Source organism: Phoenix dactylifera, unplaced genomic scaffold, assembly GCF_009389715.1.
Source record: "Phoenix dactylifera cultivar Barhee BC4 unplaced genomic scaffold, palm_55x_up_171113_PBpolish2nd_filt_p 000167F, whole genome shotgun sequence".
NCBI lineage: Eukaryota > Viridiplantae > Streptophyta > Magnoliopsida > Arecales > Arecaceae > Phoenix > Phoenix dactylifera.
The window spans coordinates 668,537-740,071 of record NW_024067708.1 but is presented as its reverse complement, the minus strand read 5'-3'; the positions used below and the strand labels follow the sequence as shown (position 1 = coordinate 740,071).

The following is a 71,535-nucleotide window of genomic DNA, read 5'->3' as shown; positions in this document are numbered from 1 at the left end:
ACTAAAAACTGTAAAGGCATTTTTGCATGCCTCGCAACTCGTATTATATAACTATCATAAATTCGCCCACCCACATACACACGCACACACACACACACACACACACACACACACACACACACACAGAGAGAGAGAGAGAGAGAGAGAGGTAATCAACACATTTTCAGATTTTTTTTTTACAGATAACAGTACTACTTATTTGCTAAAGAACGACTCACAATAGCGCACAACAAATTCAACCTACGAAGGCTTCAGACAACATGAAATGAGTTCTTCTCTACTCAGTACCTGAAATGCAATAGTAGCTACAAATCAAGTAGCTCTTGACCTTTGCACCTTATAGTATTAGCAGCATAACCATTGAAACAAGAGAGTCGCCACTACGATCTATCAAACAATGCAAGAAAATGATCTCCCTGGCTTTGAGCACCTGCATCATAATTCACTGGAACAATTGAAGAAGCTGATTCATTTAACTGCGATGAAAGCAACTTGTCCAACACCTTCCAATCGATTAGTTGCTCCTCACAGTCACTTCTGGTGGCAGCATGCTCTTCGTCACTCGGAACACTCCGAACATTAGGTTCAAAGCATTCCTTAGCAGACAAACTTGTCGATAACCTTGGACTCTCTAGTTGTGGAAGCACAAGAACATGGCTGAGGAGTGTGTTCTTTGACTCAAGATCTCCCCCACACCCAGTAGGTTGCTCTTGGAGGTTGCCTCCTGGATAGGATTCCATGAAACGGTTTGGACTAGTAATGTTTACAAGCGATCCTAGTCCACGTTGGGCATCATTGTTGTTGTAGCAAGTAGGATTATAGTTGTTGAAGCATTGCCTTTGATTGGGACTGGGTTTTCTAAATGCTCGGCATACAACCCATCCTTCTTCCTGCAATTCGTGTTTTTAAATTTAGGAGATCCGAGAACATAAGATCTTATTTTTCGCAGATGATGATGCCATATTTCTTAGAGGAATATAGAGAAGATCCAAAGAGAAAAAATTGAACAGTTCCTGGGCCAGCAACTTGAAGAAGTTAAATTGTGTTTAACTTGTCTGTGTTTAGTATTTAGGCATTATTGAATATTAATTCACTCAGACACATCCCAGCGTACATGTTACTTAAAATTTACATTTTTCAGAAGTCAATTCACAACAATAGACTGATATGGATTTGAAACACATTTCAATTATGATGATGGTTATATTTCCATAATATATACGAGAAAAAAAAAAGGTCACTTGCCTGAATCAGTCCATATTCCTTTGATTGAAGACGATACTCATGAATGATCCAATCAGTTTTCCTCCCATTTGGAGCACGTCCTTTATAGAACACAAGGGTCTTCCTCATCCCTATAACTCTAGAATTTGAAAGTACTGGCTTGTCTCGGCCGGTTGCCTTCCAAAATCCAGCTGCGGTGGCTCTATTGGTGCGTGTTCCACTTGGGTACTTTCTATCTTTGTAGCTGAAGAAGTACCATTCAGCTTGTTCTTCATTACCATACTTGCACCTATCTATTAGAAACACACACAAAAACACACACACAGAGAAGAATAGCAATCATGAATGAGTATTATGAGAATCATGCTATATTTTTAAATGAGTATTATGAGAATCATGCGATACTTTTCCTCCAAGAATACCACCAACCTTGGAGATCCCATGGCTCTATTCGGTATAGATCGACATCTTGAATAACCTCTATGTCGATCTTCTGTGAAGCAACCTTCCTTGCTAGGTAATACCCCACAAGTTCTTCCTCTGTGGGATGGAATCTGAAGCCGGGTGGGACACAAGATTCCAACTCCATTGCTAGTTCACCTGAAGAAATCCTGACATCCGCAAGTTAGATAGGGGGAGAAAGGTCGTAAAGTTGGCCCTACAAGACTTTAGAACCACAACAGAAGATCTTAGAAATCTCTAAAGCATTAAGAAGCACTCATGAGAAAAGGACCCAATTGCACGATGTCTTCAAGTTTCCTTTGGCAAGCCCATATCAAGATAGCTGATGATATGTTATCCTAACAATTATATAATTTTTTCTCTCTTATTATAAGTTTCTACTTCTCTTGTCATCTTCGATAGTATCTCTCTAAATCCTTTAGGACAACATATAAAATACTTTGATAGAAAGTAGACAGAAAAATTGACTCTTAAGGCTGAAGCATGTCAATGTTTCTTTGAGTGCACTCCATGGTCTGTGGGGCTTTCACATCCACCACCCCCTACACACCTAAATGCTAAGGGGAATAAGCAATGGTGGATATATACAAAGTCGATATGCCGCATGCACTAGCCTAAAACTGATTTTAGTTCCAAAAAAGATTTCTCATAATCAGTGAAGAAAGAAGAAATTAAGAAGAAACATAATATTTACCCTAGCCTATATTTGGAACGTAAGAAACATCAGCCGGCATACTAGGATTTGTCTGCATAGAGGAGAACGAAGGCAGCATATCCTGGTGCACCTTAGCAAGGTTTGGTTCATCTTTTAACATGAAGAAGAAAGAAAAGCCTTTGCAAATAGATCATCAAACTTAAGTCCCATAACAAACATATGCACACTAAACAGCACTGAAAACTACTACAGTCTGCATTCCTGGTGCGGTAGTTATAACTTATAAGGCAATGGACTATTCAACACAAGTACTTAGCATCACATCGCAGGTTGGGGATTATACTCACCAGAAAAAGTAAAGGGGGAGAGAGAGAGGAATAAGATGAGATTGTTGGATGTGGGACTTGTCTAGTACTTGGAGAGGATATTAGAATATGTGGTAGGGGAGAGAAGCTTATACATATATAGACAAATGTAAATTAAGGAGATGAAGGGAGAGACAAATAAGTTGATGGGGTTGGAAGGGGGGGTGGGGGAGGGGGATTGTGTATCGAAAGGGAGAGGGGATTAGTAGCCATCAAGTGCGCGTGGGGTGGCCGAGGAATCCTCAAGCCACCACCTCCCTCATTCCTTTAACGCCGTTATATTATTTTGCAAGACTTTCCTACTTAGAATGGACGTTTGATCTTGGGAGGAGCCCGCCATTGGACCACAAAATGCCACTTGTTGCCTTCTACCTACTACCACGTGCAGGATCGAGGACTCCCTTTTCTTTTATTTATTTATTTTAAATTAGATAAATTAAACCAAACGAGTATAAGTACATCCGTGGAAATCAGCAAATAAAATATGTAACAATATGGAATAAGAAAATGCGACTCTCCTCCCCTTTGGTATTTTGTATCGTACAAGTAATCATTTTTGCACTAGCATTTGTTAGTTAAGCTGAGCTATATAAATTATGAATCATGACGCATCATGCACAGTCAAATATGCTAACTTGTTTGGTTGGCAAGGTTAGTGGATATTGATATTATCGATCTGGGTTAGAGTCTCATTGTTCTAATTAACTTGATTTCATGCAAGCATTCCTAATAACAAATCTCAAGAAACAATGGAAGTAATCATTACAAATATTTGGCTTAACATCCTTCTAAATTTGGTTAATTGATGTATAAATTTATGACTTAACACAATCAATTACCTTCAGAAAACTATATATATTTCAATCCAGGTTGGCCTCAGGAGAGAAGTTGGACGATGCAACTTAACATTTCATGTTGCATATACATGTATATGATAGATATCTGTCTTATTTTGAATTTACGCAAACCTGATGGCTAACAGAAAATTTGCCTAAGTTGATGATCCGAAGTCTTAAACCTCATATTACCAATCCCCAATTGGAGAGGGCTCTGATACGTTGCCTGCTTATATTGACAAGTACTCTAGTTTGGAAGGAAAATTGGTTGATGAATTAGAAGACATTTTTAATATATATATATATATATATATATATATATATATATATATATATATATATATATATATATATATATTAGAAAAAGGTTTTTTTGTATACATACCCTTCTAAATATTAGATTTTACGCGAATACCCTTTTAAAATTGATATTTACATGTATATCTTCATCAAGCACTTGTTTTGTATGTATACCTTTTTTTTTTTTTGCATATCTACCCATGCCATCTATCTCCGTTAAAAAGTTAGCGGTTTAAAATTAAAATGACAAAAAATGTCCTTAGGGGTAAATATAAAAAAATAATTATAAGGGTATATATGCAAATAGAAAATTTGAAGAGTATTCATGCAATTTCATATATTTAGAAGGGTATACACGCAAAAAAATTTCTTGAATTCTTGCATAGATATCCTTCTAAATATTAGAATTTGCATGAATGCCCTCCAAATTGATATTTACGTGTATGCCCTCACAAAATACTATTTTTGCATAAATACCGTTGACATAGCGATTCAGCTAACGTGATTAGCCAAAATTATATTTATTTAAATTAAAAATTAATTAAAATTATGAAAGTATCTTTTTATTTTTAAAGCGGATAACAGATTAACAAGTCTCGCTAGAAACTAATATTTCTACATTTTTTGAGAAATTTTTCGATCTCTCTCGCCCCTCTCTTTCACTTCTCCATTCAGAATCAAAACTATTCTCTTGACTCCCTTCTCCACCATAGACAACCATGTATTATATCCTTTTTTACATGAAATGATTAGGTCCTGCTTTTAGCTTTATAAATTTTTTAAAGAAAAGTATTATGAGAGATTTACAATATTTATCTTTTAGTGTATGAGATTTGCAATGTTTATCTTTTAGAATTGAAAAATTTCTTATGTGTGGGCTGATGGCTGATTTAAAATTACCGTGATAAGATGGGCCCCATACACAAAATCTTTTCTTCTTCTAGAAAATTGAAGCTCCAAAAAAAAGTGGCTTAAGGGACATAACTAAGGCGTGGCTTTCTACCACGACTGCGGAAGTTATTAATAAGTTTGAAGGATTTGAAATTCTTCAATAATTTTGCTTGAGGATGATTGATGTTGTTCTTCCACCCATGAGCATAGTAGTAGCAAGAAGCTTGATCGTTGCTATCTATTGTATGTCTTTAAGAGATTCTAATCATTTTCTATATTCTAATTTATACCCTCATATATGTATCTATAACAATAAATATTATAAGTTATGTTTCGATAAAATAAGATATAGTAGTTGTTATAAATAAAAAAGAATAAAGTAGAATAATTTCATGATTAGTGAAAAAACTTTTATAGCTTTTTTTTATTATTTAATTGTCAAATCAATCTTTTCTTAAACAATATTTTTATGGAAAATATTGAGGAGCAGGCACTAGACAAATCCAAGTGTTAAAACAAGTTGAAATAAAAAAATAAAATTAGAATTTTTTGTATGTAAACCCTCCTAAATATATAAAATTGCATGATTACCCTCGCAAAGTAATATTTGCATATATACCTTTATAAATATTTCTTTTTGCATATCTACCCATTAAGAATATTTCAATTATTTTTAATTTAAAACCGTTAATTTCTTATCAGCGTTAGATGATGTGGGCACATATACAAGAAAAAAGAAAAATAAAGATTATACACGCAAAACAAGTATTTTATAAGAATATATATGCCAATATCAATTTTATGAGGGTATTCATGTAAATTTTAATATTTAGAAGGATATGTATAAAAGAAACTCTATAGAAAAAGACAATGTCTCCCTCCCTTCATATTTCCCTCTAAGCTTAGTAGAATATACATGTTGATAGTTCTTTGTTGCCCTTAAATTCTGTTTTTGGCATATAAAATCCTACCAAAAATTGAATCCATGCAAAGAGTCCCTGTCTTTTTGATATCTATGTACATTTAATATCTATGTACATTAGTGGTATGTACATTAATGGTTTCTACATAAAAAACTGTTCAAGAATTGGTTAGCTCCCCAAAATAAGTCGACAAATTTGAAAGGGCTTTTGATCACCCAAATTATTCGGTCAGTTAATGGCTTATATCTAAATAACCTAAAAAATGAGAGATAAAGAGCAAGTCATATGTACTCTTTCTGCAGTGAATCAGTCTTCTGGTTGAACAAAATAACATAAATGCTTCTCAAAGTAAATCCTGTCTTCTTTTTTAGCTTTGGCAAAAGGAAACAAAGACATGCACCATGATTTGTACACAAGGGAAAAACAGAAGCTCACCATCTTTTCACATAATGGAAGGTTCTTTGAGCAAATCTTTTTAAGGAAAGTTAGTTCCCCTAGAAAGCAGCTTATCATAAACTTACTAAAACATACGGTTTAGGTAGCAAAAAAAGTACTGAATAATGACCTAATATGGCCCATTAGCGAAACTAAAAGTAACATATACAAATAATTTATTATTGAGATTAAATATAAAAATTATTTTTAAATTAATAATATTTTACAATAATATTTTTTGATAGTACAATAATATAATATAGTATAGTATAGTATAATATAATATGGTACAATATAATATAATATAATATAGTAATATTATTGTATGATTATTATATTTTATAATCTTATTATAATACTCTTGAATATTATAAAATATTATTTTATTTTCATAAAATTATTACTTATCGAAAATAAAGTAAATAATTTATAATTTAAAATATTTTTATAATAATAATTTTCATAGCACAAAGAGTTAGACAATTAAAACCCCTATTATTATTTTCTAATATTAAAAGCACTTTCTTAGTTTAATTATCAAACATATGTTAAAGTTCTATAATAGTTTAAAATGTAGTTATCAAACAGAAAACAATTTAACCACCGAGGTGGTAGCACGGTGGGAACGGAGCTTTGATTTCACCGGAATGGCCTAGGTTCGAAATGCATAGACGTCAATTAAATGTGAGGACCGGATGCTCCCTACATGGTTTGCCTGGTGAAGTCGCTATCTGATCTGCCACTTACTTAAGTGGTGCTAGTGTGACGTACTCACACGGAGATAGGACTACCACGCTGGTGGGGCTCTGCTAAGGGTGGGGAGGGTATGAGTAAAAAATGTTCCACCTGCATCGAACACTCTCCAGCAGAGAGAGGGGCCAGTGGGGGTTGCTACGCGGGTGAGGTTCTTCTCACCCCCCCTCTTCCCTTTTTCAAAGCAAAAAAAAAAAAAATAGCAAACAATTTTTGAAAACCCTACTTTCCAAAAGTCTATACTCCTCTTCTTGGTTTGTATCAAAGTAATCAATTCCTTAGCCGCCAATCTAACTTTGAACTTACTATCAGTTCCATATCCGCTTTCATTCTCTTCTTGAAAATCCATGTACAAGCCTTTGGAACCTAGTGAGAGGTATACTAATTTCCATATATTATTCCTATAACAGAGTCCATTTCGTCATTAATAGCTTTTTTCCAAAAAAACAGTACCTTGAGATTTTATTGTCTCTCCATAAGTTGTAGGGATTGTTTTTGTGTTAAAACAATATGGTATAAGCTTATCAATAAATTCTCTAATGCCTTCTACTAGGAACATAAAGAAATCTGGTCCGAAGATTCTATAAACAACATTTTGTGAACTATTTCATAGTTCATGAGGTAGTTTTTTCAGATGCATTAAGTAATTTAAGAAATAATTCATAAGCATAGCAAAATAATTTTTGAAATATTCGATTTCCACTAAAACCTGACAGGTCCATGACCATTTCTTGAATATTGGGTATAAATTCAGAGTTTTGATTGGCTTTAGATTTGGATTTTAAGTCTGATGAATATATTTTAGTTTGGTTATGAATTAGCTAATTCGGCTAAAACTCGACATCTCTAGTCCCACTCAGCATCTAGATTTGGTAACCACCAAAGCTTCAAAGATCAATGCAGCTATGATCTCTATCTATGTAGCATCCACTAAACCACAAATTAAAATAAGTAACTATCTTTAAACAAAAAGACTCTCATGCCATCACCAAGGCCCCAAAGGAAGAGAAAAAAAATAACCGGCGAACAACCATTATACAATGATGCCCCTCTACTTCCTTTTCATGGTCTCATACATGAATCTCCTCAAATATTAGAAACAGAATTTGTAAAAAAATAAAAAAAGAGAGAACAAAGAAAAATCTAGAGAACTATGCGTTATCAAATTTAACACGCGCACACACACATAAACCAAAAAAAAAAGTAACTGCTCAATTCGTCTCATCTTTTTTTCTTTTCATTTAATATATTTGTTTCAGGCTATGACCATATTCCTCTCGGCCACACTTCCGAATCCATTTGGATGAAGTCAACCTCCATTTAAAAAAGGTTAGTGATAAATTAATATACACCCGTCACTTCTAGTCCGTTAACTCAACACTAAAGTAAAATCTAGGGTCCGATATATTGTAACAATACTACTACCGATCAGCCATCAGATAACTGCTTAGTTACCAAGTTAATTTGGCAGCTAGGGATTTGTGCGATATATGATAGGATTGGTGGTATCAGTAGGGTTCTACCTAGAACTCTACTGCTCAGCTAATTACTAGTTTCTACATCGGACCAGTGACTTGAATAGAGATCTAACTATTCAGTAGGATATCAATGGGATTCACCCGGATGAAGGTGGCGATTGACGCCACCACGCCCCTCCTTCCCAGAGTTCGTTTCTAGGGGAAGACTAGGGCAATGGGGCAGGCATTCGTATACGAGACAATGCCGGACCTCTGCTCCTGGTGCGCGAGGATCGGCCACTTGGGCGAGGTGTGTAGGTTTCCAGAGCCGAAGCAGGAAGCGGTGCAGGGCAGCCCGGGCCTAGGGACTGGTGGCTTAGGCTCCGAGTTGTGCCCTGGGGGGGTAGTCTGAGGGCCGACCGAAGCTGAGGAAGAACAACCCATTGCGCCTGTGAATAATGAGTGGTTCAACCTGCTCACTCAACAAGTGTGGCACTAACCGCATCAGTCTAGGGCTTGCAGCAGATAATGACATGATCGAAACCGGTCCGACCGAAATCCGGCCAGCGTTTGGTCAGCCATCACTCTCAATTGCCAATGCACGGCATGCGTTTGGTCAGCCGCCACTCCTGAGGCCGAGACTTGTAGCGGTCCCCCCATAGTCGGTGCACCCAGTGGAGCAGTCTTGGTCGGGATGGAAAACGGCGTGCTCCAAGCCCCCATTCTGGAAAAAACTCTGTTCTGACCCTATCTCCTCCTTACCAAGTGGATCCCCCATCCTAGCAGGATGTCGACCTTAATTGCAGAATCGAGGCAATGAGCCAACAGTTTCAAGTCCTCCAAGGACAGGCTTTGAGGGTGAACAACAACCTTAACTTTTTTTTGGAGCCCCCTTCACCAAGCAGATCATGAAAGAACCGATTCCACTTCGGTTCAAGATCCCTCAAGTAGAACCGTACGACAATACCTCAGATCCTCTGGACCATCTCGGGAGCTTCAAGGCTCTCGTGATGCTGCATGGAGCTACCGATGTTGTGCTTTGTAAGCCGTTCTCTGTGACCCTTCGCAAGATAGCTAGGTTTTGGTTCTTAGGCTTCGACCCAATTCCATCCACTTTGAGTAGCTTGCATGCCTCTTCGTGACATATTTATCTTTAGTCGAAGATGACATTGCAGCTTGGATGCACTGCCCGACATCAAATAGAAGGAGAAAGAGCCCCCCACAAAATACATCAGTCACTTCAATACAGCAACTCTAGAGGTCTGCAACCTAGACCAGGAGGTCGCGGTATCGGCGATGAAGAGTGGCCTGTAGCCATGGAGCTTTCTCTTCTCACTAGAAAAGTGCTTTTCCGTCGACTTCGTCGAAATGCTGGCATGGGCCGATAGGTATGCTAATGCGGAGGAAGCCATAGCCTCCCGTCGTGAGTCTACCGATGGAAGAACCCCCCTCCCCCCGGAGGAGGTAAGAGGAGATGTGAGGAGCGAAGAGAGCTGAGGAGTGTCTCGCCTCAATGCGAGAATGACTGGCAGCAGCCCAAGAGCCCACCTTGAAAGTTTGATAGGTACATCCCCCTCGCTATCCCAAGGATCTAAATCCTCATGGAGATCGAAGGCCGAGGCATCGTCAACACCATCGCTGGCAGACCTGCCGAGGCCCCAAGTGCGTCAGGTGGCCGAGCTCCTCAAAAAGAAGACCACGCATGAATGGGTCATTGGGCTGTGGGGCAGCAGGACCGGTCTCATACTCACCGGCCTTGATAGGGTAGTCACAGACTACGCTCTCATGTTCGAATTCTCTGCATCAAATAACAAAACTAGGTATGAGGCGCTCACCACCGGACTCGAGCCTTCAAAGGAGCTCAAAACCCAACAACTAAAGGTCTTTGGCATATGGGTTGGGGCACCTCGACGGCACCCTAACCCCACGAGCTTGAGACTCCAATAACTTTCGCGCCTATTATCAGTAAGGCTCATTGTATTCCAAGCTTATCTCTAATAAAATATCTTCTTGTTATGTTTCTGTCCTTAGATCGGACAATTATGACAAGCGTACTCTACTTGGAACACCTTAGGGACTCTTAGGCTCCAACAAAGGAGACACCCCGAGGATGCCTTGTGTCTCCTGAAGATCGAGCCTACTCAGATTTTCTTCGGGAGCCAACTCCAGAGATGCCTTTGGGAGCATACTTCAGAGATGAGAAGGTCGGCCCCTGCGCTAACGGCTTAGCATGCCACTCGACCTCTTCAGGTCGAAAATAGCCCAAGTAGAAGGCCAACCCCCGCACCAAAGACTTGTCATGCCACGCGAACTCCTCAAGTTGAAAATGGCCCAAGTTGGAGATTGCCCCTCATGCCAAAGGCTTGGCATTCCACTTGATCTCTTAAATCGAAAATGGCCTAAGTAAAAAGCTAGCCCCTATGCCGAAGGCTTGCATGCTAGTCGACCTCTTCAAGTCGAAAATGGCCCAAGTAAAAAATCGGCCTCTGCTTTGAAAGCTTGGTATGCCATTCGACCTATTTAAGTCGAAAATGGCCCAAGCAGGAGACCGGACCCTGCACCAAAGGTTTGGCATGCCATTTGACCTCTTTAGGTCGAACAGAAGGCCAACCCCTATGCCAAAAGCTTTGCATGCCACTCGACCTCTTCATGTCAATGGCCCAAGCAGAAGGCCGGCCCCCATGCTAAAGACTTGATGTGCCACTCAACCTCTTAAGTCGAAAATGGCTCAAGTAGAAGATGTCGAAGGCTTAGCATGCCATCCAACCTCTTCAGGTCGAAAATGGCCCAAGCAGAAGGTCGGCCCCCACACTAAAGGCATGGTGTGCCAACCGACCTCCCTCGGTCAGAGACGGCCCGAGTAGAAGACGGAGCCTGCTCAGAATTTCTCTGTGACCTTAGTTCAGAGATGCCTCGAGAACTATAGTCTGGAGATGAACAAGACCGAGCTCACTCGGAATTTCTTAAGAGCCAAACTCCGAAAAGATTAACCAAGGAGCCAGACTCCACTATGACGACCTAAACTCAAACAAAAAAAATAAAACAATAACAAGTAAAGGCCAAAATTAGGTACTTTTAAAAATCTTTACTTTCATTATCTTTTAGTACAAATATTGACCTCGGTAGAAGCCGAGCAAAAAGATCTACAAGAAAAGGTCGAAGCTTGGGGTGATGACCTGAACTTAGACAAAAGACAAATGAGGATGACAAAAAATAAAGCCAGATACTTTGAAAATTCTTCTTTTTATTAAAGTTGTTAATCTTTACACCGACCTCAGTAGAGGCCAAACAAAAATAAAATACATCAAGCTCGGCTTACTCAATCAAAAAGAAAAAGCAAGCAAAAAATGAGCGAAGCGAAAGACTTCATCCTTCGCCCTCGCCCTCATCAGCGCCTTCACCACGGCCAACGTCGCCACCTTTGCCGTCTACAAGGTCGCTACCCACGCCGCCCTGCCTTCACTGTTGTCTTCATTGTCATCGTCATCATCAAGGCCAGAGAAGTCCATCCCTAGAAATAGCCTTTGAGCTTGAGCTTGGCATGCCTCAAAGCCCTTCCCGAAGGTGCCTGTTGCATTCTCCAAGGCCTCCTCTCAAAACTCCTTCGAAGCACGGTACTCCTCGTCCACCTCTGTGACCATCGCCTCGGCATGAAGGACCTACTTCCTGGCCTCGACAACCCGCTGATCGGCCTCATTGGCTCGTTGCTCGGCCTCGCTGGCCCACCGCTCGGCCTCGTTGGCCCTCTATTAAGACTGGGCTAGCCTCACAGAAAGCTCCGCTGCCCTCTGATCGGCAGTCTAGGGCCTCCCTGGCCGCGGACAAGTAGGCCTCCTTCATTTTTGCCTGGGCCTACACATCTGTGGTCTTCTGCCAACCTGATCTCATCCTCAACAGACTTGGCCCTCACTTTAGCCACCTCAGCCTGCACTTCGGCAGCTGTCCATTGTCCCTCGAGCGCCGAGCATTGCCTCATGAGCCTCGTGGCCATTCGTTGCGTCTCACTGATCACATAGACATACTGAAAGGAGAACAAGAGTTAGTGACCGAAGTAAAAGACTTCATAAAAATTTGCAAGTTAGAGACCTACCCAGATAACCATGGTGAAAGCCTCATAAAAGAACTCGATGCTGTCACTGGAGCGTACAATCTCTATGTCAGTTGGGAGCCACATAGCCTTGACCAACTCCATGGCCACCACAGGGAGAGTCGAGTTCGACTCTCAGACAAACCAGCTCAGAGAGTAAACCCTGGGGATGCGGCCCAGGGTTGAAAGGCACTCCTTGTAGATGGATGAACTCGAGCCGAACAGAGCTAATCCATGGACCTTAGGGGTCCGAGCCTCGGTGGAAACCATGATGACAGCCTCGGAGGCAGCGACCAAAGAGGGTTCCCCTTAGGCCTTATCTTTTGGGGGACCCCGACCTCGGCGACAGTGGCCAAAGAGGATTCCTCCCTCAGCCTTTTCTTCTGGTGGACCCTGAACTTGGCGACAACCTCAGCGACAACGACTGGAGGACCCTGACCTCAGGAACATCCTCGGTGGCAGCGGCCGAAGAGGATTCTCCACTCGGCCGTTCCTTCTAGGGAACCTTGACCTCGGGAACAACGGCTGACCTCTTCTTCATTTTTCTCCTCTGATAAATCAACATGAGGTCGGTCTTCATAGCCACGAGAACTGCAAAACTAGGGACGAGGTCAAAAATAAATGCAACAAGGTGGGAAGATAGAGGAAGAGTTAGGATGAGCTTACCTAGGGGATCGGCTGGGCTCAAACCGACGTTAATCAGTCTCCTCGGACAACAGCTCCTATAGGGCGAAAATCTTAGGTTGAGATTCCAGAAGCCTATCCAAGGCCCTTTGATCGTCACAGACAACCTCAGGGGCTGACTCGGGTCGGTCCAAGGTGAAAGAGTAGATGCCCTATAAGCCAATCATTTGATGGGTTTCTCTTTGTAATCCTCCAAATCATGTATTTTGACACTCGATATATATCAATAAAGGCATTGTGTTTCATCATTTGCTGCTTATCTATTTTATTATTGGATGATGAACCCCATAAATTAGGACATTGATTTTAGGGTTATGATGAGATTATACCAGTGAGACCTAAAATCCTAAAATCCTAATTTAGAATATTCCCAGTCAAATTGGTATATTGAGTCGGGGATCAATATTACCGGAAAGACTGGCACATCTTATGTATGCTCAATGTAGAGGGTGATTGATCTCACAATCACTTGTGTGAGACACTAATACAAAGATGTGGGTGCTCATTAGAGGAATGAGTTCACTGAAATGACCAGCCATGAGAACATCTTATGGATTCTTACTTAATTATCAAAAGATGGTTCTCATAGTGGGAGTTGTGCAAGTGATCCTTAGACCTGAGATCACCATGGTACCTTGTGCACTTGAAGCTATATTTTGGTTTACCCTCATTCACGACATTGCGTTGTGTACGGGGTATTCTGGATATGGTGGATTTTGTACGAAGGTTGTGAGTAGGTCAACAAGGAATCAGTCACTTCTAGTAAGAGAAGGTAACATCCTACTTACTCTAATCTTATGATGATTCACGAAGCCTTTGATCAAAGCAAAATGAATATTAGAAAGAGTTTCTAATGTTTCATTGTTTGAATTATCATATAAAAGATTGAGAGAGACATGAATAAGTGATTGAGTTTGATATTGATCCATACTCGAGCACTTATTCAGGATGTAGTATGACTGAGGGATTGAATTGCACAGTAACTTTCCACTGAAGGGTATGTTTGGATTTGTCCAATACATTCCTCATCTTCCGGGTAGACATGATACGTTGCTAGACGTCAATCATGTCTTGTGGGTTGATCGGATCAAAGAGTTTGATTAGATCAAAGCATCAGAAAGGTTCTGATTGCTAAGTCAGGTTTAGCACTAAATTGAACCTAAATTGGATTAGAGGTATTCTAATCAGGTTAGGTCAACTTGCACCTGCACCTACTGCTGGCTAAGATAAGGAACCCAATGGGTCACACACAAGGGAATTGATCAAGGGTCTAATTGGATTAGATCATGTTTGCAAGATGAACATGCTAGCACGTGTTGCAAACCCTAGCTCCTGATTCAAATTAAATTCGAATATGATTCTTAGATTTGGTTGATCTAATATGATTAGATCATGACCTAATATGGGTTAGCCAAGAGTTGAAACCCATTTGGCTTTAATTAGACCTGATTTGATTAGGTTTAATGTTTTCTTTAAGTTGGTTAAACCCAATTGGATTGGGTTTGATAGGGCCTTCACTTCTGGACCATTGGATCGCTTCCTGGATGAAGGATCTGGTCCACTGGTTGGCGCCTTCATCTGGACCATTGGATGGCTTCCTGGATGAAGGATCTGGTCCACTGGTTAGCGTCTGAATCTGGACCACTGGATGGCTCTCTGGATGAAAGATCTGGACCGTTGCTCAGCGCCTGAATCTGGACCACTGGATGGCTCTCTGGATGAAAGATCTGGACCGTTGCTCAGCGCCTGAATCTGGACCATCGGTGATGGCATCTTACTTCTGGACCATTGGATGGCACCCTGGATGATGATGTCTTGATCTGGACCATTAGATGGCACCTAGATCTGGACCATTGGCTTTGGTTCACTGCATTTGGGCCCTTGGATCATCAGGATTTAAGAGGGAGATGTGAGAAAGAAGTTGATACACCCTTCTCCTTAGCACCCCATCATGATGGGATGCATCTCTTGGTACATGCCTCATCATGATGAGGTGTGTGGATGGGATGCATCCCTTTATGATGCATCCCTCCATCTCTTATAAATAGGAGGTGCCTTGGGGTTCTAAAGATCATCCAAAAAAAAAAGGCCTCTCCTTCTCTCTCCCTTATCCCTTCTTTCTTACAAGCCTCTCTCTTTTGTCCTAACCCAAGACAAGAGGGTCTTCTTTAGGACAAAAAGGCTAGTGAATGTTTTAGAGGTAGAAAGGAAGAAGTGAAGGAAAATCAGCCAATTAAATCCTTTGGAAGGATTGAACAATTAGAATCAAGTTTTGGTGGAGCTAGAGTCTTGAACCCATTCCTGTGTGGATCAACATCGGAGGGTGAACATTTGGGCACCTTAGGACATCTTCAGACATATTGGATATAGCGTGATAGGTATTCTTCTATACCAAGATTATATTTTCTACATTATTTGGTTATACTATTAAGGTGATCTTGGCTTATTAGGGTTTCATATAATGGGTTTTATAAGAAAATTTTATAATCCCGTATCTTTCGCTGCGCCCTAGGGCACTGGGAAACCCTAACAGTGGTATCAGAGCCACCCTTAATCAGTTTAACCAAATGATAATACATGCTATTATCTTGATGCTATGAGATAGCTAGGTTGTTTGTATGCATGATTAGTTTATGCTATGAGATAGTGTTATATTCATGTTGTAGCATAGTATAATTGCTAGTGCTAAATTATAGAATGTGCAATGAGACCAATATAGTAGTATGAAAACTTTGGGCTGACCCATTCTGGAACAATCGACTCAGTTGGTGTCTAGGAAGGAAGCCACAGGTGGTTACTTAATTAGGACCTCACTCTCTGAGTGAGGGGTGCCTTCCACCTGCTTTCCTGGCCAATTATTTGATTGTCCTTTATGGTTGAGCTTAATGTTAGTAAGATACTACTATTTGAAAGCCCTCACTAAATTCATAATTAAGTCGTAGTGTTAATTGCTTTAAGCTGAGCCATTCTGAATCAATTGACTAAGTTGGTGTCTAGGAAAGAGGCTACAGGTGGTTATTTAATTAGGACCTTACTAAGTAAGGAGAGCCTCCCATCTGCTTACCTGGCCAACTATTTGATTGACCTCCATGGAAAAGCTAATTGCTGATATAACACTATAAAGGTCCTTCCTTCATGCTTAGATATTATTATGTCAATATCTACGCTAGCTTGTTGTGATTCCCACAAGGCTAGTATTAGGGATTGATATTGTAATATCTTGGTGCATATGATGCATATGGCATATTTTAATATGTTGCCTTGTTGTGATTCCCACAAGGGCAGCATTATTCAAATATGACTGTATAAAAATGAAGGGTTTGACTTAACTAGACACAATAGTTTGTTGTGATTCCCACAAGACTATATGTGTGCTAGAGGACAGAATAAAGTTGGGAATTGCATGGGATACAATTGGAAAGAGTTTCCTACCTTTGAACTTATAAGGGCTTGTTGTGATTCCCACAAGGTCTTTTATAAGGAATTTGGATCTCAACCCCACTAAGAAAATTAGTATTTTCTCGTTCATCATATTTGAGGGTTATGACATTCGATAAAAATAGTGGGAGTAACAATTAGATAGAAGTCCTTGTCTGATTGAATACATGTCATCATGATTGGTCTGCTTATATTAGTGTTCTTTGTAATTATAGATTAATTCTGCAAAAATGGCATCTTCACTCTCACTTAGAGGTATCTTAGATACAAACAAATTGACTGGTCCCAACTATGTGGATTGGTTGAGAAATTTAAAGATTGTTCTCACACAAGAAAAACTTTCCTACATTCTTGAAACCCCTGACCTAGGGTCAGCAGGGGAAGATGCAACTGAGGAGGAATTGGCCACATATCGTATGTGGAAAAATGACAGTTTGACTGTCAAATGTATCATGCTTGCTTTTATGAATAATGAATTGCAGAGGCAGCATGATAGCATGGATACTCACTCCATACTCCTTAACTTAAAGGAGTTATATGGTGAGCAGAGCAGAACTGCTAGATATGAGATATCTAAACAGTTGTTCCGTGCTAGAATGATCGAGGGATCGTCTGTGCAAGACCACTGTTTAAAGGTTATAAACTTAATCACTCGATTAAGTTAACTTGGTTTTGCTATGGACGGTGAGCTCAGTCAGGATTTGATCCTGCAATCACTACCCGACTCATTCTCGCAGTTTGTCGTGAATTATCACATGAACAAACTGAATTCCTCCCTGCCTGAGCTTCTGAATATGCTGAAAACAGCAGAGTCTCACATCAAGAAGGACAAGGGTCCGATCCTTCTTGTTGGTGAGAGCTCAAAGAAGAAGTCGGGCAATAAAGGTTCAAAGAAAAAACTAAACCCTAAGAGTCACATCAAAAAGAAGAAGGGAAAGAAAATCTCTGGACCCGGTACCTGTTTCCACTGTGGCAAGACGGGGCATTGGAAAAGGAACTGCAAGAGCTTTCTTGCAAGTGTGAAGCCTGATGTAAGTGTTGCATCAAAAGGTATGTTTTTATTACATGCCAATATGACATTAAGTTCTTCTGATTCTAATTCATGGGTATTGGATACCGGTTGTGGTTCTCACATATGCAAATCTTTGCATGGACTGCAGAAAATTAGAAGACTGAAGAAAGGTGACTTCAAGCTATATGGCGCTGGAGGAGAATCCATCCAGGCTGAAGCTGTTGGCACCTACATACTAGAGCTACCCTCCGAAAAGTTCTTGAAGCTAGAAGATTGTTATTTTATGCCAAAAATCATTAGAAATATAATTTCAATTCCTTTGTTGCTTAAGAAAGGATTCGAAATAAATGGAAAGAGCAATGGTTGCTCTATTTCTTTATCTAATGAGTATTATTGTCATGGCACTATGGAAAATGGTCTTTTAGTATTATGTCTTAATAATGTTATGTTTCATATTGGCAAAGATAATAAAAGAAAAAGAGAAAATATTAATAATACCCTCCTCTGGCATTACCGATTAGGTCATATTAGTGAGACAAGGTTACATAAGTTGTATAAAGATAAATTCTTTGATCCTTATGATTTTGAATCATTAGGAACTTGTGAATCTTGTTTTATGGGTAAAATGACCAAGTCTCCATTCTCGGGACATGGAGAAAGGGCAAGTGAGTTGTTAGAACTCGTACACACTGATGTGTGCGGTCCTATGTCAACTCAAGCTAGAGATGGATACTCTTACTTCATCACATTTACTGATGACTTATCAAGGTTCGGTTTTGTGTATCTAATGAAACATAAATCTGAAGCCTTTGATAAATTTAAAGAGTATCAAAGTATAGTCAAAAAACAAACTGGAAAGTGTATTAAAATCCTTCGATCTGATCGAGGAGGAGAATACCTTTCTAGTGAATTTTTAGACTATCTTAAATTAAAGGGTATACTCTCTGAATGGACACCTCCATATACGCCACAATTAAATGGTGTAGCTGAAAGAAGGAATCGTACCTTATTAGATATGGTACGGTCCATGATGTGCTTCACAAATCTTCCAATTTCCTTTTGGGGACATGCCCTAGAAACTGCTGCATTAGTATTAAATAGAGTACCATCTAAGTCTGTATCTAGCACTCCATATGAGATATGGAAAGGAAAGAAACCTAATCTTAAGTATCTTAAGATATGGGGTTGTCATGCTTATGTCAAAAGAAATTTTGGACATAAGCTAAGTGCTAGATCGGACAAATGTATATTTGTAGGTTATCCTAAAGACAGTTTAGGATATATCTTCTATGATCCTACCGAACAAAAGGTATTTGTTGCTAGGCATGCCACTTTCTTGGAAAAAGAGTTTTTCTTAGAAAAAGGCAAGGATAGAAGAATTGAACTTGATGAAGTTCAAGACCTACAAGGTGAGACACATAATAATCCTCAACCAGATGTACCCATGGAAGAGGTACAACCACTACACACTACTCCTCTCCGAAGGTCAGAAAGAGTGCGAAATGCACCTGAGAGGTATGGATTTATCATTGAGAATGATGAAGCCCACATCATTGATAACGATGACCCTCTGACCTATTCGGAAGCTGTCAAGAGTAGGGACTCTGACAAATGGTTGGACGCCATGAAATCCGAGATAGATTCTATGTATACAAACCAAGTGTGGACTTTGGTTGATGCACCTGAGGGAGTGATTCCAATAGGGTGCAAATGGGTATACAAGAAGAAGATAGGAGCTGATGGCCAAGTAGAAACCTACAAGGCCAGGCTAGTGGCAAAAGGTTTCAGGCAAAAACAAGGCATTGATTATGATGAAACTTTTTCGCCAGTAGCTATGCTCAAATCTATTCGGATTATGCTTGCTATAGCTGCATACTATGATTATGAGATCTGGCAAATGGATGTCAAAACCGCCTTCCTTAATGGTCACCTTGAGGAAGAGGTCTATATGACACAGCCAGAGGGATTTGTCTCAAGAGGGAGAGCAAATCAAGTATGTAGGCTTAAGAAATCCATTTATGGATTAAAGCAGGCATCTAGAAGTTGGAACATCCATTTTGACATGATAGTCAAAGAGTTTGGCTTCATTAAAAATATAGATGAACCTTGTGTGTACAAGAAGACTAGTGGGAGTGCTATTGTCTTCTTGATATTATATGTGGACGATATATTGGTCATTGGAAATGATGTTCCAATGATGCAATCGGTCAAGACTTGGCTATCAAAGAAATTTTCCATGAAAGACTTGGGTGAAGCATCCTATATACTTGGTATAAGGATCTATAGAGATAGATCTAAAAGGATGCTAGGTTTGTCCCAGTCTAGGTACATAGATAATGTGCTGAAGAGGTTCAGCATGGATGGAAGTAAGAAAGGTTTCTTACCCATAGGATATGGCATACAACTCTCTAGGAAGATGTCTCCTAAGACATCTGAAGAGAGGAATAGAATGAGTTCTATTCCCTATGCTTCAGCAGTAGGGTCGATCATGTATGCTATGTTATGTACCAGGCCTGATGTAGCTTATGCCTTAGGTATGGTAAGTAGATTTCAGGCAGATCTCGGGGAGGATCATTGGAAAATTGTGAAAAGCATTCTCAAATACTTGAGAAGGACTAGAGATGTTTTTCTGATTTATGGAGGATCAGAATTGAAACTAGAAGGCTATTCAGATTCTAGCTTTCAATCTGATCCAGATGATAGCAAGTCAATCTCTGGATATATTTTCACTTTGAATGGTGGAGCTGTGAGTTGGAAAAGTTCCAAACAGCAAACTGTAGCTGACTCAACTACTGAGGCAGAATACATAGCTGTTAGTGAAGCTGCTAAGGAAGCAGTCTGGATGAAGAAGTTCATCACAGAGCTGGGTGTAGTTCCTGAGATTGTCGGACCAGTCCCAGTTTATTGCGATAACACTGGAGCAGTTGCACAGGCTAAGGAACCAAGGTCTCATCATAGATCCAAGCACATTTTGAGACGCTTCCACCTTGTTCGAGAGATAATCGAAAGACAAGACGTCAAGATTGAACGAGTAGACACAAAGAACAATATAGCAGACCCATTTACTAAAGCTCTACCACAGCAGCAATTCAATCGTCACCTCGATTGTATGGGGTTAAAATATAAGGGCGATTGGCTTTAGTGCAAGTGGGAGATTGAAAGAGTAGATGCCCTATAAGCCAATCATTTGATGGGTTTCTCTTTGTAATCCTCCAAATCATGTATTTTGACACTCGATATATATCAATAAAGGCATTGTGTTTCATCATTTGCTGCTTATCTATTTTATTATTGGATGATGAACCCCATAAATTAGAACATTGATTTTAGGGTTATGATGAGATTATACCAGTGAGACCTAAAATCCTAAAATCCTAATTTAGAATATTCCCAGTCAAATTGGTATATTGAGTCGGGGATCAATATTACCGGAAAGACTGGCACATCTTATGTATGCTCAATGTAGAGGGTGATTGATCTCACAATCACTTGTGTGAGACACTAATACAAAGATGTGGGTGCTCATTAGAGGAATGAGTTCACTGAAATGACCAGCCATGAGAACATCTTATGGATTCTTACTTAATTATCAAAAGATGGTTCTCATAGTGGGAGTTGTGCAAGTGATCCTTAGACCTGAGATCACCATGGTACCTTGTGCACTTGAAGCTATATTTTGGTTTACCCTCATTCACGACATTGCGTTGTGTACGGGGTATTCTGGATATGGTGGATTTTGTACGAAGGTTGTGAGTAGGTCAACAAGGAATCAGTCACTTCTAGTAAGAGAAGGTAACATCCTACTTACTCTAATCTTATGATGATTCACGAAGCCTTTGATCAAAGCAAAATGAATATTAGAAAGAGTTTCTAATGTTTCATTGTTTGAATTATCATATAAAAGATTGAGAGAGACATGAATAAGTGATTGAGTTTGATATTGATCCATACTCGAGCACTTATTCAGGATGTAGTATGACTGAGGGATTGAATTGCACAGTAACTTTCCACTGAAGGGTATGTTTGGATTTGTCCAATACATTCCTCATCTTCCGGGTAGACATGATACGTTGCTAGACGTCAATCATGTCTTGTGGGTTGATCGGATCAAAGAGTTTGATTAGATCAAAGCATCAGAAAGGTTCTGATTGCTAAGTCAGGTTTAGCACTAAATTGAACCTAAATTGGATTAGAGGTATTCTAATCAGGTTAGGTCAACTTGCACCTGCACCTACTGCTGGCTAAGATAAGGAACCCAATGGGTCACACACAAGGGAATTGATCAAGGGTCTAATTGGATTAGATCATGTTTGCAAGATGAACATGCTAGCACGTGTTGCAAACCCTAGCTCCTGATTCAAATTAAATTCGAATATGATTCTTAGATTTGGTTGATCTAATATGATTAGATCATGACCTAATATGGGTTAGCCAAGAGTTGAAACCCATTTGGCTTTAATTAGACCTGATTTGATTAGGTTTAATGTTTTCTTTAAGTTGGTTAAACCCAATTGGATTGGGTTTGATAGGGCCTTCACTTCTGGACCATTGGATCGCTTCCTGGATGAAGGATCTGGTCCACTGGTTGGCGCCTTCATCTGGACCATTGGATGGCTTCCTGGATGAAGGATCTGGTCCACTGGTTAGCGTCTGAATCTGGACCACTGGATGGCTCTCTGGATGAAAGATCTGGACCGTTGCTCAGCGCCTGAATCTGGACCACTGGATGGCTCTCTGGATGAAAGATCTGGACCGTTGCTCAGCGCCTGAATCTGGACCATCGGTGATGGCATCTTACTTCTGGACCATTGGATGGCACCCTGGATGATGATGTCTTGATCTGGACCATTAGATGGCACCTAGATCTGGACCATTGGCTTTGGTTCACTGCATTTGGGCCCTTGGATCATCAGGATTTAAGAGGGAGATGTGAGAAAGAAGTTGATACACCCTTCTCCTTAGCACCCCATCATGATGGGATGCATCTCTTGGTACATGCCTCATCATGATGAGGTGTGTGGATGGGATGCATCCCTTTATGATGCATCCCTCCATCTCTTATAAATAGGAGGTGCCTTGGGGTTCTAAAGATCATCCAAAAAAAAAAAGGCCTCTCCTTCTCTCTCCCTTATCCCTTCTTTCTTACAAGCCTCTCTCTTTTGTCCTAACCCAAGACAAGAGGGTCTTCTTTAGGACAAAAAGGCTAGTGAATGTTTTAGAGGTAGAAAGGAAGAAGTGAAGGAAAATCAGCCAATTAAATCCTTTGGAAGGATTGAACAATTAGAATCAAGTTTTGGTGGAGCTAGAGTCTTGAACCCATTCCTGTGTGGATCAACATCGGAGGGTGAACATTTGGGCACCTTAGGACATCTTCAGACATATTGGATATAGCGTGATAGGTATTCTTCTATACCAAGATTATATTTTCTACATTATTTGGTTATACTATTAAGGTGATCTTGGCTTATTAGGGTTTCATATAATTGGTTTTATAAGAAAATTTTATAATCCCGTATCTTTCGCTGCGCCCTAGGGCACTGGGAAACCCTAACACAAGGCACCCTCTACACGGTCTTAAACACCCATGGCTACTCGGAGGGAACAAAACAAATCTTCCTTTCCATCCGTGGATAGAAGAGAGAGTATCTCGGATCAGCTGGCAATCTTTTCGAAGAAAAAGGTACCGCCACCTGCTGTCTTGAGGATGCTTATTTAGAGTGAAGCACACTCAGAAGAGAAAAATTGAGGCATGGATGCCCCAGAAAAATCAAAGAGAGAGGAAGCCGATAAGGACCCGCAAGGAATTCGGAACAAATTTGGTCGGGATGAGGCTATAGGCCCTCATCAGCTTAACAAAAAAGGGTGGAGAGGTAGCCTCAGCCCAGCCCGAAGAATCTCCTCAGATTGGCCGATCCGAGAAGGAGGAGGTCGGGTAACCTGGTCTCCTCTTGTGTGAGGACGAACACCTTACAATCTAGGCTCGATTGGACCTTGGACTCAACTGAAGGTGACGGCTGTCGAGCCTGAGAAGAGTGGTCCGACGACTGACTTCCCTTTGAGGCGTTAACCTCACCATCGCTCATGGTGGTAGAAATAAAGAAGAGGATAAAGAAAAGATGAAGAAGAAGGCAAGGCAGCAAGGGAAAAGACAAGGAGAAGGGTTAAGCAGCCAAGGAGCAGAAACTCATCAAAAAATGGAGGAGCACAGAGGATGCTGGTGCTGGACAAACAGAGATTCGCTGGGGCACCAACTGGAGGCCTGGACGATCGTGCACGTGGGCGAAACAGCGAATGAAGTAAGAAGTATAAACTAAAGGGCAGAACCACCATTATATAGAGGGGCAAATGTGATGCGGAACGATTATGCACTGAAGCCTAAGCTAATGCAGGGTGATCATGCAATTTGATTAAGATCAGCAATCAGATTTTTAAAACTAGCAGTCACAACATAAAAGGTTTAGCGAGGCGATTAGATTATAATCGGAAGACTAACGTTCATGCAGTTAATCGTTCCTTTTAAAACGATAAAGAAGTGCAGGATCGACGTTGGTTAAGAAACCAATGCTGTTAGGGCACCCCAATTCTATTTAATTTCTACTGAATGATTAAGCATAAGAAGACAGGGTATCTTGCATGAATCAATAACGATCTAATCATTAAATTTGTGGAAAGGTCTCACCAACACGTCGCACAGGACTTCTGAAAAAGGGAGGAAAGTTCCAGCGGTCCGGGTTGTCGTCAGGTCGCCCTTCGTCCACGCACTAGATGACCCGATCAGATCTGAAACATGACCTTCCTAAGATTAGTTCTAGTAGATTGAAATCAGGAAAAGGATAAAATTCTGGAAGAATTGAGGAGCCGGATTGGAAGGAGGAAACCGGGAGAAGAAAGGGGCCGGTAGATGCGCCGTCTGTGCAGAAGAATGTGCGGAAGAACAGGGAAGCTGCTGCTCATAGAGAAGAGGAATTCAGGGGGAAAGAGAAGAGTAAACTTGCCCAAAGCCAAGTTTCAATTTCTTTTCTATTATCAAATATTTTTTCCAGCTTCCTTACATGTAGTACAAGGCCTCTTTAAATAGGCTTTTACATGGCAATTTTGTAATTTCAAAACAAAGGGGGGGGGGGAGAAAGACTTAAAGAGTGTTGGAACTTGCAATGGAGCGTTGGGAGCCAGCACTTGATTTGCCTCTTCATTTTTTTTTTGTCTCTTTTTGCTGTTTCTTAAGAGGGTTGCTTTGAAAAAGGAGGGAGTGACGTTTAGCAAAATCAGTGGGGCGTTGCGGCATTGTGGGAAATGTTTGTGGTGTCTTGGGAGCCGGTCCTTTTGAGAATACTTGGGAAGAAGTGTCACTAAATGTTCTGATGTGATGATACTTGGGAACAACAAGAGGCGTTTCTCTGGCATACGAAATTGGAAAGGTCACGGACGACTAAGCTTCCTTTCTGCTTTCTGTTTATTGCTTTAAGCTGACCACGGATATTGTTATACTCTGCTACCTGAACCTTCATGTTATCTTCAATTTTTGCTTCTTGGACATGAATGCAGCCAACAATCCCCTTCCCTGAAGTGGAACCAAAGTAGGGACGATGAACAAGAGCCTCTCTTTTCTTTTTCTTTTTTTTTTCTTTTTTTTTTCTGCAGGAGCAACTTACATAGGACTCAAAATTCCAAATACAAGGACTTGACTGTCTTGACCAAATAGGACTCAAAATAGAATTAACTGGAATAAAATAAGTAGACTAGAAAAAGTAACTGGACTCAAAATGAAGTACGACTCGGACTCGACTCTAACAATCGAGCCAAAGGGATACTGACTGACTGGTGTCCGCACCAATTCTCCCAGGCTGAGGAGAATTTGACTCCGTTGAATGAAAATTACTCCGGCTCTGGTACTGCTCGAGGATGTCAGGATCAGTCTGTTGCAGCTCTTCTCGAGTTATCCATGTGTCATCAGATTCCGGCCGACCTTGCCAACGGACCAAGTACCTCTGGTATCCTTTCCTCCTGGTAGAAATAATTTGCTCGTCCAGAATTCTCTCAATGCGATCGTGTTTCTTTGTAAATTCTGACTGTGGACACTCAGGTGGGGGTTCGCTCTCAAAGAATGGATCAGGCTCAAATGGCTCACTAGGTATCGTTATTGGTTTCTTGACTGTCTTGACCAAATAGGACTCAAAATAGAATTAACTGGAATAAAATAAGTAGACTAGTAAAAGTAACTGGACTCAAAATGAAGTACGACTCGGACTCGGCTCTAACAATTGAACCAAAGGGATACTGGCTGACTGGTGTCCGCACCAAAATGTCTCTGATCAAAATGCTGATTCGGCTACTCGAGCATACCAAGCAACATTTTAGCTCGCACACGGCACAATGATTCAACAGGGTCGTTGCAGTAATGACTGCTCAATGAAAATCCTGCAATGATGACGCCTTCGGACAACCCTAATACGGTAACGCTTCGAGAGGACAGATCAACGCATTCATTGCCCATAATAAAAGTCTTGCCCTCAATCGAAGTGATGACTTGACATCTGTCATCCGAACCAGAAAATAGTTTGCCCTCGAAAGTGGGGGGCAACTGATGGGAAAAATATTAGACACCTCAACCTCAGGCCAAACCTACAGCATTGATCTCGGACATGAACCAAAGAGAACAACTTTGGCCCCAGCCGAATAGCCAACCAACCAAGGTGATTGACTTCGGTCCCGACCGAGGAAGAGCCATCAGCCGAGGAGAACAATCAATACGTGTCGATAAGAACTAACAGTCCTAATAACCGACGACTCTGGTAGCCCACTGTTGGGCAGCACTATGGGTTGTGCCCAACCAGTGCTACCCATGCCTACAGGGGCGGGTACCTACGCCGCAGCCATACTATTGGCCTTACCTAGCCATCATTACATGTCACGTCAGGTCAGATAACGACCAAGTGAACTCCCCTATATAAAGGGGCAGCTTGGGGGACCTCAAGTATGCGACATATATGACATTCTTCAACTATTTATAGAGGCTATATCCTGCTAAAATCTCTTTCTTCTATACTATTGCCATTTTATTCTACTTAGGCATCAGAAGGTTTCCCACCGGAAACTCTCCGGTCTTTCTTGCAGACCATCTCTGGAGGAACCCAACACCCGACGTATCAACCAGCCTGCCCAACTCACCTCCAGCCGATCTCAAGGTCGATTGAGCTGCTCTCCAACCTTGGTTCGAATACAACAACAACAGTAACAATTAGACCGTGTCGTCACATCGTCGGTTGGTTCTGTCGAAGGATCTACGGTACAACACATTTCACCAATAGAGACATGATATATTTTTCTTTGTAAAACTATCCATTTTAACCAAGGCTGCCAACTCTAAGCCACAATCTGAAATAGCACCTTGTCTCTTCTTTTGAGGGGGCAAAAAGGAAAAAAATATAGATGCCCCCAACATCTACCAAGTTGATTGGTCTTTTCATTAATTAGGATACATTTTATTCTCATAGGTATTTTAACTAGATCCAAGCATACAATTACATTTATCAAATAATTTTTGGATTATCTTTAATTCTACATTGGCTATATACTACGTAGATCTTGGATGATGTACAACACCAAGAAACTGAAATAACATTTTGCGGTAATTTTTTTTAGATGAAGTCCTAGGTTGTGATAACTACTTAATCGAAAATAAGGAATAGAAGACTGAAAGATTGTTTGTTAGCTGTGGCTTCTCCTGAATTCTTTCATCTAATCTCCAGCATCTTCTGAAATAAATTAAACTCCACTTTAGCTAATAATGGAATTTTATACCTTAATATTTTAACACTATACTGACCAAATTAAAGCCAGAATATAAAAGTCTAGGAGTTCAATTGATCTAGGTGGTCGCCAGACCTCTTGTCGACCAATTTGGCTACTTCAGTTGGTTTGAATGAGGTTTGAGATTAGGCTGCGCCACACCGAAGACATGATGGCAAAACATAATTTTTGGTCATAATTTTCTTATTCGATGTTTGTTTTTAGCGTTCTAGGCACCAAAATGAAGTTCTCGCCAAGTACTGTGAGGTTGCGATAGTTTTCATTGCTCGCATCCTCCTGATTCAAGGGTTCAACGACACTTAGCATTCGAGCCATTGCGAACTCGAAGGCATGGGTTAATTTTTAACTAAATTAGGTGCTGGTACATGTTAGCTTATTAGCTTCTTAGGATCAAGGGAGCAAGACTTTGTGGTTGGTTTTGGAGCCGCAGCCGTTAGGCGCCACATAGTCAAAGAAGAGAGGTCTTATTATTTTATTTTGGTTGTCGGCATCTTCAAAAGACGTGAGGTCTTTTGGTGGTAACTTTTAAGGAGCGAGAAAAAGTTGGGGCGGAGGCCTAGGCGTGAGCACGAGCCATTGATGCGTGGCAGCGTGAGGAAGAGACGCCACATAGAGGGAGAGAGATTTTTATTTTATTTATTTATTTATCTTGAGAGCAAATATTTAGATATAGCAATTTATGATTTGATCCGCTAACTTGATTCACAAATAATTTAATTTAAATAAATTTAAATTTAATATAAATAGATATAGGTTCTAAATGGTAAACCTATCAATACCTATTTATTAAATAAATTGAGTCTAGTTTTAGGCTTTTTATCTATTTAATCTATTTTGATTCATTTAATAGTTAAGTTGAATCATAATCCTATTCATTTAATCTATTTAAAATATGCTTAACCTATTTCAGTTCTGTTCAAACCAAGTCATTTAGCATGTTTAATCTGTTTAAATCCATTTAATTGATTAAAAATCTACTTGACCTATTTAACAAATGAGATAGGTGGATTAGGTCGAGTTATCTATTTAACAAACAAGTTGGCTTGAACTTTTGATCTATTTAATAAATAGGTTGAAATCGAGTTGACAAATTTTTTGATTTGACCTATATCCGATCCGACCTGCTCGCCATTCTTAGCCAGAGCTAAGTATGACCGTTGACTTATAATATTTTTTTAAATAAATTTATTTCACTCTATTCTAAATTTTTTTTCAGCACCGCTTTTTAGCTATTTTTTTTTGTATTTGTTCAAAATCTTGGACCGATATATATAATCCGCGTTGGATAGCATACCATTCCGCCCAAAATGGAACACTCAAAGTTAAACTTTGCCCAAAATGGAACACTCAAAGTTAAACTTTATTTTTTAAGTAATCTTTAAGCTAGGCATATCTTCCGATGCGTATCTTCCAATCCAGAGGACTGGAGTACCATAATAAAAAAATAAAGTTGATGTAAAAGTTGATACATTATTCCTACAAAAATTTCATTTTAATATAATTTTATATAATTTTATAGATTTTTTTTTTTTTTGGGTGACCGGAAGAGAAATCCGGCCTGCACTTAGGAAACCGAACTTCACCAGTATAAAAACAGATTTTGTACATCGATTTATCATCAATTAATGAAAGTAAAAATGCTTGAAATTCTACATATCAAATTCTGTTATATTCTTGTTATTTTCTGTGAAATGTCCAAGCAAATCAAAGAAATTGATTCTTTCTCTCTTCTCTTCGGTCAAAACACAAATTAATATCTCAGCTTCTAAATAAATACTCCTTGATATAACAAGTATATCAATCTCAAGTTTACATAGCCCATCTCTGGAAAGATAGCTACCTTGTTTGACCCAAAATATGACGTATTCTTTGTCATTTTCTAAGTCTGGTAGGATTCCTTCATTCCATCAGCTCATCTAGAGATAAGTAATGCCCACATGTATTTCATGGGCTGCATCTCTCTTGAGTTGGCCGAATCATCCTTTCTTTTGAAGGACAGCGGTTCCATTCAAGGGTGCCATGGACCATCCATGCGTTGGGTGTAACTTAAAACTATTAAGATGAAAGCAAAAGAATTAAATGGCATTTCTTTCATGTGAAAGATCAAACAAAAGTAAGATGCAAGTAATAAAACAAATTCAGTATAATTGTATATCAATTTCCTTTAAATCTGGTAGAATCCATTGGCAAATAACTTGAAGAAGGATTCCAACCTCAAACGATATATCTTAATAGCAATATGTCTAAGTATGCATATTCAGTATATTCCAAATTCAAAATCTCAGTTACCTTTTTAAGCTAGTTCTCGTATAGAATGAAGATATAAAATTTTCTACATCAGTTCTCTCAGTCAAGAGATAGATAGCTATCAAACAAAGTAGCTTTACATGTCATACATGATGCGTTACAGTTGATAGCCATCTATCTTCTGAAGATGGATATCGAATATTGTATATCGTCGTAGATTTCTTACCTTCAGAAAGTGTCAGAATTGAGGTAGATTTATCATGATTTACCTTGGAAGTGACGTTAGACATGAGCTAAGATTATTGTCCAGCAAGAAACTTGCAAGATAGAACTAGGCTAAGTTATAGGTGCGGACGAATTGATATTTATTTTATTGGCTTCATCGCCAGCAGGAGTACCTAAAGTTGGAGAGCGGTTGGCTTCCTATATTTGATGCGGCGTGTCAATGAGATAGACCTGAGAACAATTGGGTGTTATATGAGGGAGGCTTTAACACTTTATTCATGCAATTCTAATCATAAGCCTCCTAATTCTAAATTTACTCTCACCTTTTAAGGATTTTTTTTTGTCTTTTTTTTTGGATTGGGGTGGGGGGGTTGGGGATAGGTGGGCGACGGTGAGCTGACCTCATGGGCCTAGATTCGTCCGAATCCGCGGAGCTCCACGTAGCGGACGCCTCCCAGCTCCAGATTCCACGCGCTTTCCTTCTCCTTTTACGAGGCTAATAATAGTGTAACGCATCCTTTGCCCATTCTTCTATTGCTCCACTTGAACGTTCATCTTAACTGGTTTCCCTGCCAAGAAGGCATTTTCCGTTTTATTCAAGAATAGAAGGGACAAAACCCTCACTGATTTCATCAAGCTGGAACTATCGCTGATCATGAGCGGGCCTCGGTTTTAAACTCTATTTATTTTTTATTAACCTTCGAACTGGGCTTATTTAAAATTTAATATTTTTTTTATGTCTAAGTTCGATCTATGACCAACTCTAGATGAAACATAAAAAAAATAATAAAAAAATAAAATAAGCCCAATTTATGTCGTGTGATTTGATTTGAATAACTAGTGCATTATTTGAAGATAAGGTCATTTCTCTCTTTCAGATTTGGTCATATAATAATGATGGCTAATAAAATCTAATCAAAAATGCATTTTTTGGGAGAGATAAGAAAAAAAAAGTCTATATTAAAAAAAATATATTGACATCTTAGTTTGATATCTTCAAGGTTCCATCATCCAAAATAATATTTATTATAATAATTTTAAGGCTCTAATTGAATCAAGGGGCATGTGAATTAATTCGTCAAAGCAACCACCATACGTAGTATAATGATCACCACTTAATTTTTTATGCTTGCACAATAAAATATTATTGTATAATATGTGTATAAATGTTAAAAAATAAAAGAGATTTTTGCAGAAAAAGTCGAACAATTTTTTCTTTTACAAATAAGGATTGAAATTTTTTGTTTCTACTAAATTTATCTATTTGTGCAAATAAAGATTTTATTAAATATATTATAGCTTTGCTACGAAGATCATCTCTCCAGTCACTACTTACATCATTGGTTCTACATGGTTTACTCGATGACCGGTAGAATGGTGTCTGGACTTTATCGATCATGACATATGCTTCTATACCAAACCTAGCTGTCGTATAGGCTAGTGACCTAAGTGTTGCCCAAGCCACCAAGGTGGTAGCCTGGTGGGTACTGGGCGGAATTTCTATCCTCATGGTCCCAAGTTCGAGTCGCTGCGGCGTTGATTAAAATATGATTTCGGCCACTGCTTAGACATGAGGCATAGGAATACTTCTTGGACCTCTAGTAGCCGGGGTGGTGCCAGGTGTGACGTACTCACACGTGAAACTCGAGCCAGAGCCCAGAAGGATAGCTGAGCCGGGCCCACGGGTGGGGAGGATATGAGTAAAATCGGTCGGGGTGTCCAACACACGGCCATTTCTGCCCGTATCGAACATTCTCCTAACAGGGCAGGAGCCCAGTAGGGGCTGCTACGCGGAGGTGGGCTTGTTCCTTCCTCCCCCCTTCCCCTATTTCATTAGCCGGAAAAAAAAAAATGTTGCCCAAAGAATAATAGTACTCTTTTATTAATATATCAATTATCTTATTGAGAACGATTAATAGTTACTTATACAAAATAAATTAATATCTCAACTATCATAAGTAATTTTTTTCAAATCAATAGTGTTTATCTCCATCCATCTCATGCTTTTTTTAGTATCAAATAAATGAGCGAACAAATAAGTAAATGCATATAAAGATGTAGGGTTTTGAAAAGTAAACAAAAAATCCTTGAAGAAACCCTTTCTTCCAGAAACTCAGAGAATATCCTTACAATATACTTATTTTCGAAGTAACAGAGGAATAAAAAAAAGGTTGACAAACTTAAATAGAAAAAATTATACATGCACATCGCATCAACGCCAAGGAATTCTTATCTGAGCTACAAACCACGGGCAGGCAGCTGTTCATACTAAGTTTCTTTATTCAATAATTGGAAGACGAGGTTATATCAGAGAGTTCCTGAGGAGTACTCTATCACTTCTTCTTGAACGCGGTGAACAAAACAAACGAGAGGTCAGACAGAGAGAGATAGAGGGGAGACTCTGGAATTTGGACATGGATACGTTAAATAGCTTAGTTTAGATCGGGGACGGATCGGAGCTCATGAAGGCATCGACCGGAGTAGGTTTGTCGATGCCTAATTGCTTCTCAAATTACGTTGAATCTCTCTGTAAGTCCTATTTTTCTTGTGCTACTCTTCTTTTCTAAAGCATTCTGGTTATTGAAATGGGAGCAAATGAGATTTTGATGGTGTTTTATGGGCAAAGATTTGAGCTTTTGGATGCATAGTTTGTGGGTACTATGAAATTTTGGGATTTGGATTTGGCTCTTTCTTTTCATATACTAAAGGAATGATTTTTGAATCGTTTGGATCTGAAAAGTGGGTTTCTTTTGCGTTATCATCGAATTTTCTGCTTGATGGATTGAAGATTTAGTTGTTTATTGGAATCTGTCAAACTTCTCTTCTAAAACTACTCTCCTTTTTTTTACTGCTTCCCCCTTTTTCTTGAGGCTTTTGGCGACGGAAAAATACTTTTGGAATACAATTCTAGTAGGAAAGCTGGAGTTTTGGGTTTTCTTTTGATGCTACCTGGAGAGATTGAATTATTAGTTTTTGGAGGGCCTTTTGAAGGATGATTTTTAAAATCTTTCTGGTTATCATTCAATTTAGGTTTAAAAAACTTTAGTTTTAACACCTTTCTGGACTCTTTGTTAGAGATGTGGGGTTTAAGTTGGCCTTTGAAGTTTACATCAAAAAAAAGTTGGCCTTTGAAGTGAGCAGTACGAAACTTCTCAAGGAAACACTTGGATTAAGGGTTGAATTTGATGTCTTTTTGGCAGAGAAAATGGATCCCAAGCGGAGAAGAATTTTAGAATCGACAACGAAATCTTGCGCCCAAATGGTGGGAGACCGATCAAGAAATTTCAATCCAGGCCAGCCATTCATCCAATGCAACACCACCAATCTATGCTATGGTGGTAAACCTGAGCAAACCTTCCCAGAATTTCCCCTAGACACCGAAAACCAGAGCTTATATCAACCAGAGCATGAGGTAAAGGGCGCAAATCAATTCAAACCAATTCCAAATGTCAATAATGCAATTTTAGATTGGGACCCAAGATTGGTGCTAAGCAACCTCTCCTTCCTTGAGCAAAAGATCCACCAAGTTCAAGATATAGTCCGGTCTATCAGTAACCAGGAAGGTCAGTTCTCCAACCGAGCTAATGCAATGGTGGCTCAGCAGCAACTTGTGACAGCAGATCTGACTAGCATCATAATTCAGTTGATCTCAATGGCAGGTTCTCTTCTTCCTTCTGTCAAGAATACACTTGTCTCAACTAATCCATCAGTTGGGCACTTGGGCAGCATCGTAGGTGCTCAAACTAGCTCCGGCATAAATGGCGGTCAGCAGCAGAACGAGGTCATGCGTATGGAGGTACCCAAGGCTTCAGCATATGATGATCTGATCGAAGGTTTTAACGGTGATGGGAATGAAGGCAGTGAGCTGATCAATGGTTTGAAGAGTCATGGGAATGAAGGTGATGAGCTGATCAAATGTCTTAAAAGTTCTGAGGGTGAGGGGACTGAATCCGTTCCTGTTGAAGACCATGATGTGAAGGACTGTGATGATGGTGTTGATGGAGAAAACCTTCCCCCTGGCTCCTATGAAGTCTTGCAGTTGGAAAAAGAGGAGATTTTAGCACCACATACACACTTCTGTACAATATGTGGGAAAGGATTCAAGAGAGATGCTAACCTAAGGATGCACATGAGAGGCCATGGAGATGAGTACAAGACCCCTGCTGCCCTTGCCAAACCTAACAAGGAAGCAAGCTCAGAACCAGCACTTATAAAAAGGTACTCATGCCCCTTTGTAGGGTGTAAGAGGAACAAGGAGCACAAGAAGTTCCAACCTCTCAAGACGATTCTCTGTGTGAAAAATCATTACAAGAGAAGCCACTGTGACAAGAGCTTTATCTGCAGTAGATGCAATACCAAGAAGTTTTCAGTTATTGCAGATCTGAAAACTCATGAGAAGCATTGTGGTCGTGACAAATGGCTATGTTCCTGTGGGACAACATTCTCAAGGAAGGATAAGTTGTTCGGGCACGTTGCTCTATTCCAGGGCCATACACCCATTCTTGCAGTGGATGAAACCAAGGTTTCGGGAATATCAGATCAAGTACGGGGCAATGAAGTGATGAATGGTATTGTGGGAAGTATGGATTATAACTTTGCTGGCAGCACCTTGGATGATGTTCAGATTCTCAATGATAGAGGTGTTGATGATGGACGAGGATGTTTCTCTCCTATGAACTTTGATGCTTGTAACTTTGGGGGACTTGATGAGTTCCCTCGTTCTGCATTTGAGGTTTCTGAAAGTTCATTCTCCTTTCTTCCTTCTGGGTCAAGTGGTTTCATTCAAAGAAGTGGAGAAAACTGACTCCCATCCTCCCATTATGGCGGCAATGGCTGAGAAGCATCATCGATCTGCAAGATATATTGAGTTTCCTGCATGATTTCACTAATTTCCCCATTGCTTTCAATGCGTGGGTGGAACCAGCATCACTCAACTTTCTCATGTTTGGCATATGCCTCTTTCGCATATATCCTGTGATGTTAATTAATGATAGTTTTACTCATCAGTTACCATAATATTTGATTGTGTTTTTTCCCTTGGCAATCTATGAATATTTATTTTATTGTCCACAATTCATTGTGGATCAAATTGAGCATGGAGTCAGACTCTCATGCCTGGCAGTTTCAATTCTAATCATTCTTAAGTACATATAGGGATAAAGGAACAGATTTATATTCGAATTCAACCATGAGCATAATGAAGTTGCTTGCTCATGTTTCTCTTCTCTAATTAACAAAAAAATTGCAGCAACTTAGTTGATCGCAGAAAGACAGCAGGCGATAAGACCTAGAGATGTTCATGAGATTAGCATGTCAAAACTTGGCAACAAATGGCAACAGAGTTGGAGTTGGCTAGCAGAACGAGCATTATGAATGCTTGCTTGAAGATAAAAAATTTAGGAGACAAGGCCTCTTGGAATAAGACATGCAGTTGACATACGGGAATAATTAATAGGGATTATGAGCCACGACAACTGATATTTAACATACAACTCATGCAGGAACAACAGTCTAGTTTGAATCATTCATTTATCTAGGAGATTGAGATGTAACCAAGTTTTTGGATCCTATCCTGTTCATTTCAGCATTAAGCTTTGCATGGTAGAAGTGACTTTTTGCACAGACCAAATAAACAGATTGACTAAGGATCTAGTTAGAACCACATCTTGATTAAAAAAAATGATTAGAGAATCATTAGATGAACCCACTTGGACTTTGATTGCCTGTGTTGGAGCCAACTTCTTTTTTAAAGTAGATGAAGTTTGTCTGTAACATAAAATGCAGAGGGAATCTAAATCCATGAACATTAGAAGTTTGTTCTGAAATGTGCTCATTAAATTAACTTTGCCACCTCCCAATGGATAGAGATCACACAACATAGCTGCATGCGAACAAATTAATGGAAGGAGACTCAACAGATGCATTAATCTTGTGAAATAGGACCGAGCTTGACTCGATAACACTTCTCCATAAGTTCAGATTTCAGTTGGGATTTTGATGGTAGTCGCAAAACAGGGGATTTTTAAAACAGAAAAATAGTGTAATCAGGATATCTTGCAATTTAAAAAACTCGTCAGACAAAGGAGGTTTAGAAGAGAAAAGCTTGTACCAGGATAACTTGCAGTTTGAACTCATTGGTGAAAAGATTCCCCAAAAAAACAAAAAAATGGTTTCAGGCTGGATCTAAACAGAATTATGGGACAGAAGTATTAATCTTGTGAGATAGGTTTCAGCTTGATGCAATACACTATACCGTGAGTTCAGACTTCAGTTGGAATACTGACAGTGGCATGAAACAAAGGAGATTTGAAACAGAAAATTCTGTAATCAGGATATCTAACAATTTTAAACATTTATCAGACAAAGGAGGTTTAGAAGAGAAGCTTGTGCCAGGAGAACTTGCACTTTGAACGCATCAGCATGAAGATACCAAAAATCTAGCTTTGAGCTGGATCTAAACTGAATTACCATACAAAAGTACAGTGGGACAGTTATCAGTGTTGAAGTCCTTTAACTTCAGCAGCATCACTGCATCCAAACATCTACAGGGGAAAGCAACAAAATAAAAAAGGCATGGAATCTGTCTGTCCTATACCTTGAGCTAAATAAGTTGTTCAGCTTACTATCAAGCAAGTTCGACCCACAGCATTTGGAAACTCTATGCCTTACCATGAATAAATCAAAGCCTATAGTTTTCCTTCTTTAAGATCTCCTTTGTATTTTTCCTTTCTCATGATACAGGGAATGTGGTTCTAAGCCTCAAAATCTCCACAATAAGAGAAGTATAATTTTGGTGTTTCCACCGTGCCAAAAATCCTTGTTCTGACACCTAGCTATTTCCGGCCTAGCTTGCTCACTTCTAGATCCACTACAGAAAGATAGATTCAGGAAAATGAAGTTTGTAGGACTTTCAAAGACACAACTGCAGAAATTGGGTGATATCTCATCATGGACCCTGATAATCAAGGAAAAATGGGCATAAGTTGTTTTCACATTTTCTCTTCAATAAGATGAGGAAACCACAGCAATGGGTCTAATCTGAAATATCTTTATCATCACAGATCATGCTCATTGATGACATATCCAGGTCAATATACAATGCTAGAGATTAAAGAGTAGCGATATGAACACATTTCTGCACAAAAATGATATAAACTTATCTAAAAAGTTGGATGCTCGATGCAATCGCAACAGTCAATTGATAGATATGGTGCATCGAATGTGGGTTCATGAGAGCCGGATTATATTGCTTTCCCTATTTTAACTTTTGAGATTTGAAAAGATACTGCTTTGCATGTTGAGCAAAAGAAGAAAATCGCAATGTGTAGAGTCGCGTGAGTGTCTCAAAAATTGCAGCAATGTGTGTTTTATAACTGTTTTGTTTTTTTGGTAGAAAAGTTTACAGAAAATGTAATAGGGGTTACAACAATTTTACGATGCAAGATTTATTCTGGTAGTCCAGCACTAGATAAAAATTTGAAAGGGATCATACTTCAGATGTCATGACCCTGGCAACTGGTTTTACAGACGGAGAAAGCAGTTGGGGATGCATGTCATGGTTTCTGTCATGTAAATAATATTATTCTCCCAAGTGCTTGCATAAAGATTTTTATAAATGTTCTCACCGTACATCTGTATGTGAGAAGATAACTTGTTCACTGTGAATCAGTATTGCACCTTAATAAGTTCGCTATACTATTTTCCCTGACTGTTTCTACATTACTGCATATTTAGCTGACAATATAGATGGCAGCCTCTTCATGGTTGTTAATGTGAATTTGCTCTTATGAGTCATCAAGGGTCTAACTGCGCTCACTGATTCATCCAATTTGAATCTCCCTGGAGGTGCCCTAGGGATATATAACAGGCAATTCAGCATGTTTTAGCAATGCATCAGTAAAGTTTTTGGCACAGCTTAGCACAGTTTAGCCGAGTGTAGTTAGTTGGCCAGCCAGAGGCTTGGTACATGAATAAGGATTGGAAAGCTAAAGAACAAAGCAATGGAACTTGAGCAACAAAGAAAACATCTCCAAACTACCAGGGTGACAACAGAAACTACCTGTCAAAAGGCTGCAAACCCAAAGAAGCCAGATTTTGAGAACAGCACACCAAAAAAAGGAGCATCAATTAAGATCTGGAAGAGGATGCTTGGCCTTTAACTTGTTATGCTCATGAGTTTCAGCTCTTTGGTTCTCAGTTTTCAGCAAGCCAAGAAAACCTGATCCCAATCTCAGTTGCTTCTGCTGTTAATCAGTCTTCAGATAGATGCTTTTGCAGTAAAGGTGATATGATTCCAGCATTGACCTTTTCATGGGTATCTATTTCAGGACTATAGGAAGATCAACCTCAAGAAGTCAGTACACAACGTCCAAGCCACAATTCGCAAATATGACTACCCGAATGAAAAAAAAAAAAACAAGACACAGCAAGAACTAGTCAAAGTTCCCTGATCATTCAAAAAATATATATATTTTGTGAGGTTACAGTTCGAAATTTTCACTCTAAGCATATCAAACATATAGTTTTACAATTGAATAAGACAGATCATACAAGATTTTTTAGTCCCAACATATCGGACAAAATTGTTCTTTTTGTTTCTGTCGAAAACCCGTTCATAGATTCCTGAAACACCCACCTGGCTCAAGTAGATTTCAGCTGTGTCCTCCCTAAAACACCTAATTGGATGACAACAAATGATTCAAAAGATCGAAAATACTGAGCACCGAATCCGAATAAAATCAGGTGTGAAATGATGTAAGTGCTCCTATCATCCCCTAAAAACAAAAACATGACCACAGTAAAAAAGCAGAGGGACTGATTATTCCTGCTTGTCACGAGCAAGCCTAGCCCGATGTCTGAGTTCTGCTTTTTTCCATCTTATAATAAGGTGGCACAATGTGAAGAGAGTATTCACCTGAAAAACAGGAGAAATTTTGAATTGAAGAATAAGCAGCATAATTAAGTATAGATAGAGCAAGGGGAATGGGTACCAACCACAATTATGATGGTTACAAAAAGAAGTGGACCTGACCAGAGGACTGAAATAAAAAGTCCATGAGGATCAAAGTAATTCTGGCTCGCAAAGTTCTTCCAGTGTTTTCCCAGAAAACTGTTTAACCTCTCAGCAAGATATACACCAGTCACTGCAGTATAAGTCAATTAGAAACTTCAGCATTAACATAAGCAAAAGGTAATATTTTAGTTTACTTTTAAAGTGAACTAGTAATAAAAGTTACTATCCTATAATAAACCAATAAGCTCTACAATCAACTTTCGAGAAAATGTGCAACTGGGGATAATGTATTGAAGACACAACCTTCTGGATGATATTGAATTCCATCTTCTGTTTTATCACAAGGAAGAGTTAGGTAATTCAGAAAATATTAGTGGACATGGAAAAGTTTTATTGCATCTGAGATGTGACAAGCTTAGAACAAATCGGCATGGTCTGAGCATGAATTGGCATCCAGTTAACAGCCAAAGCTTTTTACATTACCATGCATTAAAATAACCTCTAAACATAGAGACATCCACAAATCTAAATAGCCACTAATCATAGGCAGCAGATTATCTGCACAAAGATGGCAATTAGGTTTCACTTTGTTAAAGGAAGATTTTTCTTGATCGATGTGGTCTGTAATATTTGATCCCAAACACTCCAATAAACCAAATACGCTTGCAAATGCATATAGGCAGATGTTAATCATGCCAGTCGCATACTTTTGTTGCTTTGGCAAAATAAAGCTCATGAGTATAGCAACCTAACATAATAAACAGTCAAGTAATCAAACTCCAAGAACCTTGTTGTATGTTATGTGCTAGCAATCAAGCAAGTTGTGATTCATGATAATACATGAGTTAGCTTACTCATAGAAAATTAAACTACTATTCGAGGAAAGAACTCACATGCTAGCATGGACAGGCTGTTGGAAGTTGACATTTTTCCTCGAGATGATAGTTATCAGCAGCACAGAAATGTGGAACAGTAGTACGCATATCAACCAAGGTTCCTACAGATGCATCAAACTATAAGGCTCAATGGCCATAAATAATTTAATAAGATCATATTGGATATTTGATCAGTGATAAAACATTTTCATAAGCAGAAAAAAGATGGAATGACATTTTGAACATAAGATATGCACATCATTCAGAGGAACATCGGGAAATATGGAGATGAATTTTTCACTGATGACAGTATTGGAACAGGTCCCGCATTATTATACTAGGAGTTGGGATTGGGCAGTGAAAAGATCATTTCCCCCTCCTACCGTATTTCGGCATGCATCTATGCATAACATTACAAGTGATGCAGTATTTTCAGTAACACAATTTTAAATATAACGAACACAATTCAATTGATTTTTTTTTTAAAAAAAGAATTGCTACATCATGTTAAATAGCATATTAGGTAATGTCTTTAAGCATTAGATTATATTGCAAACAATTAACCTGTCAAACATTCATTTTAGTGTGAAGCGAATCTGTTTAAGCATTTCAATGTTTAAATGGTATAAAAATACCACTTAACACTTCAGAGCCTTTTAAATGGCAGCTTTAAGCCACCATATTTGATGATAGTACTTCAAAGAGGGTAAGATGCACCTCCAAGCAACAATCCTCAATTGAGAGCATAAGAAGAGACGTACTTACTAAGAATAAAAACAATGTGATTAATTCCTCTTATCTTCTCTTCCTTTTAATTAAACTGGGGCAAACTAATAAATTTATTCCAACATAAGCAATTCTGTTTTCTTATTTTTCTTATGTAATACGACACATATCACCTCAATATGTTGGAAATCAATGTGTTTGAAGAATAGACAGAGGTCCTACTCCTAGTTGGAACATTGAAAAAAGAAGAAGAAGAGCTGGCTCTCAAGCACACAAAGACAGGACATGTTCTAGTGTAACTTTAAGGGTTGATGAAACACCAAAAAACAACAAATATTTTTTATCTTCTTCTTCAGAGAGGAAAGAGAGGAACCATTGACAGTATGCCAACTTGTCATTGCTTTGCCCCAAGAGCATGCATCCAAAAAAGTTCACAACTAAAATTTACTTCAGATCTAAGCTTCAACCAATGGCCCAATTTGAACCTTCCAGTACCACAAAACCCTAAACCAACATTCCCTTCCATCTAAACCATTTTAACTTGATCCTATCACCCTAAACCTTCAGCAAGCAACAAAACCCTTCAATATGTTTGTACTCTCATAAAATTCACAAATTGATACAAACATATTTAATCTAGAACTCAGGAACCAAATACTACCCTTCAGATCATATAAACTGTTTTCCATAAAAGGATAGCTATAATATTTTTGAATAACCATACCAACTTCTAAAATAAGAAGAAAGGTTAGTTGGGATCACCTTATGTAATATATATCAGCAACTAGAAACCAAGCCAAATAGACCAAGACTATATTCAGATAACAGTCTATCCACCATACATTAAGCTTTTTCCATCCACTTTGCATATGTTCCACCAATTTATCTTGCATAGCGGCAGCAACGCAATCATGAACAATAAGAACCCTGTCCAAGATAACTTTGCACTGACTACAATCTTTTTACAACAATAAGGTGAGGCCATCGTGCAACTTAATAGTTAATTGTAAGACCCATGGATAAATTAGGCTCATAAGTCCAAATCCTCAATATCAATCCCTCTTTCTTTCCTTTGGATAAAGATTAAGGAAGTAGAAATTAGGTATTCAATGGTAGATACTTTTTATGAAAAAATCTTAAAATACAACAGCAAGTTCATCAATTTATTTGAAAATAATAAACCAAACCCATTTGTGCCCAAAGCTTTGTATCCACCGGTTCTAAACAATGTATTGTTACTCTTCTCCATTTTGAATTTCTTTTCAATCTATCTTACTTGGAGGCTTGGACTTCAAAGAATGAAAGGAGATCCAAGATTAGTAGATATATTTGAGAAGGTAGGCATGCTTCTTATAGTATGGCATAATGTATCTTTTGACAACCCAAGCTTCATCCTTATATCAACCACCCCCAACAATTCAACTTACCTACAAGTAGATGACATTCAACAACCAGCCATCAAAAAATTGTATTCCTGCCGCCCTCCTTTTACGTAATCATTGATTCTAATGCCAATAAATTTGTTTGCACCATACCTGTAGTTTCAATGCCTCTCTTGATATTATCCTCCTACAAACCATTCACAGCAATTACACAAACAAGTATACTTGTACCTGACAATCTAATGAAATTCTTCCTCCTTTTCTAAATTCAAAAGTTCATCTCTTTAACTTAATTATGAAACTGCTATTGCCATCATTAATACTCGTCCCTGCCATCAGCCCTTCTTTCTTGATGCCATAAATGTGGGATTTGAAAATATATCACTAAAGTTGAAAGGCAACTTACCTATATCATACTTCACGCCATCCTATGAATTAAAGAATGATCACCTTGACTTCAACAAGCAATCAGAAACAATCAGCCAACATCCACGAGAAAATTGATGATTTAAGTGTTAGACAATCTTAGAATCTTGATCCAGTGACAATCCCAGCCTAGAAACGTAATTAATAAGTTCACATTTCTTGAAGAATAGGAAACTGGTGACTTTAAAAAGTCTTAGATGGTCTCAGAATCTTGATCTAGGACAATCTCAGTCTAGAAATGTAACCAGTAAGTTCATATTTCTCCAAGAATACTTAGCATTCAGCCATTGTGTACATAAATTAGATGTTTCAGCAATGCAGATAGGATAAGAGAGATGGTGCTATTATCCTGCTGTACGTTTTGGGATGACATTGTATTTTGGGCAGGACTGTGTATGTGTATTTGTGTCAAGCTTAGACATAACAGCAGCTGTGCAACTCCTTGCTTCTGGTTCAAAGAACTCCAGCTTGCAGAAGTGGAAGATGTCAGATGCTATATTTCATTGCATTCATGGTAATATTTGCAGACCCTTTTTCTTTTGAAAGAAGTACAATGATTGACATAGGCACCTCCATCCCATGATAATTTCAACTATTTCTCAAATATGAAAGAAATCTAACTGAAACTTATCTACTTGTCCAGGACACATGGTCAGGGTGTCAGATGATTTCAGCCCATCCTAGATTTCTCCATGAGACAACCATCATGAGCGTGCACTGGCCTGCCTGAACATTTTTCTTCTCCTGCTTTGCTACATTCCAAGCAATAATCAAGCAATCCTTTATTTTCTCTGAATGACATTGTTTTCCAGGATATAACCACTATTTTTGATATAATCTACTCTATTTGTACTTCTCTCTATTTGTATTTCTGAAAATTTTCTTTTGCTCATTTAATTCAGCAACCTGACATGGTGCCCCAAAAGGCTTTGAAGTGCTCTAAAAGAACAATCATGGTCAGCCATACCATCAAGTATGGGGCATACCGTACCAGGAGGAAATTAGTACGAAACTTAATTTTAAGTTGGTACAAGTCCTGCAGTGCTCTATATCGAGGCATACCGAGATAAAAATTGAGAAAATGGTTAGAAAGCTATTTTGGTACAAGGCCATACCGTACGGTACCATACCGTATCAATAAGATATCAATACGATATCCGGTACCGAGATTGCAGACCTTGGGAAAGATATTATGCTTAAACCAAGAAATAACCATAGGAGAGCATATCTTCATATGCATGAGATTTTCTGGTCTAATAGTTCCTAGTTTTTTTGCTTTCAAAAAGATTATAGTGAAAAGGTTGGCGATATCATTAGGTGTCCCTTAAAGATCATTACAAGGTCCTGGAACGAGATGGAAAGGGGCTGGAAACCTTGTCCCGATACATAAAGCAAAGAAGCCATTTGAATAACAAAAATACAAAAACATGCATTCTTACAATAGATACAACATGATCTAGCTACAATGTAGAAATGGACCTGCCAATCTTGGATGAAGGAGAGAGGACTGCAATATATGCACATATACATGACAACATATAATGCTACATGTATCACACAAAATTCCTTCATTGTGCAGTCCCTCTAGCACTTAATGTGAGACAATGTAAACAGGTGTTGTGTTGGCAGAAACCATGTGTAAGTAGTGTGTGTGTGTATATATCAACACAAACACATCAGATGGAAATTAGATTTAGGGGGAAACTCTTGTTGGAGAAGATCCACAAAATAGGCCAACCAAAACCAACTTTCTAGTTGGTTGTACTCTTTTAGCTCCACTAAGTGGCACATTTATTACTTTGCAAATATCTTCAAAAAGTTTCTAAGGTTATCCTCGACTATGAAGATACTCACAGTCCATGCACTCTAAAGGCGTCTATTGAAATATGGGAAGCAATAGGCTATTTTCACCTTCAACCTGTAGTCTTTTGGCCCGGGCCACTTGACCAGCCCAGTCTTTTGGCCCAATGAAAAAATTTGGGGCTCGTGGGCCGGCCCAGAGTGGCCAGGCCCGGCTCGATCCCTTATAGCCCAGCTTGTGGGCTTGTGGGCCTGCCCGAAGAGGGCCACGCCCAATTAGCCCGATGCGTGCCGGTTGCACGCGATTGAGGCGGACACTCCGAGTGGGAGTCTTCTACCTCCACCGACTCCGATGGGCTCCGAGAGTCTTAAATCAATCCAAATACCGACCAAAACTCTAGAGACTTCCTCTATTTAAGGTTCTTTTCTCCTCCTACTAGCTCAATCGATGAAGACTCGAGAAAAGCCACCGATTCCAAATCTTCCTTCTGAGTTTCCTTCTCGATTCCTTGTCGGGAACGGCATCGGAAGCTACGTCGGACTAAGCTAATCAGTCAAGCATCTTCCTCCTCTTGTTTTTTCTGGTTCCATGGCCTTTGCCGCCATTAATTTGGGCCGGCGAGCTGTCAAGTAGTAGAAAGCTATGCATTTCTCAACTTGTTTTTGTTTTAAGCTTCTCGGCCAAATCTTTTTGACTCATTAGTTGTCTGTTTGCTGCATCAATTTTTCATGCATAGTATTGTTTTGCTGCATTAGACCATTATCACCATTCCTCTTTCCCTCTTTGTAGATAATCAATGGCTAGGCACTGGTGGAGGTTTTTTACTGAGTCCTCTATTTTCATCTAGCAATTTCGCAGGCGGCCATCTTGTCCCGAGTCTCCCATCAATGCAATATAGTCGGCAAATGCAAAGTATTGGAGAGTTCCCCTCCATGCTGCCTCTTTAATAGATAACTGGATGGAAAAGCATACAAATATTATTTTTTGGATACGAATAACTTAGTTATTGTTAAAGTTAAATCAGAAATTCTATCCAAACATTTGAATTAGGCTTCTCATTCCTTTTCTTTTCTGATTTAATTTAGCCATAGAAATGTAAAAAGAATCCCTTAAAATAGAAATTTTTTTTGCTCTAGTTGAAGTCGATGGGCATAGGGAAGAGCACAACAGTATGAACATCTTATTTTTTAGTTATTTTGGATATTATATTTATAATAGAAGGCTATTGTTCGGTGAAATGGTAAAGGCTTAGCCTAATAAGTGCAATAGTAAAGGTTCCAGCCTTAGGTCACGTACCATTGTTTTCATTTGGTGCATACATAGCCTCAACAAATATATAGGACTCTACATAACTCATATCACTTACAGCTATAGCCACTATCCAACCTGGTCATGTTAAGTAACACCAATTTTGATCCCTCTTTGCATGTCTTTTTATATTTCAGACCTTTCTATTAGAATATAAAGCTAGATTTTATATATATATATATATATATATATATATATATATATATATATATATATATATATATATATATATATATATATATATATATATATATATATATATATATATATATATATATATATATATATATCAATGTTGAGGTTTGTCCCTAATTCACCCCTTACAGGAATCGAGTACTGTGATTTTTCTCTATTTATGATTCGGTAATCAACAATCTTTAGTTATTACTGGCATTTCTATGGCTCAAATGATCTGATTTGCATCCAGTGCATATGATAGTCGTCTCACATCACTCACATCAATTGCAGCGGTAGCCACCAGCCAATCTGGTCCATGTTAAGTAACTCCAATTCTAGTCCCTCCTTGCAAATCTTCTTCTATAGCTCTATGTCACACCTTCCTATTAGAATATAAACCTAGATTACATTCACCCATATGAGTACAACCACAGTATTGTTAAACATAGCAATATAGAGTGATAATATAAAGTGCATGCTTATTCTTTACGTAAACTTCTGAGACTGCATATAATTGCAGACATTAAACAGTATATATCAAGCCCCGGTAGTGATGGTCATGGATGTTTGGGTGGCTCTCGCATGAGTTACATGGCTTCTAGGGGCATTTGGGACGACCACCATGGGTTTTCATGTTAGCATAGCAGGGACACACATCTTTGTTCCCAAAGGTCCCTGGTGGGACGCAGTGGCACCTCTGGCAGCACGTATTGCAGGCCCTTATACACATCTTATGCCTTGATGCCTTGCTGCAGCGATATGCACACCTTGAAGAGCAATCTACAACAACAACAACAACAACAACAACAACAACAACAACAACAACAACAACAACAAAAGAAAAAAAAAAAAAAATCAGATGATGTAATTAGTACAATGAAACAAATACTTTGACATCTGCATAAGTTTAGCTATTTGGCATTTCAAGCTTGGTTATTTGTTGCTACTTTCTGTCTTAATCTTTTAGATCAGATACTTGTGTGGCTTGATGTGATTTTTTTAAAGGAACTTTGGATGCTTCATAAATTGAAATCTAATATTTCGAAAGGGATGTAACTATTGAAGCATTCCTTGATCTTTATTTGGTTACTCCATATCAAATTCTGAAGAAAAAAGATATCTCCAGATCAAAAGTGAAGGTATCTTATCCCTACATCGTGTGCTCGATAATTTGAATGAAACCAAGTAAGAGTAGAAGCCTGGAGATATTAGAATATATGCTTTACTTACTGATTATATATCTGATTACTTTTCAATTAAAAGGTAGCTTATTGGTGGTTTTTCTTTTTGGATTGAAGGATTAATTGCAAGTATTAATTCTTAGTTTAAAAAGAACCAAAGCTATTTATTTTTTAATTGCTGAAATACTAGTTAAAATAAATTGCAAAAACCTTTCTGAAATTTATGTTTATTATACTTACACTCAATAGTTTGTACAATCTATACTTACATCCAGTTAAATTAACAATATTAACAAAACCGTTTATCTCATATGAAAAATAAAAAGTACCCTTAAGTGGAGAGGAGAATACACATATTTTATTTTTATCCTTGGGTAAATATTATGTCACTTAAGATTATTTTGGTTATTTTTGAAATTTTTTCTGATGCGGCATTTGGATCTTATTTAAGGTTAACGGTTTGACTAACGTTCTATCAAGTTATGGATTAAAATATTGAATAAAAATAAACCTTAGGATGGTAAATATAGATTTTTATATTATTGGGTGCAAGTTTAATTAATCCTTAATTTTAATAGAATTTTTGTAATTTACACTGTTATTTATTATTGAATTGCCCCCTTCTTTTTATTTTTTTGATTTTTTTTTAAAAAAATCTCAGTTGTTATTTTCCCCCTCTCTCTCTTACTTGCACGTGAACCCATACGTCAGCACATGTAGATGCTGTTAGCAATATATCATCTAAATAAACAAATAAATTTATAAATCTTGTTCTAATAGTTTATCTTGGAGGAAGACATGGTCTATTTAACTTTGTAATCCAATCACAGTTCCCTTAAAAGACTGGCAAAGAAAGTTGGTCATGTGGCCTTACCTATTCCCTCTGCTCCAAGCACCCATGGTATGGGGAACGCGTCCAACTGGAGACCAAAATATAGCCAAAACATTAAATAACAGCAATTATACTAGAGAAGCAAAATTTGGAGATTAACACTTGAGAGTAATTTGATCCATACTAGCATGTGACCCATCCAATGTGCAAGATTTTTTTTCTTTTAGTTGTTCTTGTAATATAGTATACTAGTATAACATATGATAATGAACACAAGATGTCAAAACCAAATTTGTATTGAACATTAAGTAATGAACTTTAATTATAGTCGATTGGAAACTGTCATCATTAATACCCAAACATGGCGAATACTTTGCACAAGCTAAGCCTTTATGCATGCAGAAAAACTCAGATTATGATAACGTCATTAATATTACCGGCCCTACACAATGTACAAGATATATTTTTTCTCCATTTTTCAATTATTTTTAAAAGCAGTGTGATCATACCAGCGATTAATTATTAATAAATAGAAGCCTTTATTAGATGATTTGTGTTGCACATTAAAAAATAAACTTTAATAATATTTGAGTATATTAATTTTGGTATCATTAATACCAGCATCATATGGTGAATGGAGAACCCCGTATAAATTGAGCATCTATTTTATTTATATATATATATATATATATATATATATATATATATATATATATATCAACGTAATTGATATGTTGCATATTATATAAAAAAATAAATTTTAATGATGGTTGAGCATATTAATATTGATATAATTAACATAACCTATATATATATAAGATAATATAATTTGTTGTCCATCTGTATATAAATGGTGACTTATATGTATGACTTGTCTCCTTATGCGAGCTAGAAGGTGGCCGCTTGATTTCACCATGATTTGAAATAAATACAGGTCACATGATGGAGAAGAGAGCCTTATTGGTTATATCATCACAATATGATAACAAAGTCGCCTAAATAGTATGTATATCAATAACAACAGTTTTTAAATATTCATAAATTTTTAATTTGTGTGAAATCTCGGAATATACCAATATATTTTCAAAGAGATGCTACGGGAGCAAACTGGTACCACGAAAAAAAATTTCATAACTAGAATGCCACGTGTCAAAAAAAAGGATTAGTGGCATTGAGGATGTCAATGCAATCCAGAGGTCGTTGGTGCAAAGCACAAATCACCTTGCAATTAATAGCTCTAAAGCTTGTATTTTTTGTACCAGGTTTGGGTCCCAAAGCTTTTTCCATTTCAAAAGACCAGAGAGATTTCTTACAATGGTGGAGCTTGCAATGAATATGAATGGTATGTCATTGATCCGAGAAAAAGTTTTCCTTCAATCCACTCAACTTAAATCTCTTAAGAGAAAACTAAAAAAAAATGAAGAAATTTCGAAAGTAGGGCTTTTCTTTCATTGATCATTCTTCATACTCTTAAAGTGAGGTACATAGCCCCTATTTATAATACTAGTGAGATCATCCCTTTCACAATTTGAGTTGAATTTATCTTCTAGTTCGAATAGGATTAAATATCTTAAAATAAATATAATTAATAAAAATATTCTAAAAATATCTAAAATATTTGAGGAGGTAGATCTTGACTTCTATATCAACTCTGTCTTCTGTCGCTCCGCCTGATTATTCTCGAATAGAGAGCTACACCCAGTCAAAATCTTACCTAAAAAGAAATCTTTTGGTTTAACCAGTCCATTTCGAGGCCTAAACGATTGAGGTTACCCAAAGTTGTAGATCTCAAAAAGATTTTCAATTTCAAAACAAAAGATCATCACAATCAAGCATCGTATGACCAAATTATGGCATCCTAAAGTTTAGCCTATGACTCGATTTTTCAATATGGCAAATCTCGCTTCTGAACCCTGTCCAGCCTTGCCCATAATGGTCAAAGTATTTTGTATTGAGTTTGGTGGTCCTATTGAGTACTCATAATGGCCAAGTGTTCAACATCAAGTCTGGTGATCTCCTGAATACTCGTAGTGGCCAAAATATTCCACATCGAGTTTGGTAATCCTCCTGAATACTTGTAGTGGCCAAATTGGTCCTTCTAAATCAGTCATAAAATTAATGTTCGGTTGGTAATGTAAGACTGCAATAGAACTTGTTGGATAATTTTGATGTCTGGCCCTTTAGTGACAATCAAGCAAATTAAGGTAAGTTTTGGAAACATACAATATAAGAGCTAAACTTAGTTGGTATCCTTTTTGAAAGGAGTCTCAAAAGGCATAATTACGTGGTGCGCTGGATGATCAAATGTCTAGGTAACCAACTGACTCAGGCCCTTCTAGAAAATCAAGGATGCAAGACATATTTTGATTTAGTTACTCCATGTAACGAAGTTAAGTAGCATAAATGGACTGCGCTCGAAAAATGCAGTTCATGCTCAAGTCTCAACTCAACTCAACTAATCTTAATTCTAAATTAGTTGGTATTGGCTACATAAATTCCTTTCATCCATCCTGCTCGACCAGTTTGGGAGCGAAAGATATTGAGATATCAAGCCTTTTTCTTAGTATTTTATTCTATATGACTTCGGTCTTTCTCTATCTAGATATCAAATCACTTATTCATACTGGTTCATATTTCGACTTATGTTATATAAGATTTTTTGCATATATACCCTCCTAAATATATAAAATTACATAAATACCCTCGTAAAATTTCTATTTGTATGTATATCTTTCTTATTTTTCGCATATGCACCCATATCATTTAACGTCGTTAAAAAAAGTGGATTAAAATAAAAATGACTAAAACACCCTTATGGGTAGATATGTAAAAAAAGATATAACGGTATATACATAAATAGCAACTTTATGAGGGTATGCATGCAATTTTTATTTAGAAGGATATACATTCAAAAAATCTATTAAAAAGAAATCAAAACTCGACTAAAATTTGTCGTCTTTTATGATTCAATTGGATTGACAAGTCAAAAAAAGATCGAGTCACATTATCAAATTTCTTTTTTAAAATCTTGACTCAGTCAAGTTGGAATATTATGTGATCATTTTGGTAATGCTATTTTTCATTTGATTTTGATATAATTATCGTTATTGAATCTATGACATCTATATATTCGTCATTATTTTTAAAAGATTAAAGCATATCAAATTTAAATTAATTATAGATGCTTAGATTAGTAAAATATTTTTTAATGATTTGTAAATGTTGAGTTGTTGTTTGTTTTTTAGGCAAGAATTTCTTAAAATAGCATGATTTATTCTATAAGAGTTGATATTAACACGATTTAGTCTTTTTGTTATTTTTTTATTAATGATTATCTTTACTGGATTTTGATCATTGTTTATTGAATTTTTTTAATTGTATACCCTTCTAAATATACGTAATTGAATGAATATACTCACAAAGTTGCTATTTGCATATATGTTCATATAAAGTTTTCTTTTTGCATGTATACTTATAAGGGTATTTCAGTTATTTTGATTTTAAATCGTTTATTTTTTAACGATGTTAGATAACATGGGTACATATATAAAAAAAAGAATAAAAGAAGAGTATATATATATAATAAGTATTTTATGAGGATATACATGCAAATAGCAATTTTATGAGGGTATTCATACAATTTTATATATTTTGGAGGGTATATAAGCAAAAAAACTCTATTATATATATATATATGTCTAAACTATCTAAGTTGTTCTTTTCTTAATTTATCCTTAATTGATGCTTCCTCCACCTTTGTTATGCATAGCTTCATTTTTTAGATTCGTTCTTATAACATTCTCATTTTGGCCATATTTATGCATGTGTTATTTTCTAATTGTCTAATATTCATAAGCGGTTGTATAGTTTTTCTATAAAATTTTTTCTTCAACCTGACGATCATGTAATATCCTAGTTATATTTGTCTATTTTTTTTAATTTATTTTAATGTTTTGGATAAAGGAACAAAAAGGAGAAGAGCAACGGAGGGTATCTAACAGGATACTTGACCACGACAACCATCGGGATGAGTCATGATAGTAGTGGGGAGTCCAGTGGAGAAAAGAAGATATCCCCATCCCATAGAATTTAAAATCTTTGTGTAAACATTCATGTTTTACACTCAATCGAGTCAGATATAAAATCAGCTATTTTATTAATTGATCATATGAGGCTGTCTACGAGCTTCTCATAGCTTGCTCATTTCATAGCCCTACTACGTATGGCTAGGAAACTAGATAAAAGAATGATCAAAGAGATGACTTGAATCCTTCAACTCAAACAACCAACCAATATTTGGCAGCTGCTTCCGAGATAGACTTAGCTAGGAGCCACGGATGAGTGAACAAAAAACTAGTCCAAAAATTAATGTTAAAAAGTGGATATGAAAGCACCAACTGTAGCAAAGAATTATAGGCATGGTACTGGCTTTTGTCCAAGGTCTCACAAGATCCATAGCTGCTATCCATATGACAATCTCACATGCAATTTCCTTTAGAACACTGAGCCCTCGAGCAAAAGAAAAGATTAAGAAAAAAAAAAACCAAGCCAAACGTACCCAACTACACTAGGTCACAAAACCAAAGCCATAACACATGGACGTACCTCCACCAGAAGAAACAATAGAAACAGTGGTAAGAAGATCCTAGCCTTGGCCATGGGAAATGGAGGGAGAGATGAAGAAGCTACAGAGAGAGAGGCAGAAGAGCAGAGCAAGGAGGAGAGCATAGGGTATGTGTCCTTCTTATAGACCTGGGTTTGCAGAGGCACAAACTTTACGTGGGCGTCATTTCGGGGTGGTCTCATCTGTGCTCCACTTGCCACCCCCATACGCTAAGAATAGCTGTCCATCGGTCACCTTCTCGACGTTATCGCACTTCAACGTGTCCATGCGTACCTATCAACTTTTACCTTGTGTGAGTCCGCCATATGGAGAGCCTTTGTGAAACATATTATACATGGAACCATGCAGAGATCCAAAGTTACAAGCTCTACCTCCATGTCTAATGGTAAATCCAATTAAAACCTGGCTCTGGATAATCAAGTAGCTATTGCATGCATAAGTTCTTCAAAAATGTAATCATTATATATCTATTAGTATTTTATGGTCAGAGAAATAACACTTGACCCAATAAGGTTCGAGCCGATACGAGACTCAAACCTAGCCCACATGCTAATTAACGGCGCTTGTTTGTGTCTAAATCTGAGGTCTTGGGTTGCATTTGAGTTGGTTTTGCTGGTTATCATTTACTATTGCCACCCTTACTATAGCCATTTGATACATTCTCACCAAAAGAGCCAAAAAAAAAAAGCCATTTGATTAGATTGGACCACTACGTTAATTTTTGATGTGGAATTGCCACTACTCTTCCTCCTACGAGAGCACACTTGAAAAAAGAAAAGGAAAAGGGAGGGTGAGTGGCGGGGGGATCTCTTTGCTTCCAGAGTCTGCCATAGTTTTAGTTGTGATGGCTACTTGCTGAGCCTTTTAGCATTAGATTTTTAAGATTTCACGGGGTTCTTTTTTCCATGTATAGTGTTCTAAGGCTTTATGTGGGCCTCTGAGCACCCGGGAAAGTTTCTCTATGTGCTCTAGTTGCCGCTGTGTGATGCAAAGATTGGAAGGTTTTATAGGGATTAGGGGTAGAGGATCCGTGAGCTTCCAGTAGCTTTGCTCACCGCGTATTTACCAAAACAAAAAGCTTTTTTTGATAATTAAAATAGAAAAGAATGCCTTACCAAGAAATCTTTGTGTAGTAGGTGGAGTGGGGACTAACAGCCGCATGCACACCTGCTTTAATCCAAAATTCAAAAGTAAACAAAGTTGGGGTATTACTTTTTGTTAAGATATGATTACAGCCATCACTAAAGCATTTGCTATCTTGATACTTCTTCCAATGTTACATCTAAGTACGTGAACCATAAAAAGCCTATGGGTCCATTTGTCATTGGATGATAATATTAGAATCACATTAAAGGTAGTGAAAATATGTAGCACTTTATCTAGAACAAAGTAGTAGAGAAAGATGAGGAATTAAATGGCACGAGCCATGGTTAACAAACCAAAAGGAAAATTTAGATAATAGTGTGTGCCTGGTGTTCACACCCCTTCTCTTTAGGAGGAGGTTTCAAGTTGAATTCTTGGGTAATGCATGCCAACTATTTGGTCATATAGCCTGAATAATTTATTTTAGATGGATCTATCTGCTCTTCTTCTTAAAAAGAAAATTCAAAATTTAGGTTGTCTTGATTGCAAATAAACAAACTATCAATGAAAAGAGTTCATTATTCAGTATATTTCTGTAAGTAAGAATTTACTTGTGAAAAAGAGATGAGTGGCTATTGCATATTGAGTTGCTCCCGTAGGATCTTCTTAAAAATATTTCCAATAGTTTGAAGAAGTTCATCCATGACTTGATCAAGAATTGGGAAAGTTTTGTTTGTGTCAAATAACTTTATTCCTGATTGAAGGTGCTAGCAGCTTAGTTAATTAATTGGTAAAGTCTCTCATGGTTTTACCAATGAGAATCTCATTGATTTTTAGCATGTGTGCTTGAGGCTGTCCAATGAACAGAGTAGCTCAACCATGGCTTAACAAAAGCTTGGAACAAGCTTAGTTTCAAAGCTAAACAAACCAAGATTGAAGTAGCAAAATAAGCTTGAAATTAATTTAGAACTGAGAAAAAAAATAGCTGAGCTCGATCATCTCATTTCATTAGGCTCAAATATATTTAAAATATATTTATGTATTATATATTAGGTATTGTGTATGATATATTATATATTATATGTTATATGTTATGTTCTATGAATTAAGAATATACATTATATATCATATATTATATATCATATATTATATATTACATAATATATATTATGGATTATATACATATTCCTCTATATTACATTTTATATATTATATATTATATAATATACCATTGGAGTAAAGCTCAACGTGGTGTACTTCTTTTGGTTTTTTGAATCCATTAGATGTTAATTCAAGTCTACACCGAGTAATGAACCAACCCTGAAATCAAGAATCAAGCTTTATTCAAGATTGACTTGATTTTAGCTCAATTTAAGATTATCAACTGATCAATTAAGCTCTGGTTCAGCTTGATTCGAAGTTAAATTTGAAATAAGCCTGAAAGTATAGTAAACAAATCAAGCTTGATGCCAGAGTTCAAGCTCAAAATTAGTTTCAACCCAAGGTTGATCAAATTCAAGCTTGATCAAGCTCGGCTCAGTGACACCCTAATTGTACTTGAGTAAAACTAGATTTATCGAGTGCCTAATATGTTATCCTAGCTTTTCACAAAAAAGTTTCTTTGGCAACAAAGCAATTTATCCTTGTTTCATTGGTTTTTAATAAAGTAACCTACAACAACTGTTCATAAGTAGTGAATAAAAATATTGGTGTTTAATTTAAAAACTAACAGTCCAATAATTTCAAGCAACTGACTTAATATGATGAAGATAACTCAATTTTCTTGAATCTGTGAACATTAGATCTTTAAAACAAATAAATCTAGGTTAATTGGATCCTATTTGTCAGTCTGGTCTAATCAAGTGATCAAATTAATTTTCTAAAAAAGATTGGGTTGAGTGGCCGGAATAAATCAATATTTCGCCCAATAGCTTGGGGACTAGAGAACTAAACATTGGATTATGTGAGTGAATCGACTTTATCTCAGTTAACGAAGAAAGCTAAGTTAGGTTTGAGTCTAGTGGCACTTTAAATGCATTAGTTCAAATCACTGAGCTTAATTTGGGTTTGGATAATTGGGATCTAGTCAAACTATCTTTATTGTTAACTCAACCCAGCTTTGTACATGCTTTCTTACTAATAAATGAAGGGTGGCTCGGCCTCCCATTTCATCAAAAAAAAAAAAAAGATAGCTTATTTGACTACCGTAGTCTAAGGAAAGTAGAGTCAACAGGAAGGCAGCTTTGCATCCTTTACAGCCAGTCCAATGTTAAGCTTCGTTTCATCTGGTGTTCCTGCGTTGAAAAATTATGTGCTAGTTTTAAACGCTGCTTCAAGGTGAAAGGAAATCTGGGTGCAGACATGTCTCTAAGGTGAAAAAGGTTGCAATGCCTCCTGCACCGTGCTCGGTGGGCTCGACAATGCACAACAATTGGGTGTTGGTTGTGTCGTAAAATCACAAACATCCTTCTCTTTATGAGATTTCCCCCCCTACCTCTCTCTTGGTCAGATGCAGCTCCACGAATGAAACACACCAAGATGGAGATGCTCATGTATGCGTCATTACCTAGCTTCCAATCGGCATAAGCAATATAGAGTGGCCTCCAGTCTTCCATGACTTGCTCTTCCTAGCTTCTCTTTCGAACTTCTTTTTTCGAACTCCTGTAGGTTTGGATTGATGGATAATGATCCTGCTTTTAGAGCATGGGAATACGTGGGATTTCATGCTGGTTTTCTTCCTGTAGGCTGGGATTGTAACCTGTATTCAAGGTTTTCATCTTGGCGATTTTCTCGACAGAGATATCAATATAATAGCAGGCTTGTATCGATACAAAATCCCACGATATATTCTGTCTCTGGCATACTTACATACCAATATGATAGCCGGAAGTCTTGGCACAATAATAATATTGCTTCATTATGACCTATGTTTCATAGGATCCATACAAAGAAATAGTTTCTCCGTAGACAAGGATAAAGCTGCGTAATTTGACCCATGCACTGAAGCACCCATTTTAATAAACCAATATAATTCGATATATCAACTGATATGATATCAAAACATCGATCAAGATTTCCTAATTACTTTTTATAATTTTAAAATAATATTTTAATAAGAACTAATATATATTTTTCAGAATAAATGTGATCTCAAAAATTTTGGTTCTTATAATATCAGCCAAGATTTCCAACATCTGGAGACCGACTTTTTTGGTCTCAGCTTCCAATCCAGGCACGAGATCAACCAAGATCTTGGTCTATAACAGTATCAAGCAACCTCCGAGACAGCTGAGATCTCGGAATTAAAAACCTAATCTTATACTCTCTAGATGTAAAGAAGTCTCTTGGGAAAGAGTAGGACATTTTGCCTGAAGGTCAGCTCCCTGCTGGCTATGCTTTTCTGAATGAAATGAGTGGAGACCTATCACCACTCCATCCTCTCAAAACACACACACACACACACACACAGATGTGAAAATTATGCCAACCAGCTTGCAACACTGAAAGAAACAGGAATATCTTGTGGAGGTGCACAGGTGATCAGCAATTAATAGCTACTGGACTCTGGAAAAGATCATACCTGTTAATGCACTGAAAAAAGAAAATAAAAAGATCATACTTGTACTATATCCTGTTTAACAATGTGCTTGGATTTTGGCATAACGATCGGTTTTTTTCCATTGAAGCTGTGCCCCATTTAGAAGAAAACCCTCCACTCATTATAAACATGACCGTAGTCAAATTTCAAATAAAGTGATGCAGGATATATTGGGGACATGCACTGATAAACAAGTGATCAGATTCAAAAATGTATATTATAGTTTACCTGCACCAACAAGTTGCAGCGCTTTTTCAATTGACAATGTTATACACAAGATACACTCATTTCTGAGTTCAACTTGGAACCCCCTCAAATAGGAAACAAGTTGTCTCTGGGATAGTAAACATTTGAACATGTTCAGATTGTGGACATGAGTGAACCTCCAACCTGTAAAACAAGAAAAAACATTGGTGTTATTTATCCATCATAGATGGCCAATAACTTCGGAAGGTCTTCCAAAACGTTTAGCTTCCTGACTTCTGACCTCCTATATGTTAATCTTTAAACTGCAAAGCCTTTTTCAACTTACCTGAACGTCAACTCAAAATACATGGGTAATGATTGCGAAACATTATGAATATATACCAATCTGCAGGCAAAAGTACTAAAACCGAACCCAACACCGGGTGCACTTAGCCATGCAATCTCCCTTACAATCCACATTATAGCCTAAAACTTTGGGGTTCCGCAGAAGAAGATTTCGAAGAGTTTTTCCTTTGATTCCCCACTCCCTTCCTAGAGTGGCAACATTGGTCTTCACTTCATCATCAAGATCACATCCAAGCACTTCAGGAAACTTCTTGAGTAATTTGCGAAGATCATCATCAGAAAGGCCTAAGCCCTTCAGGTACTCCAAGACTTCATTTACCATTTCATTTCTTGGAACTAACTTATTTTTCTCTTCACCCCAGTAAGGCGAATGAATCCATCCAAATGCTTTCCTGAGCATCACGTCTGCCTCGTCAGCTGAAAAACTTAATGTGGAGAGTGTTTGTTTGCATTCTTCCCATGTTTTCTTCTCTTCATCTTCTAGCACTACTACCTCTGTTGGACCAATTGAGTTTATCTTCCACCTTTTCAATGTACAGCTTAAAATGCGACATCTTTCCTTATTTATATTTATTTGGATATGGGGCCTTACTCCACATGGTGGAGTCTGCATAAGCAGTGCCAAGCTTGGTGTTGAAGTTGATACATCTGACTGGAACAAGATAATGTACATTATAGTCAAAAGATATGTCCATACAAAGATTTACATTTGCACATCAATCTATGAAGGAGGAGGTACATAAATGCATCAATTTACTGACAAGTGGCATACCAGTTCATTTCACCAAAAGTGTTTTTTAATATGTTAGCAGATGCTCTAGAACTTTTATCGATTCCTTATTATTTTTCAATGGATTTACAAGACATGGAAACCATTCCTCATCCACGAACTTGGATCTAATAAGGTAGTTTAGCCCAAAATTTTCACTGAATATTTGTGCATGCTTTCTCAACCTATATCTTGCTGATTTAATAGCTTAGGTGCATTTTTCTATAAGTTGAAGCCAGAGGACATGTAATATAGATGTCAAAACCAAAAATTAGGTTTATAGGAAGCAACCTACAGATAAGAAGGGGCAAAATCCTGAAGATTCAAAGGTCAGCAATGGTGATGCTGATGATTTCCCCAACATCCCTGCACCATTAGACATAAGAATGTTAAAGAAAGAAACATGAAACAGAGAGAAAGATCTAGAAGTATTAGAAAATGCCAAAGTTAAAATACTCGAAAATTAAATGGTTGGTTTTGATTGATTATATCAGTAAAAATTAGATTGGGTTCAAAAGCAAAGAGATTGCATATCTTAAGGAAGAGGGAAGCTGAGGATTTCCTTCCAATCAACTACAGCATTGACAGCTCAGATAAGGATACTGGTGACAAAATTTGACTCAATGGCTAGAGTGAATAAGATTATGAGATCAGTGAAATGAATTGGAAATTTCAACCAAAAGATGAAGCATATTATAAGCAGCCTTATGTTCCTAGTTGTCTGAGATCATCGCGACCAAGTTTAGCAGCAAAGCAGCAAGATAGCTGATTTTCATTGTTTGGCTTCATTTAACAACTGGCATCAACTGAAGTCAAACTCTGGTTTCTTTGTCCATCAAACACCACTAGAGGATACAAACTGAAGTGTCAACTTGGTGAACAAGATGAAATTCTAGATAGAAAGAACAACAAAAAACCTAATTTAAATGGCTTTTCAGGAGTTAAATATAACCAACTGAAGCATATCAGCATTTTTAATGGAATTGATTTTTTTAAAATAATTTATAGGAATATTATCAGAAAAAGAGAACTGACATCGAAGAGAAAGGATGGAAGGGATCCAGATGTTGACTGGAAGGTTGTAGAGAATATTTGGTGATCTTATTTTTATCAATAATTATGCATTCACTCAAGGAAAATAATGACAGATAATTTAATCATGGCACACTGATATTTAATACATGAAAAAGAGTGGGGTGACTAATTCTATTTTATAACATAAGGATGTGAATATTTCTTAGTTGGACATTTTGGTGCTCTATTCTCCTGATTTCCACTTCTTCATACATCTATAAATAGCATAGAGTAGTTGCTTGTCTGGAACTATAGCGTAGAAGAAATGAATGCCAGTAACATGATAGTATTACATTTACACCTGTGGGGTAGCAAAAGTCTCAGGAAAGAGAAATGGAAGAGTGTTTGAAGACCCAACTGTACATGGATGGTGCAATAAGCTTCAACATGCTGAAAGTTAGTTTTTGGACAGAACGTGTTGGTTTGCAAGAATTCTGCATGTTTAAATGATGAATCATTTTTGTGGTTGCTAATCTCTTCATTAAGGTATCCTTGCCATTTTGTTTTCTGCTTGTTTACTGGATGCATTTTATCATCTCCATATAAGTCCTTGGCTATGTTTCAATTTCTTTTTGTTTTAATTTTACATAATATACCGTTCGCTCAGCTTTCTCTCATCGAAACACATACATGCATGCATGCATATATATAGAAAAGGTACAGCAATTTATTAAGAAATAGGAAATTACAACCAGATTACTTCCATAAGGAACAGCCTGAAGACCATCAAAACAGAAATAATAAAGAACCAAAGGAACTGATTAAGTTAATGCCTGAGGAGATGGCTTAATTTCCTCATTAGCTTTACCTGCTATTTGTGCTGGTTAAGTCCAAAAAGAGAAATTTAATGTTTTGAAGAACTTTTACAGAAAAGAAGAGATAGGTTTCAGACAAAGAAAACTGTTCTTTCACTTTCCAAATAAACACACAGATCACAGCTACAATGGTGTTCCATCCCTTTCCAAAAGCTGATCTGACCCTTTTGTTTCTCCAAATCATTCAATGGGAAGAGAAGCTGGCTGGCCACTCTTTGATTTTCAGCCAATGCCTGAAGACTGTCCTAAAGCTTTTAGGAAAAGGACTAGTAAAATGCATGTGCTTTATCATTTCTTTTTGATATCCACAGAAGGAGCATCAGTGGGGGTTGACCATTTTCACTGGGCAAGACTTTGACATATTAAAAATTTATTTCCCAATGCTCACCAAATAAAGATTGCAAGTTTATAACCTTCTCCAGCACAGGAGTTCTCCAAAGGGCCTATGTAATATTTAGAAAACAAATCATTGAAGTTAAAAACCAGCAAAAATATTGAAGAGAATATATCTCTGGCCATTCCCACCTCCAAAAGGCATTTGTCCCCTCCATTTGGAGGAACACTGAGATGATGACTTGAATTGAAAATACTCCTACATAAGGCTCTCTTCCATCTCCCTTCTAAACTATGGATGCCAACTTACCTCAACATTCAATAACTCATACACAGCTTGGTATTTTGACCTCCTCCTTATCACAGATCTGGAAAAAATCAGGATAGAAAAACACTAGTGGTCATTCTTCCAGCCAATGGTCTTTTTAGAATCAATAGACTTCCTCTTTCCTAATTTAGAACTAATGAAGTAAACGAAACTATTTCGGGAACTACTAGCACCTTGCCAAAAGGGAGAGACTATAAACATAAGAGCCAAATTCTCCTGTCATATGTTTTTCTTCTATAATAGTTCGAAAGGTTCCACGGCCTTCAAACCGCCTCCTTAGCCTTGGTGGACTTGAGCTTCAACCAGGTCACCCAGGTTCAAACCAGGCCTAAGCTCAGTATCAAGGCCAACAGGATGACCCATGCCTGGCTTGGATCTGTGACTAAATTCTTCAGCCTGAGCCTGGCCTGATTGCTGCACTGCAGGTCCTATACCCACCTAGCCTGACCTGGTCTAGGCCTAGGGCACAAGCCCAAATGATGGGGGTCCAGCATGTTAACCAAGTGAGAGATTGAAAGAGAGGAAGTACACCAAATCTAGTGAGTGGCTCTAGTTTCATGAGCAGTGAAGGGGGTGCAGGAGAGAGGAGGGGGGGTCCCATTTTCATCATGAATTGAGGTAGCTGGGGAGGGAAAGGAGGAGGAGAAGGGAAAGTGCCATAACTGTGTTATTGTCATTTGCAATAGAGGTCGGGGAGGTAGAGAGAAAAAAGTCCAAGGTTCGGGGGTGGGAGGACAAAGACGGGTTTGGATTTTGAGAAAACAGAGTGAAAGGAGATTTTGATTTTAAATAACTTACCATTTTCGCCTAATATAATATATTTCATACATTTTTAAAAATTAGGTTGGACCAGGCCAAGACAATACAATTTTTACTTAGCCTAGACTAACTCTGTATTCTAAACAAGCCTCAAGTTTTAGGCCTAGTCTGATTTGATAGGTCAAAGAAACCTTGCCCAAGCCTGCCTAAAACTAGGTTGGACAAGTTAGACTGGGCAGGTCGCGACTAATTTGCTCATATAGCCTGAAGAAGTCTCTACCGCCACTTTCCTAGATATGCAAGGAAGTCTCTTCACCCTTCCTTTGTAAAGTTTATCTAATTAACCAAGTAATAACAACCATAAACCTTCACCTTACCTCACCAAAAGAAGGTCCATCAAAAAGAATCAATCTTGTTCATCATCGATACTAACAGAAGGAAAATGGACATGCCCACAACAATGCTAAGAGAACTAAGTGGACTAATGCAAGTCTCTTATTAACGACATCCTACAGTTAGATAAGACCACAGTCTGCCGTACCGGTCCGGCCTGGGACCGGTACCGGATCAGCGTGGAATCTGGTACCGGTGGTTTATTGTTGGAGAATCGGTACGGGACCGGTACGGAATCGGTACGGAACCGGTACGGAACCGGTTCGGACCGGTACGGGCCGCCACCGGTACGCCGACCGGTACCGGTACGGCGGACCTTGGATAAGACCTTTCTTTTCCACCTTGCAAGTCTCTTATTTATTCTTTTGATTAATGACATTCAATCCACCTTAAAATTGAGAATAGATACAACAGAAGCACTAAGTCAATCTTTTAAATACACTGATCTCGAGGCCAATAAGAATTTGAAAAGAATATAGAATAAACTTTAGGTCTACTAGCTACTCCTTAGCATGAGAAAAAGCAAGGTGTCATCTGCACAAAAAAGGTTCTTAACACCATTTGCCTCAACATTAGGACAAGGCCCTCTACCAATCCAGCCTCAACTATAGATTCTACTTGGAACATTAGCCACCAGAATAGAAATGGAACGGAGACAAGGGTTAGCCTCTCTCTTTCTCTCTCTTGCCCACCTCCCCCCCCAACCTACCTAGCTTACTAGAACAAGATTGCTAATTCACTATATCTGAGGCAACTAGAAATTCTATCATAAGCCTCTCGCCTTCAAAAATTCTAGAATTGAACCCCTGTAAACTCTATCATGAGCTTTTTCAAAATTCAATTTACATAACTCCATCATTCCCTCATGTTACAATCAGATATGATTTCATAGGTGCTAATGAAGCAATCCGGTATGAATCTGCCTTTCATTAAAGGAAGTTGACAGTCACAAGCATCACTAGCGCCAGTCTGTAGCCTATTAACCAAACATGATAAAAACCTCACTGAGCAGACACATGCATCAGAATTCATACACATGATTTCCTCTCTTTTTTGGGGATATGAGTGACGAAAGCATAGTTTTGTATGCTAGATTATATTGTCCCCAAATACAAGTCTTAAAATAGCCTAAGGAAGTTATCCTTAACTTCCTCAGAAAAAAGAACATTGGATAACTATCAAGCTTGAAGCTTAATCCCCGCCTAGATCAATGTTTGTTTGGTTGATTCTACAAACAAAAGACAAATCACCCTATTTTCGGGGGAAAATAGAAGATCATGAAGCCTCAGCTACTCTTTTTTCTTTTTTCATATTGCCAAACAAGCCAATGGAATACTCATAAAACTCGTTAGATATTTTAGTTTCACATGTACAACATTATCCATCAATTTCATAGAAAATAGATTGGTCCTCCTTTAATGTTAGCAATTTTACAGGAAAAAGCTGAATTTCAATCCCCTTCTTTTAATCATGCCGTGCGGGACCTTCGACACTTTTTTAAGAGTCTCTTTCAGATCTATCTTTAAAAACATTGGTCAGTTGTCTCATCTTCACCTAGATCTCTTTCTACCTCCACATCAAGCCAATTAATCCTATTAAGAATCCACCCTCTGCCCTTTCCTAAGTCCAACATTTAAGATTAAGTTTGGGAAGCTTAACTTCCAGAGTAGATATCAACAGAAAAAGAGGCCAGGGCCTCATTGCACCACTTCTTCACCACGTTCAACTCCTCATACATCAACTTTATTTTTTCCAAACCTGCAAAGTTATGGCCTCATGATTCTAACTCTAAACTAAATGGGGGTAATGACCAGCGGATGGTTTCGCCGACATTTTTGAACAGCCAAAGGAATGTCTCCAAGCCCCAAAACATTGACAAGGTCCTTACACTCCAGCAAGACTCTAGCATTACTTATCTTGCCATTTCTTTTAAAGGATGACCTACTGACCTCAAAGTCACCACCAGCAATCCACAGTGCACCATATGTTCCCTTTAAACTTCTAGGTTCATCCCAAAACCACTGTACTGCACTTGTATCTACAGGCCCATCAACTTTCATAAGGAGTCATAATTTGATTGTACGCCTTATTCCTAAGAAATATCCTTTGAAGCAGACATGAGATCGTCATTTTCAAGATTTTTTTCAAGATGTCAATATAAGGCATTAAAAAAAAAGCACAAGTTACACATTATGTTACTTCATAACCCAAATTATTATCTTCTCGGTAATGGGAACAACCATCTCTACTCCACATTCTCCAGGTCAAATTACATATATGTTTAAAAGGAAAAAAAGATTCAGTTAGTCAATTATCATTGCAGCCACAAAACCCTTTTATGCCCTATCTATCACCTCATGATCTTAGCAAAACATATGTGAAAAAATCATGAACCTGATCTGTCTATCTCCACTTGATCACAAACACTCCATGTACTTAATAGTATTGTAAATTGCATGTGCAATAGATATTCTTTCCCCTTCGTCTCATCCAAAATATAATCTGTACATAAACACCTTAACATGGAAAAAAACTTTAAATAGATGGAAAATGAATCTTTGATGAAAATAGTGATAGCACAAGATCATTAACGGAAACTACTTTAAATTATTTGAAAAAAATGATGTGCCTATGTTTTAGGGTGCACAAGTAGCAACTGCATATGTGCAATGGTGTGGATTACTATTTATATTTGCACAAAGTGCAGGTCATCTTTCAAGTTTCTTATTGGATGGGTAATCATTGTGCATAAACAGATTTTTCTGAGCAGGCTTTATTACAAACAAAGTACTTTATTGTCTTAGGTCAAACAACAACAATCCTCAAAACAATCATTTACACAAAAGACAAGAATTATAAGAAAGGATTTGTAAAATCTTGAAGTAACACAGAACATAGCTTTTAGCAGGAATCATTGGCAAAAACAACTCAAAAGGTCGACGCAGAATAGTATATACTATGCCAAAGAGCATGAGCAAATCCGATTACAAGGAAGAACAATGCGACCGCTGATGGAAATAGAGCATAGTTGATGTCAGATCTCGGTATTGAACTTTACGAAACTCCCAGAATTCCAGAGGGGTGCGTCAAGAGAGTTAAATCTAGATAGAAAACTACATAAACGAAATAATATCGATTACATAAACTAGGGAGAGGGGGCGGGGAAATTGGGCAGCTCGGGGAGAGAGAATACCGCAAAGAGCAGAAGACCGCGGGTAGATGAAGCGCGAGGGTGATCGCGTAGAGAGAGAGAGAGTTTGCGGCTGACGGGGATTGGAGGGTCGTTCGACTGCCGGGTAATGGAGACGTTGGTAGCCCTTAGATTTTTATGTCTGCTACCTTCAACGCATTAATAAGAGGAAGAAAATCTCGGCCGATGCCCATCTCAGGGTGGCGGGTATTGCCAGCGGTGCGCATTTTTGCACCTCTCAAACTGGCAAAGGTCATTTGCTATCTTGCGTACGGGCTGGGTGTAAAACAGTGTTGACTTGGGAAGGATAACAATTTTTTATCTTTCTTTTCAATTATTTATTTTTTTTTATTTTTTTTTTTTTGTTGCAACTTGTGGCTCACACACGGATGTAAGTGCAACCAACTGAACTAGAAAAAATAAGACAGTGCAAGAAACAGACACCGACACACAATCTATCCAAGCAAAGCTTTCAGAATGGTGGGCCACGAAGAAAGCCACCCAACGAGCAATGCTATTCGTCTTTCTGAAAATGTGTGAAACATGTGATAGTCCATACTGGGCTAAGAGTCTACAGATATCCTGGAGTAGCAGTTTAGAATTGATCCCACGTCTCCGACTCCGATCTCGGATTCACTCGATCATCGTGGTCGAATTATCCTCAAAGAGTACATAGTACATCCCCAGCCTCCGCCTCATATAGGTAACACCTTAAAGGATGGTTAGAATTTTGGAGGTGCTGGCAGCAGCAGAAGCCCAAGTTTCTTGCATCAACAAAATAAACTTGGTCAACCCAACAAATTAGAAACAAGGGTAGATTCATGGGTAATTGATGTGAAATATATCTTTAGGGGCAATGCAATCCGCATGCCTCTATAGCTAAGTTTTCCTACTCAATTGATTCCTATTTATTTGTTTTGATTACTTATTTATTTGTAATTATTTGAGTTTATTAAAAAAAATTGGATCCATTATCTTAGAAGTCCAATGGAACTCTACTATAATGCTCTTTTAACCATGTTTGAAAAGTCATCTTGCTACACTCCTGGAGCAAATACAACTAGCATGCATACACAAGTACTTAAAAATGACAAGTTTGAATATATTTCACAGTACTGCAAAATGGATAATTATTGGGAACACTGGAGAAGATGTGTCACTTAAGAATATGGCAGCTTTTGACGGTTGTTTGAAATAAGTTCCTGGAAGAATTTTTTTTCTACAAGATATATATAAACTTAAGACCACCAACAACCATCAATTTTAGAGCCTCCATGCAAGCAGGAGAAAAACAATCAGCTGTATGAGAAAATCATCTAACAAACCTACTAAACTTAAGACTACTGTACAAGAACATTCACATATGATTATAAGAAACAATAGATGATAGCACCAAATACTAGACAACTGTGTTTATGAGAATCACCGAAATGTTGCATTATCTTCTGGAAGAATGTCCGCTGGGCTCAGCACTTAGATTGCATAAACTGCCACCTATGAATTTAGATCTCATTTAGTTAACCATAAAATGAAACACCAAAGCCAGCATTCACCCCATGATACCCGAGCATTAGTCTAATAGAAATCCTAATTGCAGCTGCAGATCCAAACAAACAAAACAAAATCTGCTATCATTTTGGTTGTAGTTGTAGATCCAAACAAATAAAACAAAATCTACTATCATTTTAGTGGCAGTCGTAAATCCAAACGAACTATCAAATCTAGCATCAAATCTAGCAAATCTAGCTTTGAATGCTAGCTTTCTATGCAGAAACGTGCACCACTAAATAAACACTAGCTAGAAGGGAATAAATATCAACAAGGAAAATACCCCTATGATTGCAGGGGAGATAAATATGATAAAATATCAATATAAACATATAAAAATATAATTTTTATATGGAAGATAATACATCTGACCATACATGTGATATACGGAATAAGTTTTAGTATTTGTGAGGAAAAAACTTGATAAAACTTCAATAAGCTAGAAAGAGATTGGTTGAAGGAAATACAAAATTTTAAATTAACAGATTACGATAGATACAAAATGAAGATCCAAAGTCTAGTGGAATTGGCGCAGGTCAAGATTTCATCAAATAGTACTTTTCACTTTTTAACTAAAATGTTCTGTTATGCGCTCTTTTTTCTAATTCTCACTTAAAAAAGAAATGCTAGTCACTAATACATGATTTCTAAAACCTAAAGTCATGGTTATCTAGAAGTTTTTGAAATATTTTTGTAGTGGTGATCTATAATGTTGATGATCTGATTATTAGAAAAACTAAATGTTGGCAAAAAAGAATACATAGAAAAATTCTAAAAATGTAGAACATAAAGCCACCTTAGCATCTTTAACTCAACGAGAATATGAAACCTAATATTCATGTCACAATTTCCTCTCTCAAAAAAATAACCAAAGTATATATATCATGCTTAGAACTTGATTAATAAAAAATAATAATATCAAAAAAATGCTAAAACTGATATCAAAATAAAAAGAAAAAAATAAAATGTTGTTATTGAGCACATAGAAATTGATGCAATGCTGGCGGATCCATTGACCAAAAGACTTAGATTTAATATATTTGTTAAATATGTGGAAAACATGGGTCTATTGGAATATTTTAATGTACTTGGTTAGTGGAAGTATTGTTTTGTTGAATATTATTTGGATGCCATAAAATATCTTTTCTATTATTTTCATATTGGAATATCACATTTACATTTATGCACGTATAATTTTTTGTAAATGTTATTTAAATAAAAGTCCTAAGCATAAAGGTGCTGCTGAAGCACAAAGGTATTACTTATGTTATAATTGATATCATGATTGTCTTGATATATAAAGGTAAAATTGTGACATAAGTTTAAAGTTGTTATAGAAACTTTCATTTGAAAGCATAAAGAAATTTCATTTGAGACCACAAAGTGGACTAATAATGAACTTTACATATTTTGATCATATAAGGTTATAAAGTTCACACTACATGCACTACATTACTGAGATCCATGTCGATAAAATTACTAATATTTGTAAATATAGAAGGGTCTTGTATCAGCAAATGATATAAAGATTGCTATATATGATTCAAAGTTAGTGGTTTTGTCGGACTGAATTTTTGGATTTAAAATGTTGTTCATTCAGGACATTTGTATATGTAGCCACATAAGGTGAGGTTAGCCCGGGAGTCATTTTCGAATTACATATAAGTATACAATAAATATTGTAAAGTGATTGATTATAACCCTATTTGATTTTGATGAGCTCAAAGCATTTGAGTATATCTTATGTTGTACTAATGAATTCAATCTAGTGTTTCAGTCAAATACTTGTAAATTTATGGTTAAGATTTGGTTCAATACATTTTGGATAAGTAAAGAACTCAATTTGAACCAAAGTCTGAGTCTCGAATCAACTCCGGGAGATTACGAGTCGACTCCAAGCGTATTAGAAGCACTGACACAGGCTCGAGTCGACTCCTGTACATTACGAGTCGACTCCGACTGAGAACAGACAGACGGACAGAAAGAATCATCTCAGAACCTGTCAACGAGTCGACTCCTGAAGAGCGCGAGTCGACTCCGATGCTTGCCGAGTCGACTCCAGGGAGTAACAGACAGAAAGACAAAGATGCTATTTTGGACCCCGAGAGCCGAGTCGACTCCTGAAGAACTCGAGTCGACTCCGATGGCTGGCAGGTCGACTCCTGAGGAAGCGAGAGTCGACTCCCAGAGGAAAACAAGGCAAAAGTCAGAGAGCAAATTTCGGACACTGTGAGCCGAGTCGACTCCCGCAAAGTCCGAGTCGACTCCAAGACAGCGCAACCCCAAAGACAGAAGACGGTATTTTCGTCTCTGAGAGGCGAGTCGACTCCAAGGCAGCGCGACCCTAAAAGACAGAAGACTGTTTTTCGGATACTGAGAACCGAGTCGACTCCGAGACAGTTTGAGTCGACTCCTAGACGGCACAAGTCAACAGACAGAAGATCGGGATTTCTGAGTCTGAGCGCCGAGTCGACTCCCACAATTTTCGAGTCGACTCGAGTGAGCAAACTTGAAAAATACATCTCAGGATTCCTTGGAACGAGTCGTCTCCAAAAATGCCAGGTCAGCTCCGGACATTGGGGAGTCGACTCCAGGTTGAGTCGAGTCGACTCCAGGTTGAGTCGAGTCGACTCCAAGTCGAGGCAGCACTTTAATTCAAATCCGGAATAGTTGCCGAGCCGTCTCCTGAAAAGCATGAGTCGACTCCTACAACAGGCGAGTCGACTCCAGATCGCGCGAGTCGACTCCGATCCCAACGAAAACATTGTCAGGAGTTGCAGAATGTGCAGAACGGCTAGATCTTTGGGTCTAACGGCTAGTTTCCGTGGGAAATGGCTTAAATAGCTAAAGAGAACTGTAGCAAGGTAGAGTAGTGACATTCCATTCAAAGAAAACAAGTAATCTCCACCTACCAAAGGATTTCAAGCAAATACAAGTGAAAGAAGGAAGAGGGGCATTAAACTCCAACCAACCAACTCTTCCCAGCATTCAAGAAGTCTCCGTCAGTCATCAAGTCTTCGAGACATTCAAGAGGAGACCCCGAGTTCGAGAAGCCCTCCTCTACATCTTCATAAATTTGTTTGAGGGCTCTTAACTTCTCTCTTATTAATATCGCTGAATATCTGCTTGTTAAGAAGCTTCTTTCTTTTTCTGTTTGTTTTCAAACCTCTTGTTCCTTACTTGATTCAATCAGGGGATTGAATCAAAGGTGTTAAGGTTTGTTGGTGAGCCTAGGTTGAAACCAACGGTGTAAGGGTTTGATTGTGATCCCGGAAAAACAATCGGGTGGTTCTAGTCGGTGAGCCTGGGAAAACCGACCGAGTTCGTTGTGATCTCGTAAAACAACAAGTTGGGTTGTGAACTTGTAAAACAACCGGCTGTAATCCGTGGGATTATAGTGAATTCCCAAGTGAGGCTTGGGGAGTGGACGTAGGAGCAAGGGTTAGCTCCGAACCACTATAAATTTGTTTGTGTTCGTGATTGCTTTATTGTCTCTTACTTTCCCTTCATCCACTGCATATAGCATCTAATTAATCTACTCGGAAAAAGATTTAATTAGTTACTCACAAAGCGTTTAATTGCAACAATTATTTAAAAACCCAATTCATCCCCCCTCTTGGGTTGTCTATCTGGGCAACAAATATATTTTTTTAAAAAAAATTAAAGCCTTAATCAATGTCTCCCAAGTAGGAGAATGTTAGAATTTCTCATAAAAGTGGGCTTCCATTGATTATAAATTAATTTTAATTTGATTTGTTACATAAGATGGGCTAGGTTGTCATCTAAATAAATATTAAAAAGCTCATAATTAATTTATGATCATATAGTTAATTTGGACTCTATTGTCTTAGTCTTGTGGTGTAGTGAGTATTGGTGTAGGTTTGATTTAGTTAATAGGCTCTATAATGGGTGGACCCATTAATATTACTAATTGGGTTGAGTCTCCACTCCACTCCTATATATATATATATATATATATATATATATATATATATATATATATATATATATATATATATATATCTGCCACCTATCCCACCGAGTAGACATGCATAAAGCACGAGAAGGAGAGGAAGATCCATCCTATCTCTGATGTAGCGATCAACAATGGTTGCATAGGGCCATCAAGGTATGCTTCAATCTTTTTCGAGTAGATTCATGGTTTGTTTATTTTGTGTTCTAATCTCGTGCATGTAGTGCATGAAATTGCAACACTATATTCATAAAGACCAGATTATAAACTCACGAAGCACCATCATAAACTTGACATGCAAACTGTGTTCAATCTGAAGCAATCTTATTTGTAATTCATTCTTTTATACTGCTCTATACTTTTTATTCTATCCAACCAAGGGACCTGGGCATGCATGCTGACCCTGCCTTCCCTCTGCCCACCCGAATGCACTGACTCCATGGATCCCACAGTCCGGAAACAATCTTCTTCTCAAGTAGCCTCATTCTTCTTCTTCTTCCTGTATCCAATGGCTTACGCTCAGGGAAGCCCCAACCCTTGTGTTAAAGCATTTGGCGCCAACCAATTCGACCAAAATGACCCAAAGGAGTGCGTAGCCAAGAGCTCTTTTTCCAACTGGTGGTTCTTTTAGATGTGCGGAGGCATTGTTGCTGCGTCGGAGTTCTTAAGCTATATCCCAGACAAAGCCAGCAGAAGAGGAGAATCCGTCTACGCGGTGAGTAACCTCGTGCCCCGTAGCCAGAAATAAAAATCTTCTTCCACCACCATGCTTCAACGATTGGGATTGGAATGGTCCCTTGATTTCGATGGTAGTAGCAGCTCCGCTGGAGATAAAAGAGGCTCAAAACTGCCAGAGATTATGGCCTGGTTGATCAGCCAGAGGCAAAATTGTGGTGATTGGATCAGTATGCTCTTTTTGGCAGGTGTGTTCTTGGCGGATGGCCAGCAATAATTTTTCCACGATCAGGTGC

General features: G+C 38.0%; 5 protein-coding genes across 10 annotated transcripts; 1 reads left to right on the top strand and 4 right to left on the bottom strand.

The window, feature by feature from the left end:
- Window positions 1-149: 149 nt before the first annotated feature.
- LOC103711293 (NAC domain-containing protein 30-like) lies at window positions 150-1,943 on the bottom strand. The gene is made up of 3 exons (XM_026806296.2): window positions 1,654-1,943; window positions 1,246-1,517; window positions 150-890 (listed from the first exon to the last, which is right to left on the bottom strand). Exons 1-3 carry the CDS (start codon window positions 1,811-1,813, stop codon window positions 381-383), a joined length of 942 nt encoding a protein of 313 aa, XP_026662097.1. The 5' UTR covers window positions 1,814-1,943; the 3' UTR covers window positions 150-380.
- A 30,190-nt stretch (window positions 1,944-32,133) lies between these two features.
- On the top strand, window positions 32,134-34,884 carry LOC103711270 (zinc finger protein STOP1 homolog). 3 transcript variants are annotated; one of them, XM_008797354.4, is made up of 3 exons: window positions 32,134-32,333; window positions 33,005-33,367; window positions 33,464-34,884. In XM_008797354.4, exons 2-3 carry the CDS (start codon window positions 33,010-33,012, stop codon window positions 34,606-34,608), a joined length of 1,503 nt encoding a protein of 500 aa, XP_008795576.2. In that variant the 5' UTR covers window positions 32,134-32,333; window positions 33,005-33,009; the 3' UTR covers window positions 34,609-34,884. The 3 variants fall into 3 exon arrangements, with proteins under 3 accessions (XP_008795576.2, XP_026662113.2, XP_008795575.2); XM_026806312.2 differs by having other exon boundaries at window positions 33,448-34,884; XM_008797353.4 differs by having other exon boundaries at window positions 33,005-34,884.
- A 3,353-nt stretch (window positions 34,885-38,237) lies between these two features.
- On the bottom strand, window positions 38,238-40,177 carry LOC103711294 (transmembrane protein 18-like). Its single transcript, XM_039117062.1, has 3 exons — window positions 39,711-40,177; window positions 38,799-38,947; window positions 38,238-38,718 (listed from the first exon to the last, which is right to left on the bottom strand). The coding sequence occupies exons 1-3, from the start codon at window positions 39,742-39,744 to the stop codon at window positions 38,623-38,625; spliced, it is 279 nt and encodes a 92-aa protein (XP_038972990.1). The 5' UTR covers window positions 39,745-40,177; the 3' UTR covers window positions 38,238-38,622.
- A 5,769-nt stretch (window positions 40,178-45,946) lies between these two features.
- LOC120105008 (gibberellin-regulated protein 11-like) lies at window positions 45,947-52,355 on the bottom strand. Its single transcript, XM_039117047.1, has 3 exons — window positions 52,131-52,355; window positions 47,568-47,613; window positions 45,947-46,292 (listed from the first exon to the last, which is right to left on the bottom strand). Exons 1-3 carry the CDS (start codon window positions 52,353-52,355, stop codon window positions 46,111-46,113), a joined length of 453 nt encoding a protein of 150 aa, XP_038972975.1. The 3' UTR covers window positions 45,947-46,110.
- A 4,619-nt stretch (window positions 52,356-56,974) lies between these two features.
- LOC103711271 lies at window positions 56,975-65,286 on the bottom strand. 4 transcript variants are annotated; one of them, XR_604742.3, is made up of 5 exons: window positions 65,047-65,283; window positions 64,248-64,355; window positions 58,447-58,517; window positions 57,363-58,034; window positions 56,975-57,220 (listed from the first exon to the last, which is right to left on the bottom strand). XR_604742.3 is itself a non-coding variant. In XM_008797355.3 (4 exons), the coding sequence occupies exons 2-4, from the start codon at window positions 64,309-64,311 to the stop codon at window positions 57,438-57,440; spliced, it is 732 nt and encodes a 243-aa protein (XP_008795577.2). In that variant the 5' UTR covers window positions 64,312-64,355; window positions 65,047-65,286; the 3' UTR covers window positions 56,975-57,437. The 4 variants fall into 4 exon arrangements, 3 of the variants coding, with proteins under 3 accessions (XP_008795577.2, XP_026662114.2, XP_008795578.2); XM_008797355.3 differs by having other exon boundaries at window positions 56,975-58,034; window positions 65,047-65,286; XM_026806313.2 differs by lacking the exon at window positions 64,248-64,355 and adding an exon at window positions 64,842-64,966 and having other exon boundaries at window positions 56,975-58,034; window positions 65,047-65,285.
- Window positions 65,287-71,535: the final 6,249 nt, after the last annotated feature.

What these genes read in the sequence shown, in the direction of transcription:
- LOC103711271 (XM_008797355.3), bottom strand. Translation starts at nt 64,311, where the DNA reads ATGCAATTTACAATACTATTAAGTACATGGAGTGTTTGTGATCAAGTG. An exon ending in AGTGGAGATAGACAGATCAG is followed by an intron (nt 58,518 to 64,247) that starts GTTCATGATTTT and finishes CTAATGGTGCAG; the next exon opens with GGATGTTGGGGAAATCATCA. An exon ending in GATTTTGCCCCTTCTTATCT is followed by an intron (nt 58,035 to 58,446) that starts GTAGGTTGCTTC and finishes ATCTTGTTCCAG; the next exon opens with TCAGATGTATCAACTTCAAC.
- LOC103711294 (XM_039117062.1), bottom strand. Translation starts at nt 39,744, where the DNA reads ATGTCAACTTCCAACAGCCTGTCCATGCTAGCAT. An exon ending in CAGCCTGTCCATGCTAGCAT is followed by an intron (nt 38,948 to 39,710) that starts GTGAGTTCTTTC and finishes CTTATACTGCAG; the next exon opens with TGACTGGTGTATATCTTGCT. An exon ending in TTGTAACCATCATAATTGTG is followed by an intron (nt 38,719 to 38,798) that starts GTTGGTACCCAT and finishes CCTGTTTTTCAG; the next exon opens with GTGAATACTCTCTTCACATT.
- LOC103711293 (XM_026806296.2), bottom strand. Translation starts at nt 1,813, where the DNA reads ATGGAGTTGGAATCTTGTGTCCCACCCGGCTTCAGATTCCATCCCACA. An exon ending in AGAGCCATGGGATCTCCAAG is followed by an intron (nt 1,518 to 1,653) that starts GTTGGTGGTATT and finishes TGTTTCTAATAG; the next exon opens with ATAGGTGCAAGTATGGTAAT. An exon ending in AGGAATATGGACTGATTCAG is followed by an intron (nt 891 to 1,245) that starts GCAAGTGACCTT and finishes CACGAATTGCAG; the next exon opens with GAAGAAGGATGGGTTGTATG.
- LOC120105008 (XM_039117047.1), bottom strand. Translation starts at nt 52,355, where the DNA reads ATGGGGGTGGCAAGTGGAGCACAGATGAGACCACCCCGAAATGACGCC. An exon ending in TATTGTTTCTTCTGGTGGAG is followed by an intron (nt 47,614 to 52,130) that starts GTACGTCCATGT and finishes TTTGGTCTCCAG; the next exon opens with TTGGACGCGTTCCCCATACC. An exon ending in GCTTGGAGCAGAGGGAATAG is followed by an intron (nt 46,293 to 47,567) that starts GTAAGGCCACAT and finishes TTGTTGTTGTAG; the next exon opens with ATTGCTCTTCAAGGTGTGCA.
- LOC103711270 (XM_008797353.4), top strand. Translation starts at nt 33,010, where the DNA reads ATGGATCCCAAGCGGAGAAGAATTTTAGAATCGACAACGAAATCTTGC.